This window comes from Lissotriton helveticus, chromosome 3_2 (genome assembly GCF_964261635.1).
Source record: "Lissotriton helveticus chromosome 3_2, aLisHel1.1, whole genome shotgun sequence".
In the NCBI taxonomy this organism is placed as follows: domain Eukaryota; kingdom Metazoa; phylum Chordata; class Amphibia; order Caudata; family Salamandridae; genus Lissotriton; species Lissotriton helveticus.
In genome coordinates this window covers 190,810,691-190,882,779 of record NC_136062.1, presented here as the reverse complement: position 1 = coordinate 190,882,779, position 72,089 = coordinate 190,810,691, and positions in this window count along the sequence as shown.

Genomic DNA, 72,089 nt, shown 5'->3' with positions numbered 1-72,089 from the left:
GCCTCCTCAGGTGAGTGAACGTTTTAAACAGTGGGAGGGAGTTGTGAAATAGGGACGGGAGGGTCTTAGAAGGGAAAAGAAAAATAGGAACAGGAAGGCAGGAAGAACCAGCAAACGAGGAACGGAGAAATGAAAACACGAGTGTTCTTGTGAAGTGCTCCAAAAAGTAGCTCTTGACATTGGTGCAGTGGACGGATACAAGTACGATAATAGTACCTGGTCCATGCTCTGAGGGAGGTATGAACAGAGGAAGAGGCATGACACGTGCATGCCATGGGCCAACAGAAATGAAGGATAAGAGAGCGACAAATGAACGAACAAGTGGTAGGCTTATGGGCAAATGGGGAGAAAGAATATGAGCGCGATGGTAGAGCAAGCAAATGGGAAGCTTATGGGGGGGCTGAAGCACACAAAGTTTATGCAACATGTCTCGAAGACCGAAACCTAAAAAAGCAATATTTGCGAGGGCAGCTGGATGTTTCTGTAAATGGGCACTTGTGATTGAGAGATATCAGAAAAAGATTTATAGGCCTGTGTATAGAGGAATTTGAAGCAAATTAAAACTTGTGCAGTCGTGTTGGGTAATTTTCAATAAACAAAAAAGTATTTCCTGAAACGGATCCTAAAATGAAAAAATAAAATGAAAGCAGTGAAGGGATAGTGTAATTGGTCCATGCTCTCGAGGAGGGCCAAACACAGGAAGATGCATGAAAAATGCATGCCATGGAAAAGCAATATCTACGCGAGGGCTCCTGGATGTATCTGTAAATGGGCACTTATGGCTGAGAGAGAGAATTGCCTCTAAGCCTACCATGGATAAAACACGGCCAAACATGGTATGTATAGTGCCCTGGTTTGAAAGTGTTTGTGTTAGAAAGTGAGTGCACTTGGAGACAATGCAACATTGCTTTGCATGTGGGGTGTGTTGAATTGGGTGTGGTACCTACTGCTGATGGAGGTCCCAGACGTAACAAGACCTGTACTACTAAAGGTGTACCTCTGGATCTGCCAATACATAAGATGCTCCTGGGTACCAGTGTGTGCCATGGATGTGGATGTTAAAGACCTTCACTGCTGTCACTGCAGTATGTCCAGGAACACAAGAAAGGGGGTTATTTTGTTGTATCGTTCTTGGAGTTCCCTTTGCCGAGATAAGGCCAATACTGTTAAAAGGGCCTCTGAAATAATCCTGACTGGTGTAGATAAAATATATGGGGTACCAGAACCCACCCCTTTAATTTTTCTTCTGCTGTATTCTCAGGTTTTCTAAAGAACATGCCTTATATTGCAACTGTGATTGTTCATAATAGATTAGAAACCATAATTTCAGTTGAAATCTGTTGCATTGCAAGTCCTTCTAGAACCTTCCTTGTGCTGACCGCAGCCTTGGGTTTTGGGACTATAACATTGTCCACCAGCCTGGTCTGTATTCACATGGCAGTTGCAGAAACACATAAAGATCACCAAGCTAGCTATTTACTGGCTTTTACACTTGCAGCTTGGTATTTCCAATGCATCATGGCTTCTCATTGAGAATCATCTGGGTCTAGAGGTGCTCTTTAGACACAAAGGAGTCACCAGAGCTCGATGCATGCACTGGTCAGTTCTTCCTGTGCAAAAAGCTGGTCTCATCTCTTGAGTGAAGACCACAAGGAGCTTTTAACATGCTCCACACATGGCAGCTGAAGCTATGTTCCACCATCAGTGTATGTTCTCACATAGGTCCTAATTACGAGTTTGAATTCTTCTCCACCCAATCACGACTGGCTCAGTGTTCGGGCGTGTGATCCCTGAATCTGATTTTATTGGACAGAAATTCCATTCTGTAAAATCGCATGAGGCTTCGGATGTAACAGCAACCAAGCCTCTGCCCTATCCCCACCTGACCGTTTCCTACAATGTAATTCTCCCCAGGCCCTGCCAGAATGCTTTTTTCCCTTCACTTACCTACCGTCCTAACCCTTCACCGCCACTTCTGCTCCGCAGAGAAGCTCCTGCTCCCATTTCTCATGTGCTCGGAGCGGGTGGTAAATGTGAGTTTTAAACCCCTTAGAATAGGGACTATCATGTGGAATCTCGTACAGTAACTCCATACCCATACCGATATTCCCCATTCCGAGGAGGTCTAACTTGTAATTGTAAAATACAGGCGTGTTGTTACCGTACAGTACCAATAATTACAGGTGTGTAGTCTGCACACTGCCAGTACCATGCACTTGGAAATTGGGCTCTTAGTTTTTGCTGTGATTCATTCCATGGATGAACATCTTCCCTACCCCTCCTTCGGGCCGTCTCTTCCGTTCTTGTCTTTTGTTTTCTGCATCTTTTCTTCCTCTTGTACATTGTGGCCTTCCATATCTCTCGCCATCTTTTCCCTTTCCATTATTTGTCGTCCATATCTGCAATTCATCTTGCCCATCCATTTTCTCTCCTTGTAATCTTCAATTACTCCTCTGCCTTTTCTGTTTTCTTCTGCTCCCTTTCTCATCACTTCTCCTGTTTTCGTTTTCCTGTCTCTCTCAGCTTCTCCCTTTTCTCTCTCGTCTGCCCTTTCCCTTTTCTGTCACTTTGTCCTGTTCTTCTCCTGTTCTTTCTTTTTCCTCTCTTTTCTTCCTTTCACATGTTTGTCTTTTTTCTTTCACCCCTCTTCACTCAGTAGGCTGTCTCTTCTTCTTTCCCTCTCGTTTTCCTCTTCAGTTTCTCCTTCTTGCTTCTTTTTTTTCAGACCGCTTTCTATCTTTCCTTTCTTAGCTACATCTTTTTCCTCTTGGCTGCCTTTACTTCTTCCTTTCTTCTCTTCTTCCGTTCTGGTCTCTATTTCTTCATTTTCTTTCTTATTTCTGTTGTTTCCCTTTCTTCCCGACTCTTTTTCCTCTACTCATCCATGCTGCTTTCTCTACCCCGTCTTTTCTTCTTTTCTTGTCTCTTCTGGCTCCATCTCTTCTTCCTTCCCTGTTGCTATAATTTCTTTCATTTCTGCCGCTTCTTCCTCTTCCCTGTCTTTATTTATTCGTTTTCTGTCTGTTCTTCGTTCCTGTGTTTACCTCCTTTCTTTCGCACCTCTTCCTTCCCTACTCATCTCTAAATTTTAAGTATGACATCTTTTCTTTGATTTCTTTGTCACTTCTTTTTCTTTTCCAATCTTTTCTTCTTTCTCATCTCTTTCTTTTCATTTGTTTGCTTCTTTCTATAAGTTCGTTCCTGGTTTATTTCCCGCCTTCTCTTTTCTGTCACCTCTTCTGTTCATGTTTTGACTTGTTTTCCTATCTTTCCTGCTTCCTTTTTCCTTTGTATACCCACCTTTCTCTTCTTCTATTCCAACCTGCTCTCTCTTCCCCATCTCTCTTTCCTCTTTGCAATCTCTTCCTATTCTCTTCTCCGTTTGTCTTTGTCCTGTTGGTCTTGCTTTCTTTATTTGCCCATCCTTTTGCCTTATCCTCACCATTTTGTCCTTCTGTCTCCTTTTTATTTTATTTTACTTACCCATCTCCATGTTTTTCTTCCTTTCCATTACATCTTTTCCCGCCTCCTTGCACGTAGCTACCTCTTTTTTCAATTATCACCTTATATTTTTTTCCTTTTATGTACCTATTTCTTCTCCCGTTTCTAACATTCCTCATCCTCTCACCCTGTCTCTTCCTCTCTCTCTTCCTCTTGATTTGCGCTGTCCTTTTATCCTCTTTCTTTCTCTATGTCATAAGCTACACTTTTCCTTTTTCAAAGCCCTCTTTTCGCTTCCCACTCGTATATACCTCCACCTTTCCTGTTTTCTTCTCCTATCGCATTACCTCCTCGTCCTGTCTTCCTCGCCACAGTAATACACATATGAGCCTCCGGCTCCACACAGAACTCCAAGTAAAATAAAAGAGCAGCGCTCTAGTCTCCCCTCCCTCCTCCAATATGGCCCCAGAGGCTTCATCCAATCCTATAAAAGGATACATACCCACCAGCCCAGCCTGTTCTTTTTTTCTGCACTTCTCCGAGTGCTGTGTCTTCCCTGCTGGTCAGGTGAGTGGGGCTGGGTTCCTGCTTTAGCAGTTCCCTGTGTCCTGTGGTATCTAGTTGGGGGACGTTAGTTTTGCTGGGTGTGATGACTACTGTTCATATGCTTCGTAATTTTTTTTAATAAGTTTTGTCTCCCCCTTCTATTGCCTAGCTGCCTCGTGTCCTGCTTCAGCGGACTGGAGTGGTTTTCTGTTTACGGCTGGTTTGTTTTTCAGGGCGCCTTGGGTCCTGTTTGCCGTTTTTGTATTTCTTGCCTTTCCCGACCGCGCGTCCTGCTGAGCGGACGTTGCGCGGCCGGGTGCGGGATCTCTTGGAGCCGGAGGCTTCTTTCTATGTTCCCTTACCTTCGGTCTCGTCCCGGAGTGGTTTCCTGACTCGTGGTGTCTCTGCGCGGCTGGAGACGCCTTCACGGGTTGCCGCGATGCGGTCTGTGCCTCATTTTTTCCTCTCCCATTTGGGTGCGCGCGGTTCTTCCGGCTGCATTTCTAGCCGTCGGCTGGGTTCCAGGTGGGATTGGTTTGGTTGCTTGGCAACCTCGGGTCCTATTTTAACGGACTGTTCGGTGGTTTGCCTGTGTTTGTTTTTCTTTCACTCACATGGCTGGCTGTCATGGATCTTTCTTCTGATAATTTGGCTCCTGATTCTTTGGACGTGGCTTCCAGTTCGGGGGTGCATGTTCCTTCCATGGAGGTTTTGCAGCGGATGATAAATTCTGCTGTTTCTGCTGCTTTGCAGGGTCATGTCCCTGTCCCTCCTCCAAAAAAGGCGAGGGTTGATGGCGCTGCTGCGGATGCTGATTCTGAGAATGAGGAGGAGGTTGATGTCAGGGGTCGCTTTGTGCAGGGTGCCGACCTGAAGGAGGTGCTGGGTCACATTCGCGAAAACTTGGTGTTCCCTGCTTCTGTGGTGCCTCTGGAGGACGATCTGTTTTCGCAATATCATCGTCCTGAGCCGGATTCTTTGCCTCTCCATTCCTCTGTCTTGAAGATCCTGGAGAATGAATGGAAGGATGTGGACAAGGGTTCCTTTCCTCGTTTCTTGGGTAAGAGGTACCCTCTTCTGGATTTTGCGGTCAAATTCCCTGCCTCCGTGAAGGTTGACTCTTTGTTGGCGAGCATGTCTTCACATGGGTCTGTTGTCTCGGAGGACTCTTCTCCTGCTGACCCGGTTGACCGCAAGGTGGATGGTGCTGTGAAGCGCACTTTTGCGGCTGCTAATTTTTCTATCAGGGCTGCGGCCTATTCCTCTTACGCTATCCAGTCCTTACTAAAGGATTTTCAGTCTCTGTCGGAGTTGTTGGACCAGGGGGAGGATGTTTCTTCTACCCTGGCGATGATGGAGCAGCAGGTTCGTCTGCTGTCCGATGTCTCCTTTGATTCGCTGGGGGCTGCTGCTTCTGCGGCCGGATCCTCTGTGGCTGCGAGGCGTCAGTTGTGGCTCCGCTCCTGGAAGGCTGATGCTGCCCAGAAAAACTTGCTTATGAAGATCCCTTTTTCGGGGGTTAGACTTTTTGGTTCCTCTCTTGACGACATGGTGAAGAAGACGGCGGAGGACCGTAAACTGCTTGCTCCTGACCGTCCTGGCAGGTTCCGTGCCTTTGGTTCTCAGCGATCTTTTGGTTCCTCGAAGAGGGGTCGGGCGGGTCAGCCCTTTCGTGGACGGGGGCGTGGCCGGGGTGCTCCCTCCTTTGATAAGTCCCGGTTCTCCGGAGCTTCTGCCTCCTCCGCTCCCGCTTCCAAATCATGACTGGATCGCTCCTGGTGTGGGTCCGGTTGGGGGTCGGCTCTCTTGCTTCCTGGACTCTTGGCGGGCGACTGTGTCGGACCAATGGGTGCTTCGGGTGATCTCGGAGGGTTTGCGCATTGGATTTGCCCGGACACCCCCAGACTGTTTCAGGGCCACTCCTTGCCCGAGAGATCCGGTGAAACGATTGGCGCTTTTGGACGGCATTGCGTCACTGTTGGTCAAGAAGGCGATCGTTCCTGTGCCCAGCGATCAGTTGGGGCAAGGGGTGTATTCGATACTTTTCCTAGTGTCCAAGCGCACCGGGGATCTTCGGCCGGTGATGGACCTGAAGTGGGTGAATACTTTCGTCCCTCACCAGGGGTTCAAGATGGTTTCCCTGCCTTTGATCCTTCCTCTGATCGCTCAGGGGGATTTCCTTGCATCGATCGACCTGAGGGATGCTTACCTTCATGTTCCTCTTCATCCGGACTTTCAGAAGTTTTTCCGGTTTTATGTGCAGGGTCGTCATTACCAATTCCAGGTATTGCCTTTTGGGCTCTGCTCTGCTCCCCGGATCTTTACTAAGGTTCTGGCTCCTCTTATTGGACATTTGCATGGAGAGGGAGTTTGTGTTTTTCCTTATCTGGACGACATTCTAATTTCTGCTTCTTCTCTTCCTAAGGCGGAGTTACATGTCCGGAAGGTGTGCCATGTCCTGGAGCATCATGGGTTCCTCGTGAATGTGCCGAAGTCCTCCCTGGTTCCAGCTCAGGAATTGACTTTCATTGGGGCTCTGTTCAAGACTCAGTTGGGGATGGTGTTCCTGCCCCCTCCCCGTGTTTTGTCCCTGATGTCTGCTGTTCGTTCCCTGTTGGTGGGGGTTTCTCATCCTGTGAGCCTGTGGTTACGAGTTCAGGGTCTGATGTCGGCTTCTTTGTTGACGGTGCCGTGGGCTCGCCTCCATATGTACCCGGTGGTGTCCCACATTTTATCGCATTGGGACCCCTGTTCCCTCGATATGGATGTTCTGGTTCCTATGTCGGAGGAGGTTCGGGTGGTCCTGGGTTGGTGGTTGGACGAGGGTCATCTGTCCAAGGGCCGCCCTTTTCTGATTGTTCCCACCCGCGTGGTCACTACCGATGCCAGCCTGCTGGGATGGGGTGCTACTCTAGGGGTTTCAACGTCTCAGGGGATTTGGCCTCAGTCGGTTTTGTCATGTTCCTCCAACTACAAGGAACTGAAGGCCGTCCTTCTGGGTCTGTTGGAATTCTCGGATCTTGTTCGGGGTCACCACGTGCAGATCCGGACGGACAATCAGGTTGTGATGTCTTATGTGAACCATCAAGGGGGGTGCAAGGTGCGCTCCCTCAGTTGCCTGGCTCGTCGGATTGGTTCTTGGGCGGAGGTGCATCTGGAGTCCCTGTCTGCCATCTACCTGCCGGGTGCGGAGAACACTGTGGCGGATTGTCTGAGCCGGGTGTTTCCTTCCATGGGTTCCTTGTCTCTCACGAAGTGGGTGTTCAGGAGGTTGCAGATGATGTTTGGTTGTCCGATTGTGGACCTGTTTGCGTCCCAGGACAATGCCCAGACCCGTTGTTTTTGCACGATTATGCCTTGCCGGGACGCCTGGAGGGTGGACGCCCTTTCGTTCCCTTGGCCGGAGGGTCTGCTGTATGCATTTCCACCTGTTCCCCTGCTTCCAGCGGTGTTACAGAAGATCAAGAGGGAGGGGTCGCTGGTGCTTCTGATTGCGCCTTGTTGGAAGCGTCGCCCTTGGTTTCCCCTTCTGAGGGAATTGGCTGTGTCTCCGGGTTGGCCCTTGCCGTTCGTACCGTACCCTCTGATGGGTCCTCTTCTTCCTCTGCCTGTGTTCCGTTCCCTGGGTCTGCGGGCCTGGCTCTTGAGAGGGAGTCTCTGATGCGTGGAGGTTGTTCGGTGGCTGTGGCTGGTGTCATTCAACAGTCCCGGAGGCCTTCTACGCTTAAGTCTTACGCCAAGCATTGGGATCATTTTGCTTCTTGGTGTGTTGATCGTGGGCTGACGTTGGATGCTTTGGATCCGGCTCGCGTTCTGGACTTTCTGAACGATGGGTTTGTGTTGGGATTGGCCATTTCGACCCTTCGGGCTCAGTGGGCCGCCATTCGGGCATTTCATGTACTGCCTTTGGTTTCCATTTCTCCGTTGGTTGCTCGGCTTTTTAAGTCTCTTTCTTTCCAGCGGCCACGTCCTATCATGTGTCCTCCTCCTTGGGACCTTCCTTTGGTTTTGCGTTCCTTGCAGTTGGCTCCTTTCGAGCCTTTGGAGTCTGTGGACCTGAAGTTTTTGACTCTCAAGGTGGTGTTTCTGGTGGCGATTGCCTCTGCCAGGCGTATGGGGGAGTTGGGTGCTTTCCTTCGTTCTGCCCCGTTTTTGTTGGTTTTGGCGGACCGGGTGGTCTTGCGCCCTCATCCCACTTTTGTTCCTAAAGTGGATTCTTTTTTTCACCGGTCTACAGAGGTGGTTCTTCCGGTTCTGTGTCCTGATCCCTCCTCGGCTGAGGAGTCACTTTTGCACCTCTTAGATGTTAGGCGTGCCTTGCTGATTTACATTTCTCGCACTTCTCCCTTCTGTAAGGTTGACTGCTTGTTTGTGAATTATGGTTTGTCGCGTCAGGGTATGAAGCCCTCCCTGTACACGATCAGTCGGTGGATAAAGGAAGCCATTCTCTTGGCTTATGCTTCGGTGTCTGAGGTTCCATCCCTTCCTGTTCAGGGTCGTTCCACCAGGTCGGTGGCTGTTTCCTGGGCTTCTTTCAAAGGGGTGTCTATGGAGGATGTTTGTAGGGCTGCTACGTGGTCCTCCCCGCATACCTTTATGTCCCATTACCGCCTCCAGATTGGGGGTGGGGGTTCTGTTTCGTTTGCCTCCTCTGTTTTGACTGCTGGGGTGCTTTAAGAGGTTGTCCATTTTTTGGGTTGTTATGCCTCTGTATATTAAAATATGTTTTCGCTGCACTGATGGTGTGGTCTGTTTCCCTTACATGAAGCTGTTTGCTTTGGTATCGGCTCATATGTGTATTACTGTGGCGAGGAAGACAGGACGAGGAGGTAATGCCCCGGTTACTTACCGGTAATCTTCATTACTCCGAGTCCATGTCTTCCTCGCCACAGTATAGTTTCCCTTCCCTCCCGGCCCTGGTGGTGGCTTCATGTCTGCGGCTTGGTTTTTCAGGCTGGGCTGGTGGGTATGTATCCTTTTATAGGATTGGATGAAGCCTCTGGGGCCATATTGGAGGAGGGAGGGGAGACTAGAGCGCTGCTCTTTTATTTTACTTGGAGTTCTGTGTGGAGCCGGAGGCTCATATGTGTATTACTGTGGCGAGGAAGACATGGACTCGGAGTAATGAAGATTACCGGTAAGTAACCGGGGCAATCCCGTCTCTCCTGTCCCCACGGCCATATTTCTCCTCCTCCCTCTCCCGTCTTTTCTATAATCTTGCCTCGCTTCTCTCCCTTTGGTCTGGCCTTGTCTCGCTTCTCCAGCCCCCTCCTCCCACACCGTGTCTAGGCCCTTCCCAGCTCCCCTGTGCAGCAGCCACATACCTGGCCCGCGGAGGTCAATAAACTGTGTAATTGCTGACAGCCTCAATCAGCGCTGAGATTTGTGTGCCCTCCCCTCCCCCACCCCTTCTGATCAGATCATTGGAAAAAAGCCCCTTATCGCTGGCAGGCAGTTAACCACCTGCTAAGCAGCCTCCCATAGAACTGTATTGATGGAAACCAACCACGATTCACATGTAATCAATGCCTTTCACCTGAAGCGAGCGTAAACCCCGCCCGCAGCACCCCTCGCGCTACGGAATCACGTGTACGTCACCCCTGACTCTTGCCCTTCCGCCTCTCTCCCCATTTACCTTACTAAGGACGCTTCATTCTCCCTCTCTATCCTCCCACCTTTTGTTTCTTTGAGTTGATGATTTTGGTAAAAATATATTTTGGAAACAATGATTAAGAAAGCTTAATTGTAAATTTCTTTCAAAATGAAATCAATATTATTTTGATCCGTTGTCGTGGGGCAACTAAATGGAGCTGGCCCATAGGCCGGTACCTAATTTGCCTATTTCATTATCCGCAACTGCATTTCGCCGAAGTTCCCTAAAATTGGCCACAGCGCTGTAGGTATTATAAGGAGGTAAACAATTTGGAGATGTAATTCAACGTGCCCTTTCAGTTATCAGAATAGTTATAGCATCTTTCTTCATATCTGCAGTCCAAGCCCTTTCATTTGCCACCTAGGTAGCCCATGGTTTATAATCTACTCCAAAGGGGTGGATTTGAGGTGAAAAAGTTATACATCACATAAACTAATAGGACAGAGGTCTAATCAATTTTTACTGACGGACACTGAAGTTCCAACAGCCGATTTACAGAGCTGGTGCACAATCAGAAAGTAGGCTGGTTATGCCGTTTACAGATGTTCACATCTCTGACAACAGTATTGATAACATCAAAAAGCGTTACTTATGTTTCTGATGAACTGCATACATATAAACAAGCATTTACAATGCAATGGTCTCGGCAATATTATAGGTAGAGCTGTTAGAATTGCTCATTATTTTTTTATCTTTTTTGTATCCCTAAATAAATGGCATTGTCATTTGTATTGGCATTAGCTTTGTTTTTTGCATATGTGATACCTATTGCATTAGCAGAGAGAGTGTGAGTTAGTGAGATAGAGAGAGCGAGTGAGGTATTGAAATAGAGAGAGAGTGAGGTAGTGAGAGAGAGTGAGGTAGTGAGGTTCTTCACACCTAGGGCACGCCACAGCTGTCTGATAATTCGGTGCTAAACCAATCTCTGTTCGCCTAGCCTTGCCTTGCCTGAGCCACGCCACGCCCACGCCAGATTGAGTGCGAAGTCCGAGCAGATCGATAGGAAGCAGGAGCCGTGCCGAGCTGTGCTGAGACAAGCGGAGAGGCACGGAGAAAGTGCTGCGTTAAAGATATAAACCAGGTCAGGACTATCGCCGGAGGACGGGAAGACCGCTGTTTATATTTGCGGTAAGCGGGTAACGAGAAGCAAGGAAAGGCAAAGAAGCGGACTGCCGACTGCGGACTGCCGCAAACCCCGTCCCCCACCCCCCCGCCCCGCCTGGGATCACAGCGGGGCCCGCAGGGGAGGAGGAGGCACAAGCCGGAGAGCCGCCAAGAGTCACGAAAGGCTCACATGAAAGGGGCACCTGTGTAAAAGCGGCAGCGGAGGTCAACGGCCGCGAGCCCCACCCCTTCTGCAAACATTCGAATATTCATCGCCAGCAAACACTTAATGCAGCATTCACCCCGAACCAGCATAACTCAGACCCAATTAACCCCATGACAGACTTGGACATATAGTTGGAATAGCAACCAGCAGAGTCTGCAGGGGAAATAGGGAAATAGTTGCCCCCAATTTGCAAGAGAGGCACTTAAAGGCACCAAGGAAGGGCTTAGTAAAATAAAATACAAGCCCAAAGGAGGCTAGGATTTACTGTGATCTACTGTGAATCTACTGTGAAGCAGGCGACCCACCTAAAACACGGTTGAAAGGGCAATTGTGGCATTTAAAACGGAAGGAAAGCAGGCGGAAGGCATTAAGGCATCAAGGCAGAACAGAGGTAAGTGGTTAATTGTAATTGTAATTGTATTAAGTAAAACATTGTTGTTACACCTACATTAGGACAACAGTGCTTGCACCCTGAAAATGGTTCCCAAGAAAGGGACAAATCTACATACAGGGGACGATCAAGGGAGGAGTAAATTAATGGAGGTCTCAAAATCGCCGGAAGAGAGCCAAGAAAGTCATGTGTCATCCTTGGATAATAGTAAGGGTAAAAGAAAGAAAAGGAAAGTTAAAAAAGCAGCGAAGAATGTACAGAAGGCAAAAAGAGGGGGCAATCAAACGACTAGCAAACAGAAAGAGAACATGGGAGCTACAAAGTCCATAAAGGAGTTTGTGGGTAAACACTATAAATCATTGAATCCAGCGATAACATCGGAAATAGATGAAGAAATAGTGGAAATTGGCGGAGAAATGGATGAAAACCCAGAAAAGGCGGACAAAAGTCTAAGTCGGTTAGAAAAGGGAGGAATCCATGAAGAAGTCAGCCCGGGCAGCAAAGAGGAGGGAGAGAACCGTAATACGATAAATCTGACTCTCCAAAGCCAAAATCACCAAATCTCGGCGCCTAGATTATCATCATCTCCCAAATTGTTCTCACAGCTGTCCCCAGGAAACGATGATCAAAGGGGAAATGAAGATCGGAACCAAAGCGTTATCTGGGGAGGGGCACCAGATCAATTCCAGCAGCTTTATCAATTGCAAAAAATACCAATGCATCAAGAGAGCATAAGGTCTAGCAACCCAGTAAATCCGGTCAGAAATACAATTCAGGATTCGGCGATCTCGGAAACGCCAACATCATCGCTAATAGAGATAATCTTGTTACTCCAGAAGGCTCTTCAAGGGATCCTGGAAGTGAGCCTCTCAAATAATGGGTTGATGAAAGCTCAGAAACAACATCTAAAGAGAATAGAAGAAGAACTAGGAGAAATAAAGAGCAAAATGCCAAACAAGGTAACGACAATAGTCCCAACCCCGTCAAAGGAGAAAAGTGACATGGTAATACTAGAAGAAGAAAGCAGAGTATCTTTGGAAAGTGAACACGAACCAGTAAAACAATCAGCAAAGAAGGCAGAAGAGCCTGCAGACAATGTATATATATCAAGAAGACCAATGCTGATAAAGAGGCGTGGGGGGTATGTCACACGAGGAGCCACGTCCAGGATTGGAAAAAACAGGCATCCAAAACAAGAAGTGAAGAGTAAAGGGAAGGAAACAGAGACGGGGGTGATACAGTCAATCTTGAACGCATCAGCTGCGACCTTCAAAACAAGAAGACCCGTGCATGTAGAGGTAAAAGACCAAAAGACCCGAAGGACCCCGAGAGTACTAAGAAAAAAGCAGAGAGGCAAGGAGGCAATCGAGAACCCCCCTCCCATTAGTAGGACCAAACAGAAAGTAAGGCAAATGGACGATCGAGGTACGGAACAAAGGACAGCAATATCCCAGATTTATGAAGACCCCAATATGAGAAAGAACGGGCGGCAAACAGCGAGATCAATCACTTATCATCAGGCGCTGCTAACAAACACGAATCCTTCTGAGAGAGACAAGAACAGTTGGTTATTTCTAGATCTAGTACCAGCCGGGACGAAAGTGAAGTCGACAGGAAATCCAAGACCCCTCAATAGGGCACTGATTCTAAACGCGTTTGAAAAATGCGGCAGCCTGATAGGGATTGGTACTAAAGACCTACAGCAAGTTGGATTTGTAGAAAATAGGTATGGAAAGGAGGTAACAAAAGTTACCCTTCACTCAGATCTGGTGAAAAGGGCAATCCTGAAAGCATCAACTGAGATAACTAAACAGGGAATAAGGATTGTCCCAGAGAGTGAAATAAAATCATTCACAGATAAGAAATTTTTAAATCACCATGCCGGCCTTCAGAAGAGACAAGTGATACTCTGTAGAGAAACGGAAAAGGATTTAAGCCACCTGAACATCATAATAGACAACACAAGGAATGACTCCTCATGGGGTAACTGGTCGTTACATAATAATACAATGGGAGAAGACATCTTAAGTAACTCATTGGATATGGAGGAAGTAGGGGTTCTGAGTGACGTTGAATAGGATGGAGGGGGGTCGCAAGATATAGGTCTCTTAACTTGGAATATTAACGGGTTAGGCAATGGGCAAAAATGTGAGTACATAAAAGAAACTATAAATAAAGTGGACATTGCCTGCCTGCAAGAGACCTGGTCATGCGACAACACCCCTACATTTGATGGATACGCTCAGATACAGCAGCCAGCCATAAAGAAAAAGTATGGACGGCCCTCGGGGGGGCTACTGACTCTGATATCAACAAAAGTTATGAGAGATTTTGAAAGGTTGATTACAAAATGCAAATGGGTACAAGCATGTAGAATTGATCTCACGAAGGTGGAACAGAAACATAAAACGTTGATTTTAATGAATGTATATATGCAGTGGGATAATAGGGAGGAGTATGAAAGGGAAATGAAGTATTTTAAGGAGGATGTAGATAGTACTCTAGAAAAATTTCCCCTAGAGACAATATTAATAATGGGTGATTTTAACCACAAACTGAACCCAAAGAAAGTTGACTTATGGAATAGGGAACAGTTAGAGGTGTATGGGATAAATCCGGCCAAGTTCCCAAGCGGGGAAATCTCGAAACAAGATCTTGGTTTAGCACATACCTTAGGAGGTAGGGGTTTTCACTGCGTAAATGGGAGAGTAGAGACAGACTGCCCAGCTGGAAAGACATTTATTCAAGGGCAACAGAATTGTCCAATCGATTATATATTCCTGCAGGCTTGGAGCTTCGGTCTGATCAGGGACTTTAGGTTGGTTCAAAAAGAAGTGAGTGATCACAAACTCCTGTATATAACTATAGTAGGGGGAAAAGATCAACTGAGAGAAAGGGTGATCACACAGGAGGTCGAGTATCCCAAACGGGTGACGACACGCCTCACCGAGGAATACATGGAAAAATTGAAGTCTATGCAATTAAAAATAGCACCGGAAAACTGTGAGAATAAAAAATTGGAATGGTTTATAGGGAAATTAGAAGAGGTGGTTCAATGTTTAAAGATAAAACTAAAAGGGAACCATCCTACAATGGCTAAACCTACAATTAGATGTAAAGGGTTCTCTGTGGTGTGCCAAAATAAGAAAAAGGAGATACGTGCAATACAAAGAAAACAAAAAAAGAATTTTATTTTAGAGAGACAGGACCTGTTAGTCAAGCTGAACAAAGAATTTAAGAAAATGGTAACCAATGCAAAAAGGGAATATAAAGAAAAATGCTGGTCAGAATTATTAGAGGCCATAGAGAATAAAAACCTAAGGCAATTCTGGAGACTAGTAAAGTCTGTAGCGGGTACATCAGATGGAGATATGAACTGTGTGGTGAGTGAGGCTGCATGGGAAGGGTATATAAGGGAGTTATACGGGGTAAGAACCCCTAGAAAGGAGGTGGAGTCTAATCTAAGGCAAGAAATCTCGGATGTCCTACTGCACCAATTCAAGGAAGATAATGTTGAGCTCACAATAAGAGAACTCAACCTAACTCGGGCAGCAGGGCCGGATAATCTCCCTGCGATAATATTGAAATCTGATGTTAAATGGTGGGCAAGATTTCTAGCCAAGATGTTCCAGGTAGTCCTAAAAGAAGGGGTAATGCCACCAACTTGGAAGGGGGCCGTAATTAGGCCAATTCACAAGAAAGGGAGCAAAGAGGAGCCACAAAATTACCGGCTAATCAACTTACTAGATATAGGTGAGAAGGTGTTCTCTAAAATAGTGCTGAAACAGCTGAATGCATGGGTAGACGAGTTTCAAATAATACCCACAGAACAGGGTGGTTTTAGAGCAGGCCACTCTACAATAGACCACGGATTTGCTCTATGGGCGATGGCGATGAAGTCGACGGAACAGAACGGCAAGTTATGCTGCTGTTTCGTCGACTTCAGAGCAGCCTTTGATTCGGTGGATAGGGCCTGTTTATGGGAAGTACTAGAGAGACTGAAGATCCCTAAGGATCTACTCACTATAATAAAAGAACTCCACAGGGAAAACTGGGGCCAAGTAATCAAGGATAAGGTGGGTTCTCTAACTTTAAAAATACCCATAGCAAATGGACTAAGACAAGGCTGTGTGCTGGCCCCACAACTCTTTTCGATCTTCCTGTCTGACCTTCCGGCACAGCTTGAGGTGGAGGGCAGTGCCAGCCCTAAAATGGATGGCAATAAAATACCCTGCCTGTTGTACGCAGACGACCTGGTGATAATAGACCAGACCGAGAGGGGCCTACAAAGGAAGCTTAACGCTTTCCATACATATTGTACCAGTAAATTATTAACAATTAATTTAGATAAAACCAAAACCCTATGCTTCGGGAAAAAGATAAGCAAATTTACATGGTATATAGGTGATCTCAAACTGGAAAATGTCAATGAATATCGATATCTGGGTTTGTGGTTCGATAGAGTTTTAAATTGGAATTCCCACCTGGATACCCAAAAAGCTAAGGCACTCTCTTCCATATGTGGCTTAAAAAGATTTAATGGGGTATATGGAGAGATGTCACACCGACCTATGCTGAGAGCTTTTGAAGCAATGATACCTTCGCAAATGTTATATGGCGCTGAGATCCTTTATTTGAGCGGTAAGGGATCCTGGGACGTGTTAGAGGGGAATTGCTTAAAAAGACTCTTATCCCTTCCTAAATCCTCAATGATACAAGCCATCAGGTTAGAAATAGCAACAAAATCCTGGAAAATTCAAACCCAGATGGCTGTGATTAGATTTTGGAAGAGAATTGAAGACCCTGAAAACCAAAAAGTAGCATGCTGGTGTCGCAATGAAATACTGAGAAGCGAGCTAAAATGGGCAAAAGGTTGTAGGGACAAACTGAAAGGAATTTGCAAAGCTTTGGAGATTGATTGGGACCAAGAATCGCTTCGGATCCTTAGTACTAAAGGGGAGCTGAAGCAAAGGGGGAAGGAAGTCTCTAAAGCAACTGATATAGGCTATCTAACTAATAAAAAATCAGTGACGCACATGTTGAAAGCCTGGTCCAATGAAAATTGGTTCCCCTACCTCGATAGACTCCCTAACCGAGGGTTCAGGCAAGAGATCCTGAGGTGTCGAACTGGGATTAACCCGTGGATAATAAATAAAGCGCTAAAAGCCAAAATGCTAGACCATGAAGGCTGTTGTAAGTGTAAGTTGAGAACCAAGGGAGACTGGCCGCATATTCTATTGGATTGCCTGTTCCTCCTGGAGCAGAGGAAACTATGGCTGCGCCCGGTCTTCTTAAAATATGAAATAAAAACGAGGAGGCAGGCAGCCAGCCTCCTAACAGAAATACCCTTCATTGATATTGTGATTGCCCTAGGGAAATTCTTAAAGGTGGCCCAGAGTGCATGGTGGCCCAAGGAAACATGTAGTACTGTATGAACTTCTCTTTTTTCCTTTTTTGTTTTCTTTAAAATTTGCACAACGTTAGGAACTTGAATAGGTTTTAAACTTTTTATAATATGCTTTTAGGTATTGAACCTTTTAACCGGCGCTTAGTGTTTTATAAAGTGGAATTTGTACTTGAAAATGAATTATAGAACTGTCTTTTAAAGAATAACATTTTAAAAATAAGTATAGGTATTTATTGTATACACCCCTTATTGTGTAATGCTCACTGCTTTGTTTAAAGACTACGGTCATAATAAACATACATTTTGACTTGACTTGACTTGAGGTAGTGAGATAGAGAGTGAGGTAGTAAAGAGTGAGGTAGTGAGGGAGAGGGATGTTGTGAGGTAGTGAGATATAAGCATAGAGTGATGTTGTGATGTAGTGAGATAGAGAAAGAGGTAGTGAAAGAGAGAGTGAAAGTGAGTTAGTGAGATAGAAAGAGTGAGGTAGTGAGATAGAGAGTGATTGAGGTAGTGAGTTAGAGAAAGAGAGTGAAGTTGTGAGGTTGTGAGCTAGAGAGTGAGGTAGTGAGAGAGTGAGGTAGTGATGTTTTGAGAGAGAGAATTTGTGAGGTAGTGAGATAGAGTGGAGTAGTGAGGTAGAGAGTTATGTAGTGAGAGATAGGTAGATAGAGAGTGAGGTAGTGAGAGACAGAGAAAGTAAGGTAGTGAAAGAGTGAGGTAGAGGGATGTTCTGAGGTAGTGAGGTAGAAACAGTGAGTGAGTTTGTGAGGTAGTGAGATAGAGAGAGAGTGAGGTAGTGAAAGAGAGTGAAAGTGACTTAGTGAGATAGAAACAGAGAGAGTGAGGTAGTGAGAGAGAGAGTGAGGTAGTGAAAGAGTGAGTTAGTGATGGAGAGTGATTTTTGGTGGTAGTGAGATAGAAACAATGAGTGATGTTGTGACGTAGTGAGATAGAGAAGGATTGAGGTAGTTTAAGAGAGAGTGAAAGTGACTTAGTGAGATAGAAAGAGAGAGAGTGAGTTAGTGAGATACAGAGTGACATAGTGAGTTGGAGAGAGAGAGAGTGAACTTGTGAGCTAGTGAGATAGAGAGTGAGTCAGCGAGAGAGTGTTGTAGTTATTTTTTGAGTGAGTGACTTGTGTTATAGTTAGGTAGTGAGAGTGATATCGAAATAGAGTGATGTTATGGAGAGAGTTAGTGAGAGAGAGAGTGAGATAGTGTTATAGATTTAACTTGAGTAGTGATGTAGTTATTTTTGTTTTGTGGGAGAGTGAAGTAGATATAGAGTGAGGTAGTGAGAGATAGAGAGAGTGAGGTAGTGAAAGAATGAGGTAGTGAGGGTGAGAGTTGTTGTGCTGTATTGAGATAGAAACAGAGTGATGTTGTGAAGTAGTGAGCTAGAGTGAGGTAGTGTATGAGAGAGTAAAAGTGAGTTAGTGTATTTGAGAGAGAGAGAGTGCGGTAGTGAGATAGAGAGAGAGTGAAGTTGTGGGGTAGTGAGAGAGTGATGTAGTGAACTTTAGAGACAGTGTGTCGTGATATAGTGAGAGAGATAGTGAGATAGAAATAGAGTGAGGTAGTATATAGAGAGAGTGTGAGGTAGTGAGATAGAGAGAGTGAAGCAGTGAGTTAGAGAGAGAGAGTGAAGTTGTGAGGTAGTGAGAGAGTGTTGTGAATTTTTGAGAGAGTGTCGTGATATAGTGAGGCAGTGAGAATGAGATAGTGAGATAGTAATAGATAGAGTTAGGTAGTGATGTAGCGAGAGTGAGGTAGTGAGATAGAGAGAGTTAAGTTGTGAAGTAGTGTGTTAGAGAGATAGTTCCTGTGGTAGTGATATTGTGATGCTGTGAGAAAGAGAGAGTTGAGTAGTGAGGTAGAGATTGAGGTAGAGAGAGAGTGAATGAGAGATAGTGTAGTAGTGTGAGAGATAGTGAGGTAGTGAGAGAGATAGTGAGTTAGTGAAAGAGAGAGTGAGGTAGTGATAGAGAGAGTGAGGTAGTGAGAGAGAGAGTTCGAAGGGACGGTATAGTGGAGCTGAGGAGAGAGTGAAGGGATGGTGCAGTGAGAGGCTGAGGAGAGTGCATCAGTGAAGGGACGGTACCATAAGAGGCTGAGGAGAAAGTGCAGCAGTGAGTGATGGTGCAGTGGAGGAGTGAGGGCTGCAGCCTGGATGGAGGGCGGGGCTGAGCAGAGAGTGCAGCAATGAAGGGACGATGCAATGGGGGGCTGAGCAGAGAGTGCGTCAGTGAATGGATGGTGCAGGGAGAGGCTGAGGAGAGTGCAGCAGTGAAGGGACGATGCAATGGGGGGCTGAGCAGAGAGTGCATCAGTGAAGGGACGGTGCAAGGAGAGGCTGAGGAGAGTGCAGCAGTGAAGGGACAGTGCAGGGACAGTGCAGGGAGAGGCTGAGGAGAGAGTGCATCAGTGAAGGGACAGTGCAGGGAGAGGCTGAGCAGAGAGTGCAGCAGTGAAGGGACGGTGCAGGGAGAAGCTGAGGAGAGTGCAGCAGTAAAAGGACGGTGCAGTGGGGGGCTGAGCAGAGAGTGCAGCAGTAAAAGGACGGTGCAGTGGGGGGCTGAGCATAGAGTGCAGCAGTGAAGGGACGGTGCAGTGGGACTGAGGAGAGAGTGTAGCAGTGAAGGGATAATGCAGTGAGAGGCTGAGGAGAGTGCAGCAGTGAAGGGACGGTGCAGTGGGGAGGAGGAGTGAGTGCAGCAGTGAAGTGACGGTGCAGTGAGAGGCTGAGGAGAGTGTAGCAGTGAAGGGACGGTGCAAGGAGAGGCTAAGGAGAGAGTGCAGCAATAAAGGGACGGTGCAGGGAGAGGCTGAGGAGAGAGTGCATCAGTAAAGGGCCGGTGCAGGGAGAGGCTGAGGAGAGAGTGCATCAGTAAAGTGATGGTGCAGGGAGAGGCTGAGGAGAGAGTGCAGCAGTGAAGGGATGGTGCAGTGAGAGACTGAGGAGAGTGCACCAGTGAAGGGACGGTGCAGGGAGAGGCTGAAGAGAGTGCAGCAGTGAAGGGACGATGCAATGGGATGCTGAGCAGAGAGTGCATCAGTGAATGGACGGTGCAGGGAGAGACTGAGCAGAGAGTGCAGCAGTGAAGGGACGGTGCAGGGAGGGGCTGTGGAGAGAGTGCATCAGTGAAGGGACGGTGCAGGGAGAGGCTGAGGAGAGAGTGCAGCAGTGAAGGGATGGTGCAGTGAGAGACTGAAGAGAGTGCAGCAGTGAAGGGATGGTGCAGTGAGAGGCTGAGGAGAGTGCAGCAGTGAAGGGACAGTACCGTGAGAGGCTGAGAGAGAGTGCAGCAGTGAGTGATGGTGCAGTGGAGGAGTGAGGGCTGCAGCCTGGATGGGGGGGCTGAGCAGAGAGTGAAGCGATGGCGCCGGGAGAGGCTGAGGAGAGAGTGCTGCAGTGAAGCGATGGTGCAGTGAGAGGCTGAGGAAAGTGCAGCAGTGAAGGGACGATGCAATGGGGGCTGAACAGAGAGTGCATCAGTGAAGGGACGGTGCAGGGAGAGGCTGAGGAGAGTGCAGCAGTGAAGGGACGATGCAATGGGGAGCTGAGCAGAGAGTGCATCAGTGAAGGGACGGTGCAGGGAGAGGCTGAGGAGAGTGCATCAGTGAAGGGACAGTGCAGGGAGAGGCTGAGGAGAGAGTGCATCAGTGAAAGGATGGTGCAGGGAGAGGCTGAGGAGAGAGTGCAGCAGTGAAAGGATGGTGCAGTGAGAGACTGAGGAGAGTGCAACAGGGAAGAGACGGTATAGTGGAGCTGAGGAGAGAGTGAAGGGATGGTGCAGTAAGAGGCTGAGGAGAGTGCATCAGTGAAGCGATGGTACCGTGAGAGGCTGAGGAGAGAGTGCAGCAGTGAGTGATGGTGCAGTGGAGGAGTGAGGGCTGCAGCCTGGATGGGGGGGCTGAGCAGAGAGTGCAGCAGTGAAGCGATGGCGCAGGGAGAGGCTGAGGAGAGAGTGCAGCGGTAAAAGGACAGTGCAGTGTAAAAATAAAAATATGCCTTACCTCTAACATAAACTAAAATCAACATACATACCTGTCTGAACAACTCCGTGCACAGCGGTGCACATCGCTGAAGGGAATCGCCATGGGCCATGTTGAACCTAGAAAAGAGAGAATAAACATAAGATTAGCAAAAAAAAAAAAAATGGCTTACCTCTGAATGAAAACAGAGACAGAGAGTGAGGTAGTGAAAGAGAGTGAAAGTGACTTAGTGAGATAGAAATAGAGAGAGTGAGGTAGTGAGAGAGAGAGTGAGGTAGATAGAGTGAGACAGAGAGAGTGAGGTAGTGAAAGAGTGAGTAAGTGATGGAGAGTGATTTTGGTGGTAGTGAGATAGAAACAATGAGTGATGTTGTGACATAGTGAGATAGAGAAGGACTGAGGTAGTGTAAGAGAGAGTGAAAGTGACTTAGTGAGATAGAAAGAGAGAGAGTGAGTTAGTGCGATAGAGAGTGACGTAGTGAGTTGGAGAGAGAGAGTGAACTTGTGAGCTAGTGAGATAGAGAGTGATTCAGCGAGAGAGTGTTGTAGTTATTTTCTGAGTGAGTGACTTGTGTTATAGTTAGGTAGTGAGAGTGATATGGAAATAGATAGAGTGATGTTATGGAGAGAGTTAGTGAGAGAGAGAGTGAGATAGTGTTATAGATATAATTTGAGTAGTGATGTAGTTATTTTTGTTTTGTGGGAGAGTGAAGTAGATATAGAGTGAGGTAGTGAGAGAGAGTGAGGTAGTGAAAGAATGAGGTAGTGAGGGTGAGAGTTGTTGTGCTGTATTGAGATAGAAACAGAGAGATGTTGTGTGATCAGTGAAGGGACGGTGCAGGGAGAGGCTGAGGAGAGAGTGCAGCAGTGAAGGGATGGTGCAGTGAGAGACTGAAGAGAGTGCAGCAGTGAAGGGATAGTACCGTGAGAGGCTGAGAGAGAGTGCAGCAGTGAGTGATGGTGCAGTGGAGGAGTGAGGGCTGCAGCCTGGATGGGGGGCTGAGCAGAGAGTGCAGCAGTGAAGCGATGGCGCAGGAAGAGGCTGAGGAGAGAGTGCTGCAGTGAAGGGATGGTGCAGTGAGAGGTTGAGGAGAGTGCAGCAGTGAAGGGATGGTGCAGTGAGAGGCTGAGGAAAGTGCAGCAGTGAAGGGACGATGCAATGGGGGGCTGAACAGAGTGCATCAGTGAAGGGACGGTGCAGGGAGAGGCTGAGGAGAGTGCAGCAGTTAAGGCGACAATGCAATGGGGGGCTGAGCAGAGAGTGCATCAGTGAAGGGACGGTGCAGGGAGAGGCTGAGGAGAGTGCATCAGTGAAGGGACAGTGGAGGGAGAGGCTGAGGAGAGAGTGCATCAGTGAAAGGATGGTGCAGGGAGAGGCTGAGGAGAGAGTGCAGCAGTGAAAGGATGGTGCAGTGAGAGACTAAGGAGAGTGCAACAGTGAAGAGACGGTATAGTGGAGCTGAGGAGAGAGTGAAGGGATGGTGCAGTAAGATGCTGAGGAGAGAGTGCAGCAGTGAGTGATAGAAATAAACATAAGATTAGCAAAATAAACCAAATGCCTTACCTTAACTGAAAAACAGCAGCATACATACCTGTCTGAACCACTTCGTGCACAGCAGTGCACACAGCTGCACGGAGACGACACGGGCCATGTTGTATCTAGAAAAGAGAGAAAAAAATCTAAGATTAGCAAAATCAAAAAGATAGATTACCTCGAACATCAAAAGAGCAGAATATCGGAACCAGTTCGTGCACAACGGTGCACACAGCTGCACGGAGACACCACGGGCCATATTGGACCTGAAAAACAAAGAAATAAACATAAGATTAGCAAAATAAACCAAATGCCTTACCTTAACTGAAAAACAGCAGTATACATACCTGTCTGAACCACTTCGTGCACAGCAGTGCACACAGCTGCACGGAGACGCCACGGGCCATATTGGACCTGAAAAACAAAGAAATAAACATAAGATTAGCAAAATAAACAAAATGCCTTACCTTAACTGAAAAACAGCAGTATACATACCTGTCGGAACAACTTCGTGCACAGTGGAGCACACAGCTGCACGGAGACGGCACGGGCCATATTGGACCTGAAAAACAAAGAAATAGACATAAGATTAGCAAAATAAACAAAATGCCTTACCTTAACTGAAAAACAGCAGCATACATACCTGTCTGAACCACTTCGTGCACAGCAGTGCACACAGCTGCACGGAGACGCCACGGGCCATATTGGACCTGAAAAACAAAGAAATAAACATAAGATTAGCAAAATAAACAAAATGCCTTACCTTAACTGAAAAACAGCAGCATACATACCTGTCTGAACCACTTCGTGCACAGCAGTGCACACAGCTGCACGGAGACGACACGGGCCATGTTGTATCTAGAAAAGAGAGAAAAAAACCTAAGATTAGCAAAATCAAAAAGATAGATTACCTCGAACATCAAAAGAGCAGAATATCGGAACCAGTTCGTGCACAACGGTGCACACAGCTGCACGGAGACGCCACGGGCCATATTGGACCTGAAAAACAAAGAAATAAACATAAGATTAGCAAAATAAACCAAATGCCTTACCTTAACTGAAAAACAGCAGCATACATACCTGTCTGAACCACTTCGTGCACAGCAGTGCACACAGCTGCACTGAGACGCCACGGGCCATATAGGACCTGAAAAACAAAGAAATAAACATAAGATTAGCAAAATAAACAAAATGCCTTACCTTAACTGAAAAACAGTAGCATACATACCTGTCTGAACCACTTCGTGCACAGCAGTGCACACAGTTGCACGGAGACGACACGGGCCATGTTGTACCTAGAAAAGAGAGAAAAAAACCTAAGATTAGCAAAATCAAAAAGATAGATTACCTCAAACAGCAAAAGAGCAGCATATCGGGACCAGTTCGTGCACAACGGTGCACACAGCTGCACGGAGACGCCACGGGCCATATTGGACCTGAAAAACAAAGAAATAAACATAAGATTAGCAAAATAAACAAAATGGCTTACCTCTAACAGCAAAACAGCAGCATACATACCCGTCGGAACCACTTCGTGCACAGCAGTGCACACAGCTGCACGGAGATGCCACGGGCCATATTGGACCTGAAAAACAAAGAAATAAACATAAGATTAGCAAAATAAACAAAATGGCTTACCTCTAACAGCAAAACAGCAGCATACATACCTATCTGAACCACTTCGTGCACAGCAGTGCACACAGCTGCACGGAGACGCCACGGGCCATATTGGACCTGAAAAACAAAGAAATAAACATAAGATTAGCAAAATAAACAAAATGGCTTACCTCTAACAGCAAAACAGCAGCATACATACCTGTCTGAACCACTTCGTGCACAGCGGAGCACACAGCTGCACAGAACGCCACGGGCCATATTGGACCTGAAAAACAAAGAAATAAACATAAGATTAGCAAAATAAACAAAATGGCTTACCTCCAACAGCAAAACACCAGCATACATACCTGTCTGAACCACTTCGTGCACAGCAGTGCACACAGCTGCACGGAGACGACACGGGCCATATTGGACCTGAAAAACAAAGAAATAAACATAAGATTAGCAAAATAAACAAAATGGCTTACCTCTAACAGCAAAACAGCAGCATACATACCCGTCGGAACAACTTTGTGCACAGCGCAGGACACAGCTGCACGGAGACGACACGGGCCATGTTAAACCTGAAAAACAAAGAAATAAACATAAGATTAGAAAAATAAACAAAATGGGCCATGTTGGACCTACAAAAGACAAAAAAAAACCATAAGATTATTGCAAAAGAAAAGATAGCTTACCTCAAACTGCAAAAGAGCCGCGGATCGGAACCACTCCGTGCACAGCGGTGCACATCGCTGCAGGGAGACGCCACGGGCCATGTTGGACCTAGAAAAAAGAAAAGAAACATAAGATTAGCCAAAAAAACAAACATGGCTTACTTTTAGACGAAAACAACAACAACATACATACCCGTCTGAACAGCTTTGTGCACAGCGGTGCACACGGCTGCAGGGAGACGCCACGGGCCATGTTGGACCTCTAAAAGACAAAAAAAACATAAGATTATTGCAAAAGAAAAGATAGCTTACCTCAAACTGCAAAAGAGCCGCGGATCGGAACCACTCCGTGCACAGCGGTGCACATCGCTGCAGGGAGACGCCACGGGCCATGTTGGACCTAGAAAAAAGAAAAGAAACATAAGATTAGCCTAAAAAAACAAACATAGCTTACTTTTAGACAAAAACAACAACAACATACATACCAGTCTGAACAGCTACGTGCACAGCGGTGCACACGGCTGCAGGGAGACGCCACGGGCCATGTTGGACCTAGAAAAAAGAAAAGAAACATAAGATTAGCCTAAAAAAACAAACATGGCTTACATCTGAACGAAAACAACAACAACATACTTACCCGTTTCAAGAGCTTCGTAACAGCGACTTCTAGCAGAGACGATCAGGGGAAAATGGCATTTACAATGCTATGGCCATTTTCGGACTTGGGGGCGTGGTTTTGAAGTTCTGAGTGACAGACAACGTCACTGTCTAAAGAACATCAAAAATGACGCCCCCAAATCCGAAAAGGACGGGGCTACATCGGAGTGACGGATCTCTCCTCCAATGGCTGGCCTCCGTTTCGGAAGCCAGCCAATAGGGAAGAGACGGGGCAAGGAGGCGGGATCTACTGAGCTACTAAGAGACATTAAATCTCCGACCCCAGACTGCGCAAGCGCAGCCTTTAGGTCCTCGACCTAATTAGGGAGTAACAACAGTTGCAGTAAGTCAACCCTGGTGCAGAGGAACCAAGATCATTGATAAACCTCTCTTTCAGATGGCATACGAGTTTGCCACCAAAGCGGTCACAAAGAATACTGGAAGAGACAAGCCTGAATCAACAAGCGTATGCAGGAACTCCCGCCTGTAGGCCACATTCTGGTGTCAAGACTGGGGCTCACTGAGTTTCTGATCTTGTACTTCAGAAGTTTGAAAACATTCAGGTGTATACAGAGACACACATATCTTAGAAGGTATGGGAGACTGCATGCATTTGTGTTTGCTGTAGGCAATGCTTGTGGTATTATCGGGGAAATCAACATGAAAACATGGCATACCTGACCTTAAAACAGGCCCACTAACTGCTAAAACCGTCCAACACAATATTCTGTCAGACCAGCCCATTGGACTCTGCCTGTTTGCCCTATAGACCAATCCAACTCTGGGTGCATGCTCTTTGCAGGAACGGTGGATCCAGGATTCTCAACTTTCTCATAGTACTTGTCTCCTGTTTTTGGGACACTTTGTTAAGCTACCTAGCAGTCACTTTCAGCAACTGGCACGTTGGACAGTCATCAGAAATCAGAAGAAAGGCTAGCAAAGCTAAGTATAACTTGCACCCCACCATCCACTGCTTAAGACCTCACATATTACATCACTCATGACATGCTCTATGACATTATTGATGGCTTCAGTGATTACATCACTGATATCATTCAATGAGTGTGTTGGTTTGTTTTACAGTTTACACAGTGAGGGGTAGCAACATATTACTTTCTTACCTAATTCTGTACAGCCTGTGTCCAGCTGATGTGTGTAAGTGTTTACAAAACACATGATCTCCTAATGCATCCTAGGTGTGTAGAGATCTTGAACACATTATACATGTTTGAATTTAAAAGTAACCCTGTATGTAGGTGACATTTGAAAACGTGGGTCCAGCATGTCCCACACAAGGTTTTAGGCTCTGCAGAAAAAAGCAAAATGAACAAATGATGGATGGAATGCTAAACAATGCAATCACCCCCAGTCACAAAGATCTGTTTGCAACAGGGAAACAATTCTACATACAACATACCAAGCATTGTTAGCAGCCTTGAGGTATTAGACAGAATCATCTCAGCACAGCAATTTCTACGTAATATAAAAGACTGTGTACCAAATATTAAGCTATGTGCATATGCATGTTTTGCTTTAGAGGATAGGCTATCTGTAAAGTTATCAACACAGTATCAAGAATGCAGGTAGCACCTTCAGATGTTGCTGATTTTAAGCAAATCGTGTTTTTCTTTGCCAAGTGTTGCATAGAGTGTTCACTGTTCTTAGTAGATACTTTTTAATACTATGTGGTGTATTTATCATGAGAGTTTCACTGTCTGCAAACAGAGTGGTAAAGGATAAACTTTAAATAGAATGAACACTCTTTAAAGTACTCATTTCTCTACTCATATCAACTTCATTTCTCAACATAAGTTTGGCCACAGTCAGATCGTTCAGTATTTTTAGGAACTTGGCTTTCTCAGAAAAGTTCTATACAGATTGAACATCGCATGTAATGATGGTTTCCCATATATCTGTGGTTGATTGTTAATGTGAACTATGCTACCCATGAAGTGTATGATATAGGGTCAATGTGGCACATCCATGCTTTCTACACCTAAGAGAGACAATCAATCAATCATTTATGGAGCGCTGCTCTTCACCTCCTGAAGGTATCCAGTCACTGAGGTTTTGCTGGTCTCTGCCGAAAAGCCAGGTCTTGAACCCCCTTCTGAATTCCGTCTGGGAGGGTGATGTTCGTAGGTGGAGGGGTATGTCGTTCCAGGCCTGTGTGGTGAGGTAGAAGAAAGAGCGACCTCCGTTGTGGCTTTGGCGAATGCAAGGTGTGTGTGAGGGCTAGGAAGGCGAAGTGTAGGTGTCTGGCGGGTTGGTGGAAGTTGAGTGATTGATGTCTTCTGTTCCTTGGTCATGTAGGGCCGTGTAGGCATGTGTCAGTATCTTGAACTGGCATCTCTTCTGGACGGAGAGCCACTGGAGGTTCCTGATGTGGGGGTGATGCTTGTCCATTTAGGGAGGTTGAGGATAAGTCGGACTGCTGCGTTCTGTATGGTCTGGAGTCTCTTGAGGAGTTGAGCGGTAATACAGGTGTTGAGCGCTTTACCTAAGTCTAGCCGGCTGGCGACGAGGGCCTGGGTGAAGGTCTTTCTGGTGTTGACGGGGATCCATCTGAAGATTTTTCAGAGCATGTAGAGGAAGTGGACACAGGAGGAGGCGACTGCGTTGATTTGGCGCTTCATGGTGAGTTTTCTGTCAAGGATGATGCTGAGGTTGTGGGCATGGTCTGTTGGTGTGGGTCTGAACTCACAGGGCCAATAAGTGTTCCTCCCGAAGTTCAGCACATTCATCTTGTCCGAGTTGAGCTTCAGGCAAGTTGGTCCTCATCCAGTCGGCGACACTGGGCATGTCCTTGTGGAAGTTTGTTCTAGTGGTGGAGGGAGAGGATGAATTGGGTGTCATCTGCGTAGGATAAGATGTTAAGTGCATGGGTTCTAACGATGTGGGTGATGGGTGTCATGTAGGTGTTGAACAGGGTTTGGCTGAGGGATTGGGATAGGCCACAGATGAAGCTCTTGTGTTCGGAGGCGAAGGGTGGTAAGTGGATTCTCTGAATTCGTCCTCTGCGGAAGGATGTGGTCCATTTGAGGGTGTCCCCCTGGACGCCAATGCGGGTTAGTGTACTGATGAGGGTGTGGTGGGATACGGTGTCAAATGCTTCTGAGAGGTTCAGGAAGATCAGGGCTGCTGTTTCACACCAGCCACGGAGGGATCTGATGCAGTCGGTGGCGGCAATCAGTGCAGTCTCAGTGCTGGGGTTGGTGTGGAAGCCGGATTGCGAGGCATCAAGCAAGTAATTTTTTCTAGCTGTTCTGTGAGCTGGTGGTTACCTTCTCGAGGACTTTGGCAGGGAATGGAAGAAGTGAGATGGGACGGTAATTTTTTAGTTTGCTGGGGTCGGCAGAAGGTTTCTTCAGGAGGGGTCTGACCTCAGCGTGTTTCCATCTGTCGAGGGGGCAGGGGTCTGTGGATGCTCTGGAGTGGATGGAGGATATGATTGCTGTGGTGATTTGCGTGGTGAGTGGATTCCATGTGGTGATTGAGTGGCTGGTACCCATAGGTGGGAGGAGGTTGTTGAAGTTGAAGTCAGTGGGTTGGGGATCAAAGTTGTTGTGGAAGGTGGCTATCTAGTTGTGGAAATAGTCAGACAGGGTGTAAAAGAAGATTCTTGGGAAGAGCGGGCCATGTTCTAGGTGGCTGATGGGCACGCAAATTCTCTAAAGATGTTGAAGAGTTCCTTAGTGTGATTGGTGCATGTTTCGATCCAGTCTTTGAGGACGTCTCTTTTTGTGTCCTTAATGTGTTGGTGGTATATGTTGAGGGCTGATTTGAAGGTGGTTCGGTTGGTGGCGTCTCTGGTGGTTCAGCATAGTTTTTCTAGTCAATTGTAGTTACGCTTGATAGTTCTAAGTTCTGGTGTGTACCATCTGGCTTTTCTTGAGGGTGTGCTGGTTTTGGCTGGCTTAATGGGGGCAACTTTGTCGGCGCATGGGGGCGCACTGCGGGATGGCTGGCTCCTGAGGCGGCTCCGCCGGACGAGAACCTGTAGCTATAAACACCGCAGTGCTGCTGCCGATAAAATGCATGAACTCTGCTGATTAGGGTGTCGGAATGGCTAAGGACTAACCAGAGGATGCTTATAGCGCCTGGAACTGCCTAAATTAGAACTTACGAGGCAGAACGGCGCGAGCTGTGACCGGACCTTCAAAATGGCGGCGCCCGCGAACTGTAACGAGAACAAAGACGAGCTCCCAGAGACGTCGGAATGTGCCCTTGAATGCTCAATCGGGACTCTGAAGTGATCGGAGGACCTGCGGAACCGAGCGATTGCCTCCCGACGGTCAGCACTGGAGGCTGTGAGTAATTTGCAGTGTGCGTTCCACGGAGCGCTGACAGGATGCAAAATGGCGGCCCTGATGGAACGCAAAATGATTAAGCGCGCGTTCTGGCTATAACGGGCTCCAAAACGCTGTTTCGCTATCTCTGCTTGAGATCTATGATAGCCCCTAACAATCTACGAGCCACACGCCAGCATCTAGACCCTAACTGCGCCGATTAAAGCTGCCGAACACAATAAACACACAGAGGTCTGTTTTTTTCCTGGGTGTTATGCTGCAAAAATCAAAGGCGGTGACGGAAGACTTGCAGGGCACGGGTTCTTGCAGAGCTCTTACCTTTTGGCCGGATCAATGCCCCTACAGCAACAGTCGCCATAGATATGTGCACAGAACGGCTGTGATAGGGGTGAGAGGTCTGCAGAGACACTGAGACGCAGAGCCGGGCCCAAAGACATGGTGGTGCTGCACACAATGAACAAAGCAGGAGAAATTGTACCCGCCGATAATTAAATATTGCCTACATCTGCTTATATCAACCGGCTTGCTTGCTTATGCCCTGCGACATACTAATATGCACCGGAGAGATGTGATACCCTCGAAAGGGGGTGCATGGGAACGCGCTGCTTGAGGCGTGATGTGTGGCTGAGCTGCCAGTGATGCCGACCGACACTCCTGACATGGCTGCATAAACGCCAGTGACTGGTTGTTTGTCCTGTCTTCGAGGGCTGTGATACTGTCGAGGATTGCCTGGCCTACTATTGTCCCTACCACTGATGCCATTATAACCGCGTTTCACGTTCTTACAGTCCAGCTGCCACCGGATGACCACGACGACCAGAAGGGTGCACTCCATACGCAGTGTACCGCGACTAGGCCGCGGACTACCCACTACCACAGACGAGATGGGCAAACCGGAGAAGCAGCAAACGAAGCTACAATTCGAAGCAAAAAAACAGACTAAAGGAGCTGCTGGCGGGACGGAGGCGGAGGGGGATCATGACAACGAAGAGGAAACCGGTATGGAGGGTGTACTGCGAGCCATACAGCGGAGCCTGCAAGAAATGAACGGGAAACTGGATACTCTTACGCAAAGAGTGGACCACATGGCCGCTAAGATGGACAAACATGGGGAAAGGCTAGTAGAAGCAGAAACGAGAATATCAACAGTGGAGGATGTTGCAAGTACCAACACTAAGAACTGCGCCGCCATGGAGAAAACGCTGGAAGCACTACGTAATAAGACAGAGGATTTGGAAGCGAGGTCTCGCCGCAACAATGTTCGCACAGCAGGGCTTCCGGAACCCACAAACTCGGGGCAGATGGAACTATATGTGGAAAATCTCCTTAAAGAACTTTTCGGGGCGGAGGAATTCTCGTCGGTGTTCCTGGTGGAACGGGCTCATCGCTCCCTGGCGCCACGCCCAAAACCAGGAGCCCCCCCACGCATCATCATAGCCCGTCTACTGAATTACAGAGACAGAGACACGGTCGCGGGAAAAAGGAGACATCACTCACCAGGGAAACAAACTAGATTTCTACCCGGATCACACCATGGCTGTCCAATTGGCCAGCAAAGAATACCACTCGGCGAAAAAGAAGTTAAGAGACCTGGGAGTGGAGTACTCCATGGTCTACCCTGCAAAGCCTAAGGTAACTAATGCAGGGAGATCCACTGTTCTTCCCACACCACAGGCGGCTCATGAATATATCAAAAAGCTGGACAGGCGGAGACGAGCGTCAGGACGAGAAGACCAGCCGGACGACGAGAGCTGAGTGGCCCTGATCAGGTAATAATGTTCCGGTATTAAATCGGCGAGGGCACGGACTTTATCGTCTCATTTCGTATGGACCTCACTGCGGGTGCTATACTACCTTCAGTGCATAATGTACGCAGGGTTTATGAGTGGGCAAGCTAAATAGTGGTTGGAAGGTGGGATGATTCACACAATGAGTGAGCCAAGATGCACGGTCCTGAGGCCACCTACCTAAACCCAGAAATGAGAAGGAGATGGTGATTTTGTGGGAACTATCGTGGGCTACGTGGCGGACAGGGTGTGCTTGATACGAGGGCTACCCCACCATAGACTATGAGGGGGAGGTGGCTGCTTGATGTCATCACCAGTTACGAATGCACCAATGTAAGGTTGTAGGGACCTATGCCATGTTGATCAGTGCCAAAAGAGTTGAAGACACTATAATATATAGCAGGCGAGGGGGTTCCGCCGCTGTGTCGGAGGGCCCGGGTGCACTGGCACACGGAATGGACTATACGGCCCAGACTCGCGAACACTTCACTTGGATAATATGCGAAGGTATGGTCTTGACGAGTTATATACTGCCCTGATTCCGCATGTTAGCCGAGCTGTGACCTGCTGGTGCAACCAAATGGACAAATTCTGAAAAAGGCAGGAGAGCTTCAGGCGGTCATGCATGGTTATTTCAAATAACAGACTATGAGTCCTTGTCATGTGACACACGATAGCGAAAGTGTAGAAAGTACACAGACTAGTAGCACTATGTTCACATTTGTTACTTGAAACAGACTACCCGTCCACATCTACAATGTGGGTGGAGAAGTGTGCACTTGGTGGACCCCCTACATGGGTGTCCCCCAACACATGTTGGTTCTATAGTTCATTTTGTTCAGGGATATGGCTTTGGCAGGATTGGGTTGCTGAAGTGGGTGGGGGGGAGGAATGGGGAAGTTGGGGATGTTCATTACAAATCACTGTATCTGAGAAGCATTGCAAACTCTGAATTATATTGCATATATGACATGGTTGACGATATATGGCCAAATTGCAAAATGTTAGGATGGAGTGCGTCGTGCGGATGGGATGCAACTGGGTTCCATACTGAAGTAATTCAGGAAGCTCGGCTGAACTTTCTCACTTGGAACGTAAGGGGCATGAATAACCCCAAGAAAATTCGTCAACTATTTGCATACTTCACCAGACTCCAAGTAGATGTAGCGTTTCTTCAGGAAACACACACTGCGGCAAACACATCGACATAGGTAGCAGATGGGCAGAAGCAGTGCACAGCTCCAACTACTCGTCATATGCACGTGGTGCAAGCATTCTCATTCGAAAGGGGGTTAACTTCAGAGTATCGAAGGTACTAAAAGATACGGAAGGTAGATATGTTATAGTGCTTGGCCTTCTTAGGAATCAAAATGTAGCTCTAATAAACACGTATGGACCAAACACGGATGACCCTGGGTTCTTCACTAAACTATGGCATACTATTTCTGATCTAAATATAACACACATGGTGTGGGGGGGCGATTTTAATATTGCCATGCAAGATGGATTAGACAGATCGCCTAACACTGTAGAACAGCACAAACGAGCAAGAACAGCACTACAAGATGCTATAGCAGAGTTACAGCTAAGCGACATTTGGAGGACACGAAACCCGTCTCACACAGAAGCTACACACATCTCTGCTGCACATAATAGCTGGTCGCGACTCGACTACTGGTTGGGGTCGAGTGAGATATCCCTATGGACGACTGCTATTAAGCATCTGCCACGCACACTCTCAGACCAAAGCCCGGTGTTGCTTACACTGCAGCTGCCACATTACATACCACCTCCCTTCACATGGAGATTCAATGCCTCGGCACTTTTGGACTCCGCATACACAGACACCATACACAAAGCTATAGTGGAGTATTTCGAACTCAACGATCCAACGACTGAGGACAAAGGGTTAGTGTGGGAAGCATTTAAAGCAACGATAAGGGGAAAGTGTATTAGCACCACAGCGGGAATCCTGAAGGCCTTCAGACAGCAATTGCGTATTAGGGAATCTAAATTGAGTGAATTGGAACGACGCTATGAACACACACAGGACGCTACCGTACTAGGGGATATAAAAATGATCTTGACAGAACATCAAGATTTTGCCACTGCTGAAATTACATACGTCTCGAAAAGGGGGAGGGCGAGAGCGTACGGGGAGGGTGGTAGACCTGGAAGGGCACTAGCTCAAAGGATATGTTCAGGACATACTCCGCAACACATTCACACAGTGCGAGATTCAGAGGGAACCAACAGATATGACATGAAGGGAATCTTGGAAGAATTCAGACTAACTTTTGGCCAACTGTATGAATCACGCCTACACGGATCAGCAGATACCATAAAAGATTATATGGCTGATGTGGAAATTGCATGGTTATCCGATAGGCATAGAGAATACTTATCCAGCCCTGTCACAATTGAGGAAGTGACTGATATCATTAAGGCCCTCCCTAACGGCAAAGCACCAGGGCCGGATGGCTTCACTGGTGAGTTTTACAAGGCGTTTGCAGATCTTCTGGCCCCCCACATGGTAGAAATGTATAGTGCTGCGCATGAACAGCAAATCCTCCCGGCATCTCTTCGCGAAGCGATGCTGATAGCACTGCTGAAGCCGGGAAAAGATCCAGAAATATGCGAGTCATATAGGCCATTGTCACTTATTAACGTAGACACAAAGATAATTGCAAGTTTACTGGCCGCGTGGCTTAAGCCATTGATGCCGTCCCTCGTAAGACCAGATCAGGCAGGTTTTATACCTGAGAGACACAATTGAATGGGAATATCTGCATGCAGTATTAAGACGCATGGGTTTTCCAATAATGTTCTTACAATGGATATCAATGCTGTACACGGGCCTGTCAGCCCGTATAAAGGTAAACTGCTACATCTCGGATCCCATAGTGATCGTCAGAGGGACCAGACAGGGATGCCCCCTGTCCCCGCTGCTATTTGCGTTGGTGCTAGAACCATTAGCCTGTAAAATTAGACAACAGCACCATTATTCGGCACTCCAGTTCCCAACGCGACCCCTGCACATATCCCTATATGCGGACGATATGGTGCTATACGTAAAAGACCCTGCCCAAAATCTCAACCCCTTAATGCGAGAATACATTAAATTTGGTCAGCACTCTGGTCTGCAAATTAACTGGGCCAAGTCTCAAATACTGGCGTTATCAGATAGTACCACTCCATTCGCATTAGAATACCCGCTGGAATGGCGAGAGGAACCCACGAGATATTTAGGCATCTGGTATCACCGAGACCCTGAACTGGTCATCCGTACAAATTACGGGAGGGTCATCTCGGAGCTGGAAGAGAAAATTAACAGATGGAACAAGTTGCCACTTTCATTAGCGGATAGAACTGCCATAGTAAAAATGGTACTTCTGCCCAAATTCCTCTATTTATTCAACAACATTCCCATCAAACCACCCGCAGAAGTTTTCCGGAATATAAACAAATTGGTCCTGAACCTTATTTGGGCGGGTAAACAAGCAAGGTTGGAATTACACACGTTAACGTTGCCTTATGCACAGGGAGGCTTCAGGGTACCGGATTTCTATCTCTATTATCTGTGCGCACAGGCGTAGTTTGCACACTACTGGTATCATGAAATACCGTTCTTGTCACATATTGCAGTTGAGACAGGAGATGCCCACCCCATTCCCTTATCGGCATATAAGCGTCCGCCACTACACACCCGGGACATAAATACAATAGACGTTACCAACACAGCCTGGTATCTGATGGGCAAAAGGCGGGCAAGTTCCCATTATATGCACCTGCCATGCCATTGGCGCATCACCCGGAGATCTCGGTCACACAAGAGGCAGTGGGCATGGAATTGCTGCAACGAGCAGGGATAGATAAAATGGGGGTTCTGTATGACGAGGGAAGGGTTAAGATGTTCGAATCACTAACTTATATCAGTAACCCAACACTATTGTTCAATTTCACATACTACCGGTTACAAAGGGCGATGAAAGAACTTTACACAATGTACCCCGAGGAACCTCCACAACTGCTCTCACTGCAGTTTCTGTTAACGGCACCCACAGCGGCGCACATAGTCTATAGACTGTATACTAGGTTACAAGAGGATACTGCGGGTAACACTGACAAAATGAGGAATAGATGGAGCGAGGTAATGCCTGAACCATTAACCGAGGAAAAATGGTCCATGACGTGTATGCTAACCGAAATGCTCACCCCGAATGGAAATTTAAGAATCATTCACTATAAGTACCTGCATCATATGTACTACACACCACACCGGCTGCATAGATATGGTTTGAGTGCAGACTCTAGATGCAAAAGGTGTAAAAGTGAAGGGGCTGATTTCATACATTTAGCTTGGCATTGCCTCAAGATTGCTGACTATTGGAGAGATGTGACGGAAGCACTAAGTGTAATGTTAGATACACCCATCGAATGTTCGATAAGAGCGTGCTTGCTATGCCTTGTCCCTAATGTAAGAGCGAGAAAACGTAAGTACTGTGTGATAGCACTGCTGATGGCTAAGCGCAGAATCTCGCTTCACTGGAACAGCACCAGATATCCCACTCAGAGGAAATGGTTGGAAGACCTTACGTACTGTAAAGACACACTAGTCACCTATGAGGAAGAGCTGCCTGAGGGCTCCAGACCCAAAGATTACTGGGCGTATTTAGTTGAATATCTAAAAGAGAGGCCACTGACAGCTATGGAGTAAACTGACAAGTGCCAGGCATACATGTTTATACACGGATACGCCATGTCTGGGAATAACAAAAATAAATTAATAAAAACAAAAGGAGGGAGAATGTTGTGATGCAGTGATCACTGTTTAGTTAAAAGGAGGTTAAGTATGGTTACTTTTCAGAAACTAAAATAAGTTCTAATGCAATGCCCTATCAGCTGTATCTGTTACGGATGCATGACGCGTAACATATATTCCTGTCAAACGCTGCCGGACCCTCGGGTTGCCGGTCAAAGAGCTGTGTTAATTTGTTGCGTGTTCCAATATCATTAAACCTAACATGCTGCTGGCCCCCGGGTTGTAGGCGCACAGCTGTGTACCGTATGAAGGAATCAATAAAACAGTTTGAACAAAAAAAAAAACTAAAAAAAACACTTTGTCGGCGCATATGGGAATCCAGTTAGAGAAATTCTGTACAGCCTGTTCCAGGTTTGATGCAGCATAGGGCTGAATGGTGTTGAGGGCCTCCGTCCACTGGATCTAAGTAACTTTATTCTAGCTGCGGTGAAAGGAGCTTGGGGGCTTGGTGGTGGTCCCTCGGGAACCTGTGATGGTGAAGCTGACGATGGTGTGGTCGGTCCAGGTGAGTTCTGTGACATGGCTGTACTTGGCTCTGTTGCTGGATGTGATGATTGGGGTCCAGCGTGTGTCCTGCGCAGTGTGTTAGGTCAGTGACCAGTGTGGCCAATGTTGCTCATGATTTCTAATATATTAGCGGTGGTGTCGTTATTAGGGTCGTTGAGGTGGAAGTTATGGTCGCCGAGTAGGATGTAGTGCTTGGAGTCGATAGCTAGAGGGGCAATGAAATCAAAGATGGCATCGCAGAATCCAGGTCGCGGTCCTGGGGTCTGTAGGCGAGGGTGCCTTTGATGGTCATCCTGGTGTCAGTTTAGGGTTGGAAGTTGAGGTGTTCCATGATTGATGTGGTGTCGTTTTCGGAAGGGGTTTATCAGAGAAGTTCCTTGTGGATGATGGCGATGCCTTCCCCATGTTTGTTGGTGCAGTCTCAGTGTATCATCTTGTAGCTTTCATGCGTGTGGTCAAAATGTTGGGGGTTGAGGAGGGGTTGAGCCAGAATCAAGGGTGGGGATCACGTCAGGGGTGAGGGTGATGATGGTACCCCAGATTTGTGTGCCTGTTTGCAGAGGGACAGGGTGTTGAGCAAAATGCATTAGAACAGTTCTGGAATGTTCATTGGTCTCCTGGGTGGGTGTGGTGAGGGTTCCAGTGCAGGCAAAAGGCCCTGCTTTACAGGTGATGGCGCAGCGGCAGGTGAAGAGTCCTTACGTTGATCAGGGAGAAGTGATGCAGTCGTTGTTGCGGTGTCTGGGGTCTAGTACCCGGAGCTTAGCAATGGAGTATCGGTGGGTGGCTGGAGATCTAGGGTTCCTGGCGTTGGACATGGTCCAGGTGCAGATGGGCTTGCCTCTGACGTGCCTTTGGTGTGCTGGCAACCCGGCGGCCAATATATCCCCAAGTTTAGGAGGGCACGTACTGGAGGTCGCCGCTTTTCAGTAAAGGCAGCCACCTGCTGGAACTTGCTTCCCCGCAGTTTGCGGTTGGAACCCTGCTACTTGCGCTTTCGCAAGCAGCTCAAAACTCTTCTCTTCCCTAAATAAAATTTTCTTTTTTCCCTTCCCCTCTCAGCCAACTTCTCAGGTCTCACAGCGCGGGGATGCCTCCGGGTCACCAGGCGCTTTACAAATCCTTAAATAAATAAAATAAATAAACTAGGTACTGGGGGAGAGAGGGGTGCTGGGTGGCAGGAAGCGAGAGGTGGGAGAGGTGGAAACAGCAAGCCGGCTCACTAAACAGTTACAGCAGGCAAAACATGGGCTAATTAAACAGGCAAAAACAAGTATTTTCAATGCAATCCGTCTCGCCCGTGGGACCTTATATGTATTTAGCTATGCAGCACATTAGCCTGGGTGCTGAAACATTTACTGTTCTTTAACATGGAGGGAAAGTAAGCACCAAACTGTGTAACACGCTAGGTATGGGAACACATGGAGAGAAATATTGCCTTTAAGTAGGAAATGGTATAGTCCAAAGCCCTGTTTTTAATATAAAATCAGGGCCTCTGGTGGTCATATCACTGAAAATACAAGATTTGAAAAAAAATATTATTGTCTACGGCAGAGGCGCAACCAGAGCGACATTTCGGGGGGGGCTAAGAAAAAATTTCGGGGGGGCTGAAACTTTAAGCAATAGGCTGAGTGGAGCGGCAGGGGCTCTTGGAACAACAACAAAGCCTCATTAACATGCACATGGTCTTTAAAAGACCTGTGAAGTGCACGGGTGCGGCTGTGTGCATGCCCGGGAGCTGTCCGAGCCCGGGCTGCCACTCTCGACGGGGGTGGGGGGGGCTGAAGCCCTTTGATTCCAATGGGTGTTGCGCGCCTGGTCTACGGGTGCTCGTGGAAGACAAATTCTATGGACTGGAATCTATAGAATGCTAAAGTGATGCTGGTACTTTACTGACCTCTACTTGTGGTTTTCTATCAAGACAGTTAAATAGAGGCAGTTGAACAAGCAAAAAGCAATTCTGGTATTTTACTGACCTCTGCTGGTAGTTTTCTATCAAGACAGTTAAATAGAGGCAGTTGAACAGAAAACAAAGTTGCCAAGCGGAAGCAGACTAATTCTAGGGCTGATCTCCAGAGCCCACACAGAGTACATACACATTTAAGTATATCCTAAAGTATTACACGAGGTCTTGAATGCTTGACCTAAAAAGGTTAAATAGAGCAAAGTGAACACAATTGAACTAATACACAATTAAACATGAAAAAAATCTAGACTAGCACAGATGGCGTAAAAACCAAGTGGTCACCACAGTAAGGTGCGAGCGGCGGGCAGCAAAGAGCTGAGGAGGAAGGTAGCAGCGTCAGCAGTACACTAGCATCAACAGGGGAGACCTGCTAGAGGCAGCGAGGGGAGCTTGCACAAGGACCTGCTCAATGAGGTCAATGGGGAAAAGTAAGCATCATTAAACGAATACATAGTGCACAATTAAACAGGAGAAAAATTAGACTGGCACATATGTTGCAAAAATTGAGTGAAGTCAACATAGTACGGCCAGCACACCAGCATCAGTGGGGGAGACCTGCTAGATGCAGCAAGGGAAGCTGGCACAAGGATCTGGCAGGCATTGTTTCTGTGATGGCATTAAAAAATGCTCCTGCCAAGCATGAGCAAACAAACGTTTCCTTGCCTGTGCTGGTGTGGGCAAGGAAGCCGCTATGTTTTGGGGTTGGGATCCCCCAGACATAGCTAGTGAGCTGGCCACGGAGGAGGGGCTCCCCAAAGCAATTAATTGTATTGTATTGTAATTGAAGCGCTTTTTCAGCAAATAGCACACTACTCCAGGACCCATAAAGGATTAGTAGTGAATTAATATAGTAAAATATTAAATTAATTTGAGTGGTGGACATGTTAGTCTGTTATTTGGTTTGAAAAGGATAGTGGTGGTATAGAAGGGAAGGATTTTTTAGATTTTTTTTAATTGTTTGTTTTGTGGCTCATAGTAGTAGGAGGCTTGGGATGAGTAAAAGGGAGGTGGATGGGGGTTGAGTAAAATGGTGGGGGAGGAGGAGGAGTCAGAGGGAGAGTTTAGAAAGGCTTGTTTTGGGGGATCGGAATAGTAAAAAGAGGTATGAGATGATGCAAAGAGGGGTGGAGTAGGGAAGAGTCTTGAAAGGGTTATTTTGGGGTATCATAGTAGTGGTATGGGGTTTGGGATGAATTAGAGAGTAGATGTGATGGATATTTTGATAGATACGAGTAGTAAAAAGAGGTTTGACATGTGTCAGAGAGTTGAGCTAGAGTATACACACTCACACCAAATGTTCTCCACATATTTACTACAAACTAACACTATGCACAATTCAATGTCTCAGCACCCACTATAAAACCTCACAAACCACACATATGCACCCTTCTATCCCAGCTACCACACATTTCCACCATCACCTACAGACAATACTCAACTCTATTCTATACCACTAGCCAATCCACTCATGACTAACACAACCCAATTCCACACCACACTGAACTATATCCCAACCAGAAACACACTCTCTCCTGCTCTAAGTATACACAACAGACCCCTTTTTGTCACTAACAAACCTATATTCAGCCTTCCATCATTTCTTCGACCAACACTCTCCTTTCTTTCGACCATAACAAAACAACCACACAACATCTACTCTCCGCTATACCACACATATTACCTCTTGCAGTAAGCAAGTCTAAGACAAACACTCACAACTCTACCTCATCCCCTCTTTCACATAACATGCACTCTACTCACAAACACATCACCACCCCTTTACCTTACAAATTTCACTAACAAACAATACTATACTAAGAAATCCATCTCATAAAAACAAATATATCAGCATACCCTTTCACTACTCCTCAAAAACAAAACATATTACGCACACCAGCACAACAAAATCTCTCAAGCGCAACACCTCATAATACTTATTATCCCAAACTACAAACATACACCCACCTTTCAAATTACACAAGTGAACAAACTCCAATAATGAGCTTTCACTCTTCCACCACACCCAACACATATACACCATCACAGCAACTCTCTTTTAGCCGCCTTTCATCCATTGGACAATCTTAGAACCTTACAACATGACCCACATGCTGCACTGCCACCCATAACTCATACACTTTCCGCCCTAAACAGACACAAACAAAATAAGTAATGTGCCACACCTCACAACTTTCCCTCTCCATGTCTACTGCTCAACAAGGTTACACTACAAAAACAACACAGCACACCAACTCACTCTCAAACACCGTCTCCAACACCTACGCACGCAGACCCATCAAAATGCCTTCTTAGCCTGCTGGACGAAGAACACAATACAGATAAGCTACAGGATTGCTATCCTCATATACATAATACCAACACTAAGGACACACCAGCTGGAAGCCCACAAAATACTGCTCACTCCTCTACAAAGCAAAGTCACACTATCTCCAAAGCACATTCTCTAAACTGTCTACTAATAAATGCTCGATCGCTCTCTAAGAACAAACATCACATCCACAACCTTCTCACTGACGCAAAGCCAGACATTCTATTCATTACTGAATCATGGTTGAGATGATATGGCTCCAGTCCTGCATGAAACCATTCCTCTAGGCTATCAAACAATCACACAAAATCGTATAGGCAAAAAAAGGAGGCGGATTAGCTGTTGCGTTCAGGCAAACATTACATATCACTAAAGTTGACGACATCTCCATAAAAAATTGTGAGGCCCTTTTCACCAGATGCAATCCTACACCGTCTTCCTCCTGTAACTTCCTGCTCCTTTACAGACCTCCACTTAGCAAGGCAACTTTCCCAGATGTACTTCTAGACACGGTTTCAAACCTGATAACACTACAGTCCAACCTATGCGTTCTGGGGTCTAACCTCACGATTTGGTTTGACAAACTAAATATGCCCCATCCAAAAACAATAATGCTGGCCTAGAAGTACTGAACCTGCATCAGATAGTCTACGAACCCACACACATCACTGAACACATCCCAGATGTCATATTTGCTAATACAGAACTAGTTCCCTTACGAACGATTACTCCAGTCACATGGCCATACCCCCATTTGCTTGCCTTCCAACATAAAACAACACTAAGGAATGCACCTAAAACCCCCTTACACGCATCCACCTATCGGCCGTGGAAGAAACTCAATTTGGAACATTTGAAACACAACTAACATCCAGTAGAGATCTAAAAACAATAAATTCTGCTAAAAACTAGCAGTTTTTGAGTAGGCTGGCCTGATATAGCCCTAGTAATCAGGTTACCCCTTCAGCCAATGAGAGCCCTAACCCTAACTAAACCCTGTAACCAATAGGACACTAAGCCCTTACAACCAATCAGAGCCCCAGTCCAAGCACTCAATAAAGAGCAAAATCCTAAACCCTATGTCCAATTGAAAGCCTAAATCCCAACCTTAGTCCCAACCCTATTCCCAACAACCAATCACACAATAAACACTAAGCCCTACATCCAACAGAAAACCTAAGCCCTAGACATAGTCCCAACAGCCAATCACTCAGAAAACCCTAAGCCCTATATCCAAATGAACGCCTAACCCTAGCCCTAGTCCCAACCCTAGACCCAGCAACCAATCACACAGGAAACCTTAAGCCCTACGTCCAAAATAAAGCCCAGCCCCAGCAACCAATATGAAACCCTGATCCTATCCACCAATCAGATCACTAACCCTAAGCCCTACATCAATTGAATCACTGACCCAGGAACCAATCAGAACCTTCAAATAACCAACCAATAAGAACACTAACCCACATCCAATAGAAACACCAGATGCAACCACTAATCAGTGCACACACATACCATCCAATTGTCCCTGCAACCTCTTCAAGGTTTTCTATCCAGGGAGTTGGAAGCTTCTCCTCTATTCAAAATCTCCTAGGAGACAGACAGGCTAAATCCACACTTTGGACACCTGCAGGTAAGGGCCTAACAAACTTTGTCCTCTAACAAGACTGTTTGTATAAAACTTTACTCACTCTCCTAGCCAAAAACGAGTGCACAATCACTACAAAAACAGCTTAGACACCTCACAGCAGATTACTGCTGTCTCAGAGCACCTTCTTTTCACTCTCTGGTGTAGAATATCCCTGTTGCTAAGGGTGAAAAGGGGTGCTGATTTCACTCACTTCACTCACTTGTTAACACAAAATGGGAGCTGGGGGTGAATTGCTTCACATACAGGTCTGAGCACAGAGCACAGGAGAAATTAGGAGGGAAAAAAAACCAACAGATTTTGGACTGCAAATCCCACAATTGAACAGGTTAAATGAAATAGTCACGGGCAAGTAAAAACCACAAGTTTCTACAAAAAACAGGTGAGAAATTATGCAATTACGGGAAGGTTAAGAACTTTAATTTTTAAATTGTAACAACCACAAGCAAAACAGTTAAAAATGATGAAATCACGGGTAGGGAAAATCGCATTTTTAATTTTAGGAAAGAGACAGCATTAGTCAGCCTCTTTACCATCTCCTGGTCTTTGGTTCACTGCAATCTGGGGCACAGGGAAACTACAGCTCAGAATGGAGGTGAATTAATGACTCAGGGAGGAAGGGTCGACTGCTCTGTCCCAATTTGAGTAATTTCAGCCCTGAGAGGGTGTTCCCTGAGGTATTTAGAGACTCAGGGAGGAGGGCCATGTGGCCCCCTCTCCTTATTTGCACATTTTGACCTTGGGCTCCCTGGTGCCTTTAATGGCTAGAGGATGGGGGCTTAGTAGCCCCACCAACATTTTAAGTAATTTTGGCCCTGGGAAATGAAGTGCCTGTGCCTCTGCAGGATCAGGGAAGGGGCTACGTGTCCCCCTACACTTATTTGCAAATTTCAACTCTGGGGGTGGGCTCCCGGGGGCCTTTAATGGCTCAGGAAGGGGGGCCACGCAGTCCTCTCCCATTTCCTTATTGAAGAGGGCCCTTGGGGTAGGATACCTAGGGCTTATAGTTAATGAATGTGGTCAGCCACCATTTTTTTTAATTCTGATTGTAGCACGTTTTGCAGATTCTTTTTGGTTTTGGCCAGGGGAGGGGGTTCCTCTGAGTCACAACATGAGGCCAATTGGGTCATGGTATCCCTACTTTGCCCCCTTATAATATTTAACTTTTTTTACATCAGAACAGGGGACCAAGTACCTGTGTCCTGTAATGCAGGGGTTCCCAATCTGTGTGCCGCAGCACCCCGGTGTGCTGTCAAAACTAGCCAGAGGCGCCGTGTGCCAAGCACACAGTTTGGGAACCACTGCATGGAGCTTGATGCAAAAAAAAAGCTTAGCAACGGGCAAAAAGGTACACTTGATGGTTAATGCCACAGGCCGCCTTTTGACTCGAAGACTTGCCATAAGTGTCAAATAATGGACAATTTCCCAATCCTTGCTCCAAGCTATGCTATCGGGGGCGGGGTGGAGGGGCATGCAGTTTTTGGAATCTGCTGAAACCGTTAGATTCTAAGAAAATATCTGCTTTTATTTTTTTATCTTCAGTTTCTTTTTCAGTGACTGGCAGATAGAACTGCTGGTTAATCTGAGTATAAATTTCTCGTCCATAATTTGTGCCATAGATGCCAATATTTGGGAAGAGATAAGAGGGAGGTTTATAAAAAAATACAGGGAAGTTATCGTCTCTGTTGGGCTTGTAACGAAGAGGGGATCTTTTTGGTATGGAAATGTAAAGCTCTGTAATTTTTTGGTTAAACAGTGTCCCGCTACAATTGGGAGTGCTGGAATGAATGGTGATTCTGTTATCTTTCTTCTGTGCTTTAACATTAAAATACATGTTTAAATTGGCTGTATACGCTCATTGGGTGCGTCATATTTGTTGCTAAGGTTTGGCAGGGATTTGCATTAAATTTCGTTCCATGATATGAACAGTAAGATGCAAGCTGTTGCCATTGAAAAAGGCTCCTTCAAGGTGGGAATGCGTTGGTTAAGGCTTCAAGGCCTGGAGTAAAAAGTAGAGGAGGTAAAGTAAGTATTTGTTGCTGATAAAGGAAGTGCTTGATTACAGAATCAGTGCAGTGACACAATAAATATCACACAAGCGGACAAGAGTATTTTACATTTACGTTTTTGTGGCTGGCCTTCCCACACATCATAGTAAGTGAGTAGCATGTTAAAACGCATTGGCTGAAATATAGTCAACCCATAACACTCCTCCCTATTTGAGGAGAGGGAATACAAGCGCGTGGTTATTACGTTTACCCGCTGCACGTTCTTGGTTGCGATCTAAAGTGTTAATGCGATATAGCAACTTAGTTTTAGTACATATTGGGAATGGTAATTTGACTATTAGTTTTAAATTGTTTAAATAAATTACCTGTGTTTGAAATCTTTTAACTTGCCTCACAAGCTCTATTAGCCTTGCGCTTGCACTTTAACTGGCCAAGGTGAGCTGGTGTACTCCGCCTGTTAGAGCGGGTCACTGAGCACACCCCATCTTGGTCAGCGTTCTAGTCGACCCATAATGCTCCTCCCTAATTTAAGGAGAGGGAATGCAAGCATGCAGCGCGCGCGCTAAAGGCAAGCCCTTCTGCGCCTGTCCGCGCACCGACCGTGCGCAGCACCAGTCCTGCTACCGGACAGGAACACTGCCTGAATGGGAATGCTAGGCTGCTTTACTCGAGGGAGCAACTACTTACTTTAGGTGAGCAAGGTGGTGTGGGCCATAAAGATGAGGAACTGAGTGAGGGCAGGGTCTCCTTGCCAAATGTGACATCAGACACATCAGTTAGTCTCAAATATGGCCAAGCCAATGTTAGATCCCTAATAAAACATCATCTGGAAATACATATGCTTCTGGAAGGCCATGATCTGGATGCTGTGTTTCTAACGAAACATGGACACGATCAGACTCGGAAGTCGAATTGGGGCTAACCTGCCCCCGAGTTACAAAGTATTCCATAAACCTAGGCTAAATGGGAGAGGATGAGGGGTAGGAGTGATATATAAAGAGAAATGGAACTTTGCCCCTATAGTTGTTGATGAAGTAGAGTGCATTGAAATGTTAGGATTCTCCCTCACAGATGCCAAAGGTCAACTGTGTTCTGGCATAGTGTGTTATAGACCCCCGGGAGGACAGAGCCCTCAGTACCAAGCTCTAATTGATACCATTTATAATATGTAATTCTGGGTGATTTTAATCTCTGGGAAAATGGGAATTTTTGCCCAGCCTTGAGAGAACTACTGCAAGCATGTGAGAATATAAACATGCAACAACTGGTGCGACAACCAACACATCAGGGAGGCCACTTATTAGATTTAATATTTGCAAAGCACACGGAGGTAGAGGTGGGAGAGATACTGCTGTTCGATTGGACCGATCATTTTTTAGTTCAATTCTTGTTAACACCTCCTAAAAAGAGTAAGAGAATCTCTCACTCGAGTAATACCCGACAGGGAAGGGAATAGGCTAAGTTGTTGAAATTGGAACAATTCCCATTAGGCACTGAAAACAGCCCTTTTGACATTAGTAAACCTGTGGAAGAATATTACCTCAATTTCTGCGGCCAGATTAATCATACGCTCAACCAACTAGTACCAGTGAAAAAAATTAAAAAACAGGGATAAACCATCAGCCCAATGGTATAATGAGGAATTAAAGGCTGAAAGGAAAGATTGCAAGCAGGCAGAGAGGAAATGTAGGAAACTCTATGAGGACAAGGGCAAAATAGCCTTGAAATCAGCACTAAATACAAATAAAAGAACCATTGATAAGGCTAAAGCCGAGTACTATGAGAGAATGATCCTACAGGCACTAACAGGGTTAGAACCATATTCAACATAGTGAAAGATTTAGCCAAACCCGAATGTGTGAAAAACAAGATTGTAGCCACGCAAGAGCTATGTGATGACCTTGCAGTGTTCTTTGAGGAGAAAGTCAACAAAATCATTGATGGCCTGGAACCTAACAAGGGAATTGGAATGAACAATGGAATTTGTTCATCGGATTCAGTGACAACAAGAAAGCAGGAAGAGGGAGTTGATAAAGTTAAACAGGCGATTCTGGATCAGTTTCTGGTCCCCAAAGAGGAGGAGTTTGATAAAACAGCACTAAGTCTCTCCTCTGGATCTCCACTGGACCCACTTTCACATGAGCTGTGGAATTTTTTTTAATATAGAGATATTTCCCCAGCTTCATCAAATCTGGTGTCAGTCACTGAGTAGTGGTCTGGTCCATGGCTGCTGGAAGAAGGCTATGGTGACCCCCATATTGAAAAAAGACACAAGTGATCCTCTGTGTCCTCGAATTACAGACCTACCTCACTGCTGCCATATCCAGTAAAAATCCTGGAGCGGCTAGTCAGCAAAGCTCTCTCTCAATTTTTAGAAGAGAATCATCTATTAGACGAGGTCCAGTTCGGGTTTCGGCCGGCACACAGCACAGAGACAGCCCTGGTGACAGTTCTAGATGGACTAAGAATGCGTGCTGACACCGGTCAAGCGGTCATATTAGTATTACTTGATATGTCGGCCGCATTTGATACAGTTAATCATAACATTCTACATAAAAGGTTGAAGGAATTTGGAGTTGAGGGCATGGCGCTCAACTGGCTTCAGCCATACCTGTCAGATAGAGAGCAGGCAGTGGGTATTCCACCCTTTGTATTAATAAATCACTCCATACAGCACGGAGTCCCTAGTGGGTCAGCAATAAGCCTGATTTTATTTAATATCTACCTGCGCACTCTTGTCTCCATTATTAAATTGTATGGATTTGAAGTAGTGAATTACGCGGACGATATGCATCTTGTATTCTCATTAGAAGGGTCTCAAGCAGTATCAATGGAAAGATTCCATGAGTGCATGTTAAGAACCACAAACTGGCTCAGGGACAACTCACTACAATTTAATGGAGATAAAACCGAAATTGTACATTGCACAGCGGAATCACTGACAAAATTTCGATTTCACTAAAATCGACCTACACAAATATCGTGTCTTAAATATAGATTACAATTACATCGACACCCTATACTTATTTATAAAATTACAAAAACATCGATCTCACTATATCGATTTACAAAAATCTCGATTACACTAATTTCGACCACACTTATATCGAAATACAAAATATCGACAGTCAATAATATATATACCACAATACAAAAACATCGATGACCAAAATATAGACCTCAATAATATCGACATTATCTAAATATCGACTTCTCTAAATTATTCTTACAGTTTCTAGAAAAATTATACACATTAAATAAATTAACATTATACCCATATAACTAGGTATATACATAATAAACACTATTAATTAAATATATTTCTAACAAATTTATAATAAATAACTAAATCTATGGTAACAATTAAAAATTACTTTTGTTATATATACACATTTTTTTTATATTATACATTTTTTAAAGCTATACTATTTAATTATATTATATATAAAATACTTACTAATACACAAACTCTCTGAATAAACATTTCACATTCAGCAAACTAACCTATTTAAATGAAAAAAATTCAAACTAACCAATAGAAACTCTTTTCTAGGTTTCTAACCAATCACAAACAAACACTAATTAAACATACCCTATATAAAGAGCTACAATTAAGACTAAAAAACCAGCAGAAATAATTCAGCTTCAAGAAAAACTGCACTTATTTCTACTACCCTAAAGATTGTTCTCATACGAATATACTACAAATCAACTAAAAGTAAGTAATCTTATGTTTCTGTATAAAATGTTACATTATTTGCAACCTGCAGTTCATTGTAAATATCTAAAACTGCTTTTCTATCTATCTCTACATAAACAGAATCAAGGTTAACAAACAGATGAACAATTTCTAGAAAAGTACAACAACAAAGTTGAAAAGTAAGTTTATTAAATATCCTCTTTAAACACTAAGTAAATGCTAAATCAATAGTAAAAATGTTATAACTAACTCATAAATTCCTACTTAAATGTCTAATTGTTGGTTTTAATTAAACACAGTTTTCTAATACTTAAAATGTGAAATGCTTGTTTAAAAAAATGTTACTTCTATTATAAATACTAAACTAAATATTCATCATACCATTATTTTTTTCCACAGATACCTTTACTAATTAAAGCTGCAACATAACAACAAACATTCTACCATCAACAACTAAAAAGTAAAACTAGGTAAGCATAGAAAACATGGCCAAGTACTAATATTTGTCTTTTAAACACTCACAATGTTAATATTTAACTGTTTGTATATTTAAAACTGTTTTTTTTAAATGATATATACATCTGATTAAATGTAGTAAACTTTTTCTTGATAAAACATAGTACCTTAGCAAATGTGTTATAAAAATACACATATAAACATTCACTAAAATATGCTTCATTTTCTTTCCACAGACCACTACAATCTATTAAAGCATCAATCAACAAAAAGATCTACTTTGAAAATCTACTACTTTTGAATAGGTAATTACCCACAAATGTTACATACTTATTTTTTTTCTCTTCTAATAAAACGACTATTTCTAATATTATTTAATACACCTTTTCTAGATTTAAGAAACCAGCAATGACAGAAGATGCAAGATTTATATCATCTCAAAAAGGGAAATTTTTGTTATGCTATATGGGGTATACTTATACTCAGGAAAAACAAAAAGACCTTAAAGTTAACTGGAAATGTACTAAGTATTATTCTAACAAATGCTATAGTTGTGCAACAACCAGAGAAACAAGTGTTATTAATACTACAGAACATAACCATCCACCTAACATCTCTGAAATAGAGGTTAGATCTACTCTAGACAATATTAAGGAATTAAGCAAAACCTCTGACTTACCAACTAGTGTAATACTTAAGGAATTAATACCTAGAGTACCTAGAGAGGCAAGAGGTCAGTTACCAACTATAGCTGCTATAAAAAGAACTATTGCTAGAACCAAAAAATCTAGTAGACCAACAATAGCAACACCTAAAACTTTTGAAGAGGTCATAATTCCACCTGAGTTTACCATAACTCATAATGATGAACCTTTTATCTTCTACGACAACAACAACAAAGATAAAAGGATAATAATGTTTGCAACAAACACCAACCTTAAAAAATTAACAGATAGTCAAACATGGAGGATGGATGGCACTTTTAGCATATGCCCTAAACCATTCTATCAATTATATACTATACATGGGCAATTCCACAATACCTGCATACCATTCATTTATTGTTTGTTACCAAACAAACAAACTTCTACATACACAGAAATATTAAACAAAATAAAAGAAGAAACAAGAGACTTCTTTCCCCTAAAAATTATAATTGACTTTGAACAAGCAATGATAAATTCTATCCTTAAAATATATCCACACACATCCATACCAGGATGTTACTTCTATTTTTAACCAATGTCTATGGAGACATTTGCAAAAATTAACACTTAGTGTTGAATATGCAACCAATATTACATTTGCATACCAAATAAAACACCTCATTGCCCTAGCATACGTGCCAATCACCGATGTGGCTGAACACTATAATCTTTTAATAGAAAGTCCTTTCAATACACAAAATGAACAAAAATTGGCTCCACTTTTGGATTATTTTGAGGATACCTGGGTGGGGAGACTACACAGGTCAGGCCACAGACGACAGCCTAAATTCCTAATTCCTTGGTGGAATGTATATCTACCAACCCTAAATCAAGAGGCCAAAACAAACAACGCAGTGGAGGGTTGGCATAATGCCTTTCTATCTTCAACTGGCCGAACAACTCCTACACTACACAAACTACTAATAGGAATACAAAAAGAACAACGTTTCCAAGAGTTAAGAATGGAGCAATCCGTTGTACAGTTAAAACCCAAACTATCAAGACAAACAGCCCAAATGTACCAATATTTACAACAACAAGTACAACTTTACCCCACAACAAGAGGACTAGAATACTTAAAAATGATAGCCAAAACACTAAACTGAAAATAATAACCCAAACATTTTCTGGACATTTAAAAAATGCCTTAAATGTAACCAAACCATCTTATTCACGATTTATAAGATATTTTTTTTTCTAAAAATTATAAATATATATTAATTTTTAGCCCAAAAAAATATCTAAGTCAACAGAAATTGTTTTTAAATAGAACATTTCCCAACCCACAACATTTAATAACATAAATGCATTTACCTTTTCACAACAACGTAATTAGCAATTCCAATGGTCCATAACAATCCATGCAGTAATAAATCCACAGCATAAAAAAAATAGTGGCCCAATACAATGCAAAAATACAACTTTTCGAAATACATCCGAAATCCCAATAATTCGATTAATCTAAATCCCTCAAAAACCCGAAAAAGGTTCTAACTTTTAAGAAACGCTCCAGAAAACCCAATAAATCAACAAAGTGTAAAACACATAGCAGTTACAACAACTGAAATGCACTTCTTTAAAAAAAAATACTTTACAGCTCGGAAACGGAAATGGCTGTTTCCAAAAACAAACGAGAGAAAAAAAAACATTCCCACCGACATAAAACTTAGATTAATACATTATTAATAACTAGAACATACATATATCTTACAAACAATTTATAAAAAGCCACAAACACAATAACTGCAAGGCCGTTACTGAGAAAACGCTAAGAAAAAGTAAAAACGTTAATAACCAACTACATACGAATTTAACCCTAACATAGTAGTCCACAAACAACAAATAACAAAGTACTACCTTCAAAATTTCCTTAAATTAGAAAATGACCTAAAAAGACTAAGAGCGGTTACAAAATAAAACACCCAATTTAATTAACTATTCCAACTCCAATCTACTTTTAATTAGGGTAGGTGCTGTACTATGAACCTATTTAATTTACTATTCAAACTCCCATCTTCATTTAATTAGGGTAGGTGCTGGACACTGAACATATTTAATTTACTATTCCAACTCCAATCTACATTTAATTAGGATAGGTTCTGGACACTGAACCTATTTAATTAATTATTCCAACTCCAATCTACATTTAATTAGGGTAGGTGCTGGACACTGAACCTATTTAATTTACTATTCCAACTCCAATCTACATTTAATTAGGGTATTTGCTGGACACTGAACCTATTTAATTTACTATTCCTACTCCAATCTACATTTAATTAGGGTAGGTGCTGGACACTGAACCTATTTAATTTACTATTCCTACTCCAATCTACATTTAATTAGGGCAGTTGCTGGACACTGAACCTATTTAATTTACTATTCCAACTCCAATCTACATTTAATTTGGATAGGTGCTGGACACTGAACCTTTTTAATTAATTATTCCAACTCCAATCTACATGTAATTAGGGTAGTTGCTGGACACTGAACATATTTAATTTACTATTCCAACTCCATTCTACATTTAATTAGGGTAGGTGCTGGACACTGAACCTATTTAATTGACTATTCCAACTCCAATCTACATTTAATTAGGGTAGGTGCTGGACACTGAACCTATTTAATTTACTATTCCAACTCCAATCTACATTTAATTTGGGTAGGTGCTGGACACTGAACTTATTTAATTAACTATTCCAACTCCAATCTACATTTAATTAGAGTAGATGCTGGACACTGAACCTATTTAATTCACAATTCCTACTCCAATCTACATTTAATTAGGGTAGGTGCTGGACACTGAACCTATTTATTTAACTATTCCAACTCCAATATACATTTAATTAGGGTAGATGCTGGACACTGAACCTATTTAAATTACTATTCCAACTCCAATCTACATTTAATTAGGGTAGGTGCTGGACACTGAACCTATTTAATTTACTATTCCAACTCCAATCTACATTTAATTAGGGTAGGTGCTGGACACTGAACCTATTTAATTTACTATTCCTACTCAAATCTACATTTAATTAGGGCAGGTGCTGGACACTGAACCTATTTAATTTACTATTCCAACTCCAATCTACATTTAATTAGGGTAGGTGCTGGACACTGAACCTATTTAATTTACTATTCCAACTCCAATATACATTTAATTAGGGTAGGTGCTGGACACTGAACCTATTTAATTTACTATTCCAACTCCAATCTACATTTAATTTGGATAGGTGCTGGACACTGAACCTTTTTAATTAATTATTCCAACTGCAATATACATTTAATTAGGGTAGGTGCTGGACACTGAACCTATTTAATTTACTATTCCAACTCCAATCTACATTTAATTAGGGTAGGTGCTGGACACTGAACCTATTTAATTGACTATTCCAACTCCAATCTACATTTAATTTGGGTAGGTACTGGACACTGAACTTATTTAATTTACTATTCCAACTCCAATCTACATTTAATTTGGGTAGGTGCTGGACACTGAACTTATTTAATTAACTATTCCAACTCCAATCTACATTTAATTAGAGTAGATGCTGGACACTGAACCTATTTAATTCACAATTCCTACTCCAATCTACATTTAATTAGGGTAGGTGCTGGACACCGAACCTTTTTAATTAACTATTCCAACTCCAATATACATTTAATTAGGGTAGATGCTGGACACTGAGCCTATTTAAATTACTATTCCAACTCCAATCTACATTTAATTAGGGTAGGTGCTGGACACTGAACCTATTTAATTTACTATTCCAACTCCAATCTACATTTAATTATGGCAGGTGCTGGACACTGAACCTATTTAATTTACTATTACAACTCCAATCTACATTTAATTAGGATAGTTACTGGATACTGAACCTATTTAATTAATTATTCCAACTCCAATCTACATTTAATTAGGGTAGGTGCTGGACACTGAACCAATTTAATTTACTATTCCAACTCCAATCTACATTTAATTAGGATAGGTGCTGTACACTGAACCTATTTAATTAAATATTCCAACTCCAAGCTACATTTAATTAGGGTAGGTGTAGTACACTAAACCTATTTAATTTACTATTCCAACTCCAATCTACATTAAATTAGGATAGGTTCTGGACACTGAACCTATTTAATTAATTATTCCAACTCCAATCTACATTTAATTAGGGTAGGTGCTGGACACTGAACCTATTTAATTTACTATTCCAACTCCAATCTACATTTAATTAGGGTAGGCGCTGGACATTGAACCTATTTAATTTACTATTCCAACTCCAATCTACATTTAATTAGGGTAGGCGCTGGACACTGAACCTATTTAATTTACTATTCCTACTCCAATCTACATTTAATTAGGGTAGGTGCTGGACACTGAACCTATTTAATTAAATATTCCAACTCCAATCTACATTTAATTAGGATAGGTGTTGAACACTGAACCAACTCTAATCTACATTTAATTAGGATAGTTTCTGGACACTGAACCTATTTAATTAATTATTCCAACTCCAATCTACATTTAATTAGGGTAGGTGCTGGACACTGAACCTATTTAATTTACTATTCCAACTCCAATCTACATTTAATTTGGGTAGGTGCTGGACACTGAACTTATTTAATTAACTATTCCAACTCCAATCTACATTTAATTAGGGTAGGTGCTGGACACTGAACCTATTTAATTAACTATTCCAACTCCCAATATACATTTAATTAGGGTAGATGCTGGACACTGAACCTATTTAAATTACTATTCCAACTCCAATCTACATTTAATTAGGGTAGGTGCTGGACACTGAACCTATTTAATTTACTATTCCAACTCCAATCTACATTTAATTAGGGTAGGTGCTGGACACTGAACCTATTTAATTTACTATTCCTACTCAAATCTACATTTAATTAGGGCAGGTGCTGGAAACTGAACCTATTAAATTTACTATTCCAACTCCAATCTACATTTAATGTGGATAGGTGCTGGACACTGAACCTTTTTAATTAATTATTCCAACCCCAATCTACATTTAATTAGGGTAGGTGCTGGACACTGAACCTATTTAATTTACTATTCCAACTCCAATCTACATTTAATTAGGGTAGGTGCTGGACACTGAACCTATTTAATTGACTATTCCAACTCCAATCTACATTTCATTTGGGTAGGTGCTGGACACTCAACCTATTTAATTTACTATTCCAACTCCAATCTACATTTAATTTGGGTAGGTGCTGGACACTGAACTTATTTAATTAACTATTCCAACTCCAATCTACATTTAATTAGAGTAGATTCTGGACACTGAACCTATCTAATTCACAATTCCTACTCTAATCTACATTTAATTAGGGTAGGTGCTGGACACTGAACCTATTTAATTAACTATTCCAACTCCAATATACATTTAATTAGGGTAGATGCTGGACACTGAACCTATTTAAATTACTATTCCAACTCCAATCTACATTCAATCAGGGAGGTGCTGGACACTGAACCTATTTAATTTACTATTCCAACTCCAATCTACATTTAATTATGGCAGGTGCTGGACACTGAACCTATTTAATTTACTATTCCAACTCCAATCTACATTTAAATAGGATAGTTGCTGGACACCGAACCCATTTAATTAATTATTCCAACTCCAATCTACATTTAATTAGGGTAGGTGCTGGACACTGAACCTATTTAAATTACTATTCCAACTGCAATCTACATTTAATTAGGATAGGTGCTGGACACTGAACCTATTTAATTAAATATTCCAACTCCAATCTACATTTAATCAGGGTAGGTGCTGGACACGGAACCTATTTAATTTACTATTGCAACTCCAATCTACATTTAATTAGGGTAGGTGCTGGACACTGAACCTATTTAATTTACTATTCCTACTCCAATCTACATTTAATTAGGGTAGATGCTGGACACTGAACCTATTTAATTAAATATTCCAACTCCAATCTACATTTAATTAGGGTAGGTGTTGAACACTGAACCTATTTAATTTACTATTCCAACTCCAATCTACTTTTAATTAGGATAGTTTCTGGACACTGAACCTATTTAATTAATTATTCCAACTCCAATCTACATTTAATTAAGGTAGGTGCTGGACACTGAACCTATTTAATTTACTAATCCAACTCCAATCTACATTTAATTAGGGTAGGTGCTGGACACTGGACCTATTTAATTTACTATTCCTACTCCAATCTACATTTAATTAGGGTAGGTGTTGAACACTGAACCTATTTAAATTACTATTCCAACTCCAATCTACATTTAATTAGGGTAGGTGCTGGACACTGAACCTATTTAATTAAATATTCCAAATCTAATGTACATTTAATTAGTGTAGGTGCTGGACACTGAACCTATTTAATTTACTATTCCAACTCCAATCTACATTTAATTAGGGTAGGTGCTGGACACTGAACCCATTTAATTTACTATTCCAACTCTAATCTACATTTAATTAGGGTAGGTGCTGGAGACTGAGCCTATTGAATTGAGTATTCCAACTCCAATCTACATTTAATTAGGGTAGGTGCTGGACAATTAACCTATTTAACTTACTATTCCAACTCCAATCTACATCTATTTAGAGTAGGTGCAGTGAACTCTAACTATGTAGATTTGTGTAATAAACCCCTCACCCGTATCCACTATAAAAGAAATTCCCACTCATAAACATTTATAAGTAGATCTAAATAAAAATTTCAAAAATCTAAATCTAATTTTTAGATGTATAATCATATTTCTATATTATTATTTGACTAAATATTAACATCTCTATATTAATATTGTAACCAAAAATTTCCAAATAATAAATAGCAATTTTTAATTAGTAATTCAAATAATTAATTTCGAAAATCATAATTTTTTTTTTTTAATTTCCTTTAAAAAATAGTTTTTTTAAACCTTTATTTTCCAAACCCCATCCTTATCCCCTATGAACTCAACCTCCCGCTCCAACAATTAAAAAAAAATTCTATTTTCTAAAATCATTTTTAAAAATATAAATTTTGCTTTCAGAATTCAGTAAAACTCATTTACAAAATATAAGTTTTTTAATGTTATACTTTTTAATACACTCCCCACCCTTATGCCCTATAAACCCAACATCCAGCTCCAAAAATTTAAATAGATTTTCAAATTTCAAATTTCATAATTATAAAATGAAATTTCATATTTCAAACTTTTAATTTCGAATAATATTTTATAAAAATATATATTGTAATTTTTAAATGTTTTAATTTATATATTTAATACACTCCCCACCCTTATCCCCTATAAACACAACATCCCACTCCTAAATTTTTTATATATTTTCTAATTTCAAATTTCATAATTAAAATTTAAAATTTCATATTTCAAATTTTAAATTTCGAAATCTATTTTATATAAAAATATTTGAAAAAAATATATTTTAATTCATATTTTTCATACACTCCCCACCCTTATCCCCTATAAACCCAACATCCCGCTCCTACATTTTTTTTATATATTTTCTAATTTCTAATTTCATAATAAAAATTTAACATTTCATATTTCAAATTTTAAATTTCGAAATCTATTTTATATAAAAATATTTGAAAAAATATATTTTAATTCATATTTTTCATACACTCCCCACCCTTATCCCCTATAAACCCAACATTCCGCTCCTAAACATTTTATATATTTTCTAATTTCTAATTTCATAATTAAAATTTAAAATTTCATATTTAAAATTTCGAAATCTATTTTATATAAAATTATTTGAAAAAATAAATATTTTAATTTATATTTTTCATACACTCCCCACCCTTATCCCCTATAAACCCAACATCCCGCTCCTAAAAATTTGATATAATTTCAATTTTCATTTTTCATATTTCTAATATTTAATTTTGCATTCTAATTTCTATGAATTTTTAAAAATTAATAATTTTATTATTTATATTTTTAATACACTCCCCACCCTTATCCCCTATAAACCCAACATCCCGCTCCTAAAATTTATAATACTTTATATAAATATTTTATATTATAATTAAACATTATAGCAAATTTATATAACATTTTTTATTAATAATATATTAAAAACATATATTTTTAAATGTCGATATTTTGACATTTCGACATTATATATGTTGATATTTCTATCATCGACATTACTTATCTCGATGTTATTTACTATACATTCAAATCGATATTTTTAACAACGATATTTTCTACATCGATATTTCTTACCTTCGATGTTTCAAACTCGATATTAGTGCAAATCGACATTATTAACTCGATATTTTGACTATGCACCTGCACAGCGAATACAATTTCTCGCCCACTCCCAGCTGACTTTTGGCCTACTCCAAAAGATAATCCACTGAGTCCATCTAAGACTGTGCGTAATCTGGGGTATTATTTGACAGTAGTCTACAGTTAGACTCAACCGTAAACAAAACAGTTGGCACCTGCGTATCTTTGATTAGAGCGATACGGAAAATACTCCAGCTCCTACTATCTTCTGCTAGGTCACAGGTCGTAAGGAGTGTCAATATGAGCAGGTTGGATTACTGCAATGCCCTGTTACTTGGAGTACCAATGTCTCTGATTAATAAGCTGCAAATAATTCAAACAATAGCAGCCAAGCTAGCATTAAAAAGAAAATGCAGGTCCTCTGCGTCTTTGTCTTTGAAGGATCCCCACTGGCTGACAATTCTGCAAAGAGTATAATTCAAAGCACTCTGTATTGTACATAGAGCAGTACATAGAGTTGGACCCAGATCACTACAGAGCAAATTTAATTGGTATACTCCAGTTAGAAACCTGCGCTCATCATCCGCCAAACTGGTGTGCACAGCCAGATTTAAAAATACACGGATGGGAGGCAGATCCTTTAGCTCTGTAACCTCGCGTCTGTGGAATAAATGACCAATGAACCTCAGACAAACTGAAAATGTGTTATATTTTAGAAAAAAGCTGAAAACATGGCTGTTTCCCTGGGACTAGTATAGTACAGTCGTAGTTTCAGTCCTTTCAGCCCGCATGATTACAACCAAGCATAGTGTCTGTAGGGTAAGCTTAGCACCAGAAAACCCCTTGGGTAACAGAGCGCTATACAAGTCTGTGAGACTGGGCAGCTGGGTGTGGAGGTATCGATGGCACACACACAAGAACTGGTTGGAAGAGGAGGTTTTATTTTCATAGATAACCGTTCGAAACAAAGTTTAAAGGGTCATTAGGGGTGCTCCAATCCTCAGGGGGCTGGAGATAAGGGTAACTCAAAGTTCTTTAAGTTCTTCCGAAGGACTCTTCTTCTTCAGAGTCGGTCTCGTCTCCTCTCCGGCGGAATGGGAAAGAAACAGAAAACAGGGGGAAAAAAAAGGTTTCAGAAGACGGGTTTCTGGACCATACGTCTCTAAGGGGAATGGGTGTGAGGAGTCACCGAAGACTGCCACCATGCACAAAAAAATTAACCCCGAGGGTATAGGTAGTAATGGTGAGTGGCAAAAACAACAACAGAAATCCACAAACACAGCCCGTGACCTCCCCGTAAAGCTTTACATGGCCCCTCCCCGTGAGTAAGTGAAGTTTCGTATGCGACTCCGTACCTTTTCCAGCCACACTTCCCCTGAAGTGTGGCGGGGTGAATCGCGGTATTGTTGGCCTCCTGGCTCCTTGGTCTTCTTCTCCACGCTGTCTCTTGCTCCTCGATCCTTTCTTCCTCCGATCTCTTCCCGGCTCGCCTCTTGCTGTGAATCCTCCGCTCCGACTCCGGCTTTCTTGCCCTCGGGTTCTAGCAGGGTTTCCTTATCCGCCTCCTCAGTCTCTGGTTGGCTCGTGGTGGGTGACGTCAGGATTGTGGACTCCTCCTCCGCAGGGGAAGCCCAGGCTGCGTTAAAGGGACTGTAGGAGTCCTGTGGACAGGGTGGAAACGAACTGTTGTTAAAGTCCTCACCCCGTCCGACGACTTTTCTACATACATACATATATTTAATTCACTGTTGTATTGGGATCTAATGTGATAATGCCCAATGAAATGCTATGATTGATTGATTAAGCCACGTGAGGGGCTGGTGGAGGAGTCAAAACAAAATCTTTAAAAGAAATCAGCTCTAAAACCAACCCTATGTAAAGGCAGACTCGCTCATCTCACTTAACAACATGTGCGCAAACCTCCTCCCATGATTCTTGCATCTGCCACACAAAACAGTTTATCATCAGCCACAACGTGTAGCACCCATGAATTACCTTTTAAAATGAACTATTGTTAGGGGTGTGGCCTTGCACCAAGCATGCCTTAACAGTTAATTTATCCAATAACCCCGTGTCCCTCCAGTCATTCGTTGATTCAGCATGGAGCTCTGCAGTGGTTAGGATAGGATTATATCTATGATTATAATACCTTCATCGGCTACATCCCAATTATTTTCTGGGAGAAAAATGGAAGTACTCCGAGCCTGGCTAACATCCCCTTAACCCCCATAAAAAAGTAACATAATGGGGAGCCGCAGCCGACGGCCAATAGGTCAAGGGAGCCACAGTTCGAAAAGGTTTGGGAACCACAGCTGTAATTCTTGCATCAACATTTTTCTCATGTTGCCTTCAGCAAATCGGAGCACTCGCGTGGCCGGGGTAATCTGACTCCTGTGGGAACGATATGGCCCAAGGGAAATAAAGGAACCTGGACCAATCAGAACACTCCTTTTTTTAGTTGGCGCTCCATTGAGAGTCTCTCAATCCTTTCGCGTACCCACCCGTCCAGATATACAATTATGTTTGACGCCTAATTTTTTTAAAAACCTATTGAACGGATGTTTTGTGGTGAGTCGCCAAATTATATAAAATTTATTAGCAACACAAAAAAACGCTATTCCAACGGAACAACTGACCTAACTATAACTATCCAGTGGCGATATATATATATATATATTACCTACTGGCGATAGCCAGTAGGTATATATAGTTAGGACCTAGCTACCATAGGAAATCCGCAACATACTATTGGGAATAACTTTGGCGCCGGTTGAGAAATTTGCGTGTAATTTTCCCAAATTTAGGCCAGCTCCGCTCCGCTTCTTCCCTGGAAGTTTCGGGGGATTCTTCATGCGGGGGCCGAGAAAAAAGGGGGGTCCCAAAACGTGTTTTTGCCATGTTATTTTCCATAGGACGAATAGACAAGGCTACAGCCCGAACCGCTGAATGGAATTACACCAAACTTTGCAAAATTGTAGGGACTGGTACGCAGAAGTGCCTTTTCTATATTTGGTGAAAATTGCTCCAGTGGTTTTTATGAAAATTAACTTCAAAAACACATATATATCTATATAAGCTTACTGTAAGCTTACTGTAAGCTTACTGAACTCTGTACCTTCCCGAGTACGAGGTGCATTCTGATTGGCTGCCAATGTCTGTCAACACTCCAAAACAGAAATTGTTGGCAGCCATCTTGTACCTCGGTAGACTGAGGCACAGGAAAACTGAAAAACAAACGTGTAGAACTCAAAAAGGGGGCAGGGTAGATGCACCCTGACCCCCTTGGCCTGCTCAGGGGGTCCCACAAGAGCCCCCAAGGCAAAAAAAAAAAAATTGTTTTCAAAATTCAAATTCTTCATCCAAGAAGTGTTGGCAGCCATCGTGGGACCAATATACATGATAGCACCTCATTAACAAGCATTGCAGTTAATAGAAGGTTTTAGGACTTTAGTTACATTATAAATCATTTGTTGATGGTACCATACTCATTTTAGGAATTGTGGTGTGTTCTAAGGTGATTTTACCATGTGAAAAAGCCTTCTGCTGGGATATCATGAATCATGTTTGAAAGAAAACTATTATCTCATGCTTTTCCCACAGTGGTTTGGAAGGGGATCTATAAGCTAAACTGAAAGCATATTTTCTGTAAATTCACATTATCTTTCTCAGTCATGTGAGAATGAAGTCTGACATTCTCAGTAAAACATGTACATCCAACAAGGACAGAGACTGTCAGTTGAGTGCTTTGTGTTCTACTGCAGCTTCCCAGAGTGTTCTAAACAACAACTAGAGCGCTAACAGTCCTACTTATTACAAAGGTATGGCACATCTGAAGCCATCTTGATTGGAATAAAGTGGTAACTCTTAAAACATTTAATTTAAAAAGGAACAAAATAAGGGGGTATATTTTGCCATAGAAAGTATGATTAGTGCTGCAGAAAGGAAAATTAGGGCACATTTTGAGTGACTTCTCAAATCCTCTTCTATTTCATTAAAAAAGTCTGACATGCAGTCTCCCTAGATGGCCACCAGAGACAAAAGAGCCCAAATGTAGCCCAAATAGCACCCAGATGTAGCCCAAGTATAGCCAAATGACAGAATGTCCCAGAGTGTTCTAAAGAACAACTAGAGCGCTAACAGTCTTACTTATGACAAAAGTATGGCACACCAGAAGCCATCTTGATTGGAATGAAGTGGTAAGTCTGAAAACATTTAATTTAAAAAGTAACAAAATGAGGGGGTTCATTTTGCCATAGAAAGTATGATTAGTGCTTCAGAAAGAAAAATTAGGGCACATTTTGAGTGACTTCTCAAATCCTCTTCTATTTCATTAAAAAAATTCTGACATGCAGACTGAAACATGCACATTGAATACCAGCAGCAGACTTCCCTGGTGAGCAGTAGCTTTACTACAGTGGGGAAGTGTGGCTCACTGGTTAGAGGAGGCAGACCTGGAAGCAGAGGTCAGCCCGGGACCAGGGTTCAATTCCCGGCTCAGCGGGGTCTTGAGTCCTAAAATGTCCATGGACTCGACAATTCTCGCTCCGGTGCCTACTCGATTCACGGGTTCACACTCTGCAACTCTGGGCAATAGATTGCTTAATCTCCACAACGGCCCCTCGCAGCAGGATGCCTGGCTTTCACCTTGCGGATACCCTGCCGGGGTTATCTCACAGGGGAATACCAGGACGGGTTCCCTAAGCAAGCGCTTAGAAACCACTTGGTGATTTGCGCTATATAAATTCCTGTACATTTACATTTACAGTGATATAATGAGCAACTAGAGTGCTAACATCCAGAATTTATGGCAAATGTGTGACACATCTGAATGCCTTCTTGATGGAACCAAAGTAAACAAGCATTGAAAATGCAATGGATCTCGCCCTCGTTTAAGTTAAAGCCATTATGTTTGTAATGAGGTGGCTTTTTAGCTTTGCTTTTAATAGTGTTTTTCAAACTTTCATGTAAATAACATGCATATGTATGCATATATGTATATGTATGCATGCATTTATATTTGTATTTATATAGATATGCAGATTATATATGTTTATATATGTATGTATATATATATATATACACATACATATATATAAATGCATATATATGCATATATATATATGTGAATATGTGTGCGTGTAGATAGACCGAGGCACAAGAAAGCAGAAAAACAAACGTGAAGAACACAAAAAGGGGGAAGGGTAGATACACCCTGACCCCAAGGCCCACATTTTTTTTTTTAGAAAAACCTGGTCTGTTTTTTTAAAAATTACCCCCCGGGGGTATCAAATCGCGGCGGCATAGTGATAAAGAAGTGTGGGGGGTCCACAATCCCCCCCACACTGCCCCGGGGACTGCCGCCCCCAGGGCAGAGCAACGGAGCCCCTTGGCGCATACTGGAGGCTCCTGGTGGGCTACTTGGCCCCCAGGGACCCCCAGTATGCAAGGGAAATTAGTTCCTATTCTGCAAAGATGCCAGGGGTTGCGCTGCAGAGAGGTGTAAAAAAGGGTGTGGCCTCATTACACCTCACTGCAATGCAGCCCCCTGGCGCATACTGCAGGTTCCAGGTGGGCTAGTTGGCCCCCAGGGACCCACAGTATGCGAGGGGAATTAGTTCCCCCTCTGCAAACACGCCCGGGGGCTGCGCTGCAGAGAGGTGTAAAAAAGGGTGTGGCCTCATTACACCTCTCTGTAATGCAGCTCCCTGGCTTATACTGGAGGCTCCTGGTGGGCTAGTTGCCCCCAGGGATCCCCAGTGTGCAAGGGGAATTAGTTCCTCCTCTGCAAACGCGCCAGGGGTTGCGCTGCAGAACGTACCCTCTGAACACCTGCCTGCAAAAATGTAGTAAATCAGTATAAAAAAATAACAATTAATACATTAAAAAAACCTTTGAAATTCAATGAAAAAACCATAGGTTTCAGGCCTTATATAGTTAAGTATTAGCATTTAAAAAACCTTGCAAATTCACTTAAAAAAACCATAGGTTTCAGGCCTTATATAGTTAGGAATTAGCATTTAAAAAACCTTGCAAATTCACTGAAAAAACCATAGGTTTCAGGCCTTATATAGTTAGGAATTAGCATTTTAAAAACCTTGCAAATTCACTGAAAAAACCATAGGTTTCAGGCCTTATATAGTTAGGAATTAGCATTAAAAAAACCTTGCAAATTCACTGAAAAAAACGTAGGTTTCAGCCCTTATATAGTTAGGAATTAGCATTTAAAAAACCTTTGAAATTCACAGAAAAAACCATAGGTTTCAGGCCTTATATAGTTAGGAATTAGCTTTTAAAAAACCTTTGAAATTCACTCAAAAAACTATAAGTTTTAGGGGTGTTATAGTTAGCTGGACATTTCACTCATACAAAACCATTGAAATTGCTCCTATATAGTTAGTTGTACTAACTATATTTCGCGTACCCGCAATCCACTGCTGATGATGTCACATATTAGATCATTCATGACATGGTCAGTGACATCACTGATGACATCACCCACGTGACAATCGCATACACCTTTTCATACACTATTAAAATTTTTCATCACTCTTTGTAAAATACAGAGTATCATATTTGAATCCATTGTCACAGCAATACAAGTATCTAAAAATCCACTCAGTGATTCATAGATGTATATACACATCTAATCACTTACCTGTAGATTCACTCATACATGCTGTCAATGAACAATAGAACACTATCAAAAATACTTATGCACCTATATCGATATTAAACAACAGCACACATCCTATTCACATATGAAGTCATCCTACTCACTTATGCAAACAATGGATCATACTTACATATTTACTTAGCAAAAAACGTATACAAACACCACTTCATCTATTCATTTAGATAGTAAGTCATACTTAGTGAATTATAAAATCATTATTACAAGTATACAGTTATCCATACAGTCACTGTTAGAACTGGGGGTCTCTAGTTGGCAGAGGTAGGGATCACTGTCCAAATAGGGACCCTTGCTTCTAGTCAGGGCAAGGAGATAACCCTCTGAGATAACCCCTGCTCACCCTCTAGGTAGCTTGGCACGAGCTGTCTAGGCTAACCAGAGGCAATGCGTAAAGTATTTGTACCAACACTCACAGTAACACAGTGAAAACACCACAAACTGACTCCACAACAGTTTAGAAAAATAAAGGTATTTAATCTAAACTACACAAGACCAAAACGACAAAACCCCAACATACACAGTTCAAGAATATGGTTTCAAAAGAGTTCTTAAGGTTTGCGTTAAAGTTCTTCAAGTTGCGGTAAAATAAACCACAGATGCGTGAAAAGTTCACAGTTGCGTCACGTTTACTCACAGTACCTTTTAGTTGCAACAAAGTTCCAAAAAGCAGAAGCTGGTGCGGTGTAAAACAAGCGATGCGTTGCTCCTGAGACCCTGGGGAGGCGATGCGACAGCCCCGTTGCAGCAGCGGGCGTGTTGCGACGAATCCGGTCTGTATGGGGAGGAAGGCCACTTGTATGGATTCCGGTGCATAGGTTCCGTAGGAAGTTTGTTCTCACAAAGGCACGATGCGACGATCTCGTAGGGGCTGCGACGATCTCCGGGGCGACGATGCGCGGTCCAGCGGTGATCCTCTCTCTCGCAGCTCCTCGATGCGATGGTTCTGCGACGATGCTCGCAGCGACGTGATGCGGTCCGCAAGCAAGCGGTGCGGCGATCTCACCCAGCGACGACAGGCTCTGCGACGACACTCGCAGCGATGTTCGACTTTCCCGCACCGGTCTGGTGCGTCCCACAAACGAAGGATGCGACGGCCCGATCTCGACCTTCGTAGTGGCGGGAAACTTCTCGCACTGTCGGGGATGCGCTCCGCAAGCGAGCGATGCAACACTTTTCAATTGCAAAGTCTCTCAAGCTTAGTTTCAAGCTTCCATGCACAGGTTCAACTTCCAGAGGTCCCACAAATGGATCAAGCACTCTAGGAAGGACAGAACTTTCTCAGCAGAGTTCAGGGAAGCTGGGGGTGAAGTCCTTTTGATTCTGGGACTTCAGAACAGGGAGCCAGCTCTTCTCAGGCCCTTGGAGATTCCTTCAAGCAAGGGGACACAGCACACTAGCAAAGTCCTTCCCTTCTCCTTGGCAGCAAAGCAACAGCAGGTCAGTCCAGCAGAGCAACAGCAGGACAGTCTTCCTTCTTCAGTTTCAGCTTTCTCCTTGGCAGAGGTTCCTTCTTGATTCCAGGATGATCTAATTTTCTGTTGTCAGGGGTCTTGAACTTATACCCCTAAAGTCTTTGTTCTCTCTGTGCATTTGGGCCCTGAGCCCGGTCTGAACCAGTTCTGGGTGTTTCCTGAGAACTTTGTTTTGCTGGCTTCTTCTTTCCTTTCAGAGTGAGGGGCAGGGTCGTCAGCCGCCCAGCAGGAGGTGGAGCCAGCATTGTGAAAGGCAGGCACAGCCCTATTCAGGTCAGGTGCTAACTCCTCCCACCACTCCAGTTGCAAATGCAGTAATTCAGCCTAGGGCTGACTCAGCCAGCCTCCTGGAGAATCCCCAGCCCCTGTCACTCTCAAACCAGACAGTCAATACACAAACAGGCCCAGGCACACAGAAGGGTCAGACAAGAGAACAGTACCTTTCTAAAAGTGCTGTTCTCAAACACAGGATTTAAAAACAACCTTTCCTAAAAGATGTGTTATTAAATTCTGAGTTCAGGGATACTAGATGCTTATGTCCTATCTTGTTCCTATGGGAAGAAATGCTGGAAGCCACTGTAGCCAGCATCCCCCATGTTAATCTATGGAGCAAGATAGCCTTACAATAGTGAAAACAAAAATGGCTACCATTCACTACCAGAGCATGTCACCTGCACTAGTACATGCTCTACCTTTTACATACACTGCACCCTGCCCAGGGGGGTACCTTGGGCCTTCCATAGGGGTGACTGATGCGCACAAAAAGGGAAGGGTTAGGCCTGGTCCGTGGGGACACGGACCAGGAGGACATGGCAGTTCTAAACTGCACACAGGCACTGCAGTGTCAGGCCTGAGACATCATTTTAGGGCTACTCCTGTGGGTGGCACAATCAGTGCTGCAGGCCCACTAGTAGCATTTGTCATCACCAGCCCTGGCACACCCAGTGCACTTTACTAGGGACTTCATGGTGATACAAATATGCCAAACATGTATATCCAATCAGAATAACAATTTACATAGGGAGCACTTACACTCTGCAGTGGCAGAGTGTCCAAAGCATCTAAACCAGCGAAAACGAAATCCAGCACAGCATCAAAAATACAGGAGGTTGAGGTTCCGTGAATTCTGAACCCGTTTCATAAAGGTCATAGTTTCGTCACGAATTTGGTATTAGCGAACCGTAACCAGTTAGTACGGCAAGCATGAGTGTTTTCGTCACGTTACACCGATGGATTCACTACGCATTTAGGGATTAGTTCTGAACCCTTGGGTGCCATTTTGTGTATGGCAGCCATTTTGTGGTTGCCCTCACATAGGCCGATGACTACGGCCGAACGGGTCTTTAGCACACGTACACTTCAGCTGACTTCTGAATGACCTGAGCGAGCGACCCTCTTGCCTGGAGCCAAACTTGTTAGACCAGTTCCTTTCCCAGTAGTTGATCAAGATTGAGTATCAAGGCACAAGACATCATAAACCCTTTATTGCACACAACTATGTCTTATCTTACTCACACCTGTCTCTGCTCCTTTCTTTATGGCCTGTTTACGATGGGGATGTGCCCGTTTTTATTATGGGTTCGACCGACCTGTCTGATGAAGAATGTTGGGTTTGACCAATGACCGATCATGGGCTGGGCAACTAAAAAATGGGTTTTACCGTCATGCGATACCTCTGATCTGGATACATGTGATTGGACAGTTTGTAAATATAAGGTATTTGTCTGGAATGTGATTTTTGGCATAAAAAGGGATGACTTGCTTTGTAAAATTGAGCAGTCTCCTGAGAACATACACCGTGTTGTACTTCTAGGATCTCTGTTACTGGCTGCAGCTAATAAATTTGATCTTTGACGTCACCAAGAAGTACCCCGTGTCTCAGTATTCTAAGACAGGTGGACCCGGAGACTTTGGGCGTTTCCCCTGGCGCCGCTGAGTTCTAAAACCCGGTTCTTCATTTGAGCCCAACGAAGGGCGACTTCAGCGGTACCGGTCTAAGCCTGAAGATCATGAGGAGCTTCGTGTGAAAATTCTGGAGGAAGGCCAACCACTTCATCGACCCCTGTATCTCGTTTGTGTCCGAAAGTCTTTGCTGCGAGGTTCCCCGCTTTCCGACGGCTACGAAGGACTGCTGCCCTGACTGTCGCCCTGTCTTGGAGCCTTTGATGATTTGTAAAGCGAGACAATAGACGGGTCTTCTGGCGACGTCATCGATACCTCAGTTAAGTATGAGTGGAGCGTCTCCCAGTCCTTAGTTTTGGGTATCCTTTGGATCTTTGATTTGGGACTTGCAAGCTCCAAAGCCGAGGGACTCGTGTATTCACGAGACTATCGTGTCTGATATTCCCTTGAAGTTTGAAGCTAGACTAGAGAGCGGAGTTGTGGTCGTAATAGGGATTCCGATTGGAGGACTCGTGTCCGGTTCCTCCGATTGGAACTCCAACGTATGAGCTCTATGTGAAACATGGCGTGGGCCCCATCACGTATAATGAAGTGTGGATTTGTTACACTAGGAAGGACGGTGTCCTCAAATGGCCCCAATATGGTAGTTATGACACGGAGATTTTAGATAATTTAGAAGTTAAACTCTTCAAGAAGAAAGCCCGGCCGGCGATGTTTGACTCTTTCCGCCTCTGGCGAAAGGAAGCCAAACAGAAAGAAATTAAATTAGCGAAGAGAAATAAAAGAGAGAAGGGTATTTCGATAAGGCAAGCTGCTATACAGTTTAAAGATAATGAAGAGGAACAAGCGAGTGAGCAGTTGCACAGGCAACGTAAAATGGCGATTGATAAGTGTTATCCAGCTTTGCCACCTCCTCAGCAAGATGCGACGAAGGAACTTGAGAAGGATCCTTTGATGTCCCATTTGCTGAGGTCGCCACCCCCTTATGTGCAGAGTGGCACAGCACCTCCGCAACCTCCGGTTGATTTGCCTCTGGTTATTGCACAGCCGCCAGCTCCTCTTCAGTTGGCTCCTATTCCTCTGGCGCAGCCTTCTCAAGGGCCGCCGACTTTGCTACCTGCTCCGTCTCTAATTCCTACGACTTTTTCGCCTGTTCTCGCTGCCTCTTCTGCTACTGCTCCTACATTAGCTCTTTCTCAGTCCGCTTTATCTCCTGTCCTGTCAACTTCTCCTTCTGTTCGACAGAGAATGACGGATACTGTTTCTAGTCTTTTGTCTCCGTTCTTTGGGTCATTGAGTACGACCCCCGTTTCAGAGCGTAAGCAGTTGCGTAGCCAAATACCTGGTCCCACGGAGAGGACGGTACTAGATCATTTAGCGCGTAAATGGGTTACTGATTCTGCTAGATATGAGTTAGAGTCTGTTATGGATGTCTTCCGTCAATGGGAAGCACCGAAGCAGAGGTATGTTTTTGATGAAATGTGTACTTTCCTTCGTGAAGAATGGGAAGATGGTGATTTGGGACAGACTCCGTCTGAGTTGTTCCGTGTACAGTCCGAGTTTGCGAAGGGAACTATAGTGGGTCTCGATGTTGAGAGAGCAGTTGCGACATTGTTGTCGTTTAGGAGCAAGTCTCCTTCTCAGCCATTGTTTGAGCTGATCCTTCTGTTAGGAGAAAAGTGCGACAATATATCCAATGAGAGAGGTACCTCCGGTATGGAAGGAAGAAGTACCTGCTGGTGCAAATAATAACCCCCCAGCTGTGCCAGCCCATTTTCAACGTGTTTGGGTAAATGTTCTGTGGAAACGAGCTGAAGTTTTGGCTCTTAAGCAGACTTTGCCTGACCCCCGTAACAATCCCGCAGGATATTATAAGGAATTATCACAGACTGCAGACTCATGTATTATGAATCTAGCTGATATAGACATGTTGTTTGGAAATGTGGTTCACCAGCCTTTATGGGGATTGATTCGTCACACGGATCATGCGCAAGAGTTAGGTGATACCTGGGTTAATATTGGTGCTGCGGATGGTCGACAAGTTGGTGGTGCTAAACCTGAGCCTCTAGTTGCAGAACTTCCTGGTAGGATCGTTACTTATATGAAGACTTTAATGCCTGCTATGCGAGTAAACTGGGACAAATTGTCTGTGTGTAAGCAAAAGAAAGATGAAAGTGTGTCTGATTTCTTCACTAGGTTTGAAGAAACGTTTATTGACCATAGTGGTCAAGACATGAGTACGGAAGGTGGTCAACGGTTGTTTGTTGATAAGTTTGTGCATAACTTGCTTTCCGAGTTGTGTACTAAATTGAAGGATTTAGAGAGTTCTTGGGCTGTTTCCTCATCAGCACAGATATTGGCTACTGCACAGTACTACAAAAATAGGGATACGGATGAGAAGGATAGAGCAGACACGAAAACTAAAGAGTTGAAGACAAAGGTTCTTTTGCAGCAGGCGTATCCGCCTAGTAGTAGCCAACGTGATTATCAGCAGCCTCAGCAGTTTCAGAGAAACCCGCAAAGGTTTGAGCCTCCTCAACCGCGTTTTCCTGTAGGCCCTAATCAGTGTGCATGCTGTAAAGAAGAGGGCCATTTTAAAAATAGTTGCCCGGTTCTGTTACAGCGCGCGAATGGTGTTTCTAGTGTGAGAGGTCGGGGTGTTCAACAAGCTTCTAGAGGTAGGGGACGTAGTGTGTTCCCCCAGAATGCGCGTTCCTTTCCTCCACAAAATTCAATGAATTGTTTTGATCAGCAAAATGGTGCGTTTGGTAGGACGACTCAGTACTATGCCGACGACTACTATGTCGAAGGTGAAAATATGGACGGAAATGATTGCTAGGACAGCCATAGACAAAGAGAGGGAGTTGTTTCAGTTCCAGTAGATCAGAGTGGACCTTATGTTGAAGTGATTACATCAGGTGTGCCAGAGCCTTTTCTGTTGGATACTGGTGCTGCGAAGAGTTCTATTATGCACTCTAAACTCCCTGGCGCACCTTTGTCTGGCTTAACGAATGTTTCAGTAGGTTTTTATGGCGCCCCAATTAGAAACCCAATTTCTAGTCCTTTGTCTCTTTCTGTTGGACCTCATGAATTCGAAGCACCCCTTATTCTGATGACAAGTTGTTGTGAGAACTTGTTGGGATTGGACCTGTTGAAAAGATTGTACGCGACGTTGTATTGTTCTCCTTCGAAGTACAACTTACATTAGGTAAGAGAGTGGTCTCTCCAATGTATTTGTCGAAAGACCTACTCCCGGCCGAATTGTCTTCTCTTCCTGATATTCTTTGGGCTACTGGTCCTAATGATGTGGGTCTTTTGGAGATACCGCCATATGTTGTGACGCTGAAAGCAAATGTTCGAATGCCACGTATTCCCCAATATAGGATCTCTAGTGATGGTGAAAGAGCGTTGCTAGCGATCATTCAGGACCTGATTGAGAAAGATGTGATTGAAGAAACGAGAGGCAATGTGTGCAATAGTCTGGTTTTGCCTGTTTTGAAACGTACTGATTCTTCACAACCACCTGTATATAGGTTCGTGATCAATCTTCGCGAGGTGAATAAGATTGTAGTTCCGCAATTCCCTGTTGTTCCAGATATTACTGCCTTACTGACCATGATTCCAGCTTCAGCCACTTGGTTTTCGGTGATTGATTTGAAGAATGCTTTCTTCAGCATCCCGATTGCCGTGAAGAGTAGAGATATTTTCGGCTTCTCTTTAGGAGGTCGAAGCTTCCGGTTCAAGCGCGCTCCTCAAGGCTATTGTGAGAGTCCATCAATATATAGTCAGGCTTTGAAAACTCAGCTTGATACGATTGTCTTACCTGATGGTGCTGCTCTTATTCAGTATGTCGACGATTTGTTAGTTGCTGCTGACAATGAACAGATTTGTAAAGAAGCTACTTTGTTGTTGTTGCGTCATTTGGCTAACTTCCATCATAAAGTGTCTCTTTCGAAGCTGCAGTATTGTCGACAAGAAGTGACCTACTTAGGTCATCTCTTATCGAAGGAGGGAAGAAGATTGACCCCAGAACGAATCCAAGCGATTGCGAGAATGAGTGTGCCAACTACACAGAGAGAAGTATGTGCTTTCTTGGGTATTACGTCGTATTGTAGACAGTGGATTCCAAATTTTTCGCTTCTTGCGAAACCTTTGATAGCTCTTACTGTTAAGGATACTCCGAATCCTATTCCTTGGACTGACGAATGCCAGAAGAGTTTTCCAGAATTGCGTGATGCGTTGTGTTCGGCTCCTGTGTTGGATACTCCCGACTACAGTAAGCCTTTCACACTCTATGTCCACGAGAGAGAG